This window comes from Castor canadensis, chromosome 9, assembly GCF_047511655.1.
Source record: "Castor canadensis chromosome 9, mCasCan1.hap1v2, whole genome shotgun sequence".
In the NCBI taxonomy this organism is placed as follows: Eukaryota; Metazoa; Chordata; class Mammalia; order Rodentia; family Castoridae; genus Castor; species Castor canadensis.
The window spans coordinates 37,177,955-37,238,902 of NC_133394.1; the positions used below are offsets into that span (position 1 = coordinate 37,177,955).

At 36.7% G+C, this 60,948-nt stretch overlaps 1 pseudogene; it reads left to right on the forward strand.

Moving 5' to 3' along the window:
* The first annotated feature begins 31,092 nt into the window (after window positions 1-31,092).
* On the forward strand, window positions 31,093-58,620 carry LOC109676942 (alcohol dehydrogenase E chain-like; annotated as a pseudogene).
* Window positions 58,621-60,948: the final 2,328 nt, after the last annotated feature.

Below are 60,948 nucleotides of genomic sequence, written 5' to 3' on the forward strand. Positions count from 1 at the left end.
TCTTTAGGTAACAATCAACCTAAGAGCAGAATGGAACCTTCAGATTAGGCATCACCACTCTCCACTGGGTACTAGTTTTGAGGGTAATTGTTATTCCCTCTCCCTCTTCACTTGCTTCCTTTTTCTCTGACCTATTGAGGAGATGCAGAAGATACCAGAGAGCCTCGTCTCTCTACTGATCACAGGTCAAACAGCATATTCCGTGAGAGTCCATGAGAAAAGAGAAGGCAGCAAATATGAAATAATGGCCACCAGCCCCTCTGAACTCTTCCTGCTAGTTTGAAGATATTGAAAAGAAAAAACAAAACAAAACAAAATATCTTAGAATTCCTTTCTGTTGATGAAGGGATTCCCTCCAGGTTTTGTTTCCTTCCAATTTCTTGAGGCTTCAATTCATATTCAGAAGAAATCTTATTCTTTAAGTTATTTCCCACCAACGTCCTCCCACCCACCCTGCAACATGGTATCATTGAGGTGGTAGTCATTATTTACATTTACAACCAACTAAAAATATCTTTGTTTCAAAACTGTAGTTATATTTCATCGAGACATCTAAAGATCTGTGAATTACTGGCTTCTGAGTGAAAAGTGTCATTACATATACATGGGTAGGAATTATCTGGAGATCTCTCTGACCTGCTTTTATTGATAACAAAACTCCTGTGTTACTTATTAACATACCAAACACTTCAAAGAGCAAGCTGGGGTGCAGAAACCAGTTCTTCCCTCTCTAATTAACTTTGACCTTAGTTAGCCTTACAAGTTATTGAGCAACTTCTGTGTTGTCTTAATTTTGATATTCTGTTTGATGATCTTCTGACCCTGAGTCCCAGGTAAATGAAAAGAGAAAGGCCAGAGCACAGACCAGATCATTCCTCTAGTCAGAACACTACATGGCTCCAAATTAACTGCTCCCATTCTAATTTTATTTTTGTCTCACCAATTTTTGTTTCTCTTCTTATGCAAAGGGCACTTCTTGATTACTGTTAGCTATGTGATAGACAAATTTGATAGAACCTAATGTAATTTGATGAAATTGTACAGCCTAACATTTTCAGGGAATGGAGGTGCAAAAATCATTTCCTAACAAAACTGAAAAATCAGGCATGGAAGTATGTAGTTATCAAATACAGACTTGCTCTTGCTTTAACTTTTGAGTAATGTTCTAGTAATTTTGTCTTATGTCATTCTAGTCCCAGAGAAACTTATGGGACTTGTGAAGTAGCACATAGTTTTAATTCAGAGTTCATCTGTGCTGCTCCATGTTGTTCATGAATGATTTCTAGAGGTATTAATTGTTTCAGAATTATGACCACACAAAGCAAGATGCTTGCTTTTATTAAAAGAACAATTATATATTAATTTACAATGAAGTAGTATAGTACAACTCACAATATGAAAATGTGTGACATTCCCTTTGTGATACTAAGAAATACCCTGAGTTTAGGAATTCTGGATATTTTTTTTTTTTAATGCTGGGAATTGACTCCATGGTCTTGGGCTAGGCACTCACTCTATCACTGAGGTCCATTCCCAGCCCATTTTCTCTGTTTTAAAATTTAGGTCTATCAAATCTCTCCTTTATAATGCTGTGGTTTTTACTCTAGGATTTGATATATTTCATGAAAAGAATAACATAAACAGTGGAGCCAGAGGTAGAGGTAGAAAACTTCAAGCTTGTTATCCTGTCACATGTATATTGAGGGAAGAACTTCCCCTCCATGAGTTTAGATGGTTGATGGCTAAAATGAAAAATGCAAGAAGTTACAAGAAATGTCTTTCTTCAATAGGAAGGGTGACATAAGAGGAATGATTAAGAGGGAAAGCTTAGTAACCTCAGTTTGCCAATAAGTCTCACTTGAGTTTAAACATTTGATTGGATAATAATTTCATGGAGATTTGTTTCATTGAAAGCTTGTACCAGTAATTTACTGATCACATCTCTAAAGAACAGAATTCATGATGGCAGGTGCTCCAGATGCTGTGGCATGGAGGAGTCAAACATCATGACAGTATGAACACTGAAATGGGACAGAAAAGATGTTTTAACATATACACATTTCACTCTCTCCATGTGAGTGAAAGAAACATTCAATTATGCTCAGAGAAATCTACCCATTTCCAGTTCTGTCTGTTTTCTCCAATTTAAACTCACTCAGAATATGTGAGAATTCCATTTAGATTTCAATTCTCCATAGCATCTTTAAAAAGAAATTTTCTGAGAGCCCCAAGGTCTGGCATAAGAAATACAGACTGCTGGCAGCCCACCCCTATAATCCTAGCTATTTGGGAGGCTGAGATTGGGAGGATTGAGGTTTGAGGCCAGCCTAGGAAAATAGTTTGCAAGACTCCATCTCCAAAAACACCCAAGTAAAATGGACTGGAGGTGTGGCTCAAGCAGGAAACATGAAGCTCTGAGTTCAAACTCAGTTCCCCTCAAAATGAAGGAACAAACAAGCAAGCACAATGGATAATACCTTGCAATATATTCTTGCTATTTGTCAGGTATTATGTAAATGCTTTCCAAACATCTCATTTAAACCACAACCTAAAAAACTCTATGAAGTAGGTTTTCATAGTATTTCCATTTTACAGGTTATAAAAGTTGAGACTTGGGATTTTGACTTACCCTTGGATGTTCACAAATTACAAGGTGGTAGATGACTTCCATAAAAGAACTGATAGCTTAATAAAGTTAAGATCATAATAAAAGTTTGATAGAGGTTTGGCACAGAGATTTTTAAGTATTCTTAGACAGAGATAACAAAGTTGATTTGTATTAATTCTAACAGGCTTTATTTTGGTGAAGATTAGAAATGTAACATTTACACTGGAACTGATTCTGTTTCTAAAAGCCATTTTATAATGCATAAATACTTTTAGAAAAAGATGATCTGCATATCTTTTCAGCAAATTTTACATATATTCATGCACATATAAGAAAATATGTGAAGACAATCTAGAAAATACAGGACAGTACAAAGATGAAAGTAAAAGTAACCTATAATTTTATAATTTAGAGAAAATTATTAATATTTTCTAGAATTTTTATCAATGTTTTTACACCATGTATACTTTTCTTCTATTCTTGCTGGAAATTTAGGATCATATTGTATATAAAAGCTTGTATTCTGTATTTTATGGTCCTAAAATAACATGAGCATTTCCCAATGTAGTAAAATCATCTTTAAATGACCTCAATGATTTTTAATATGTGATTAGTATTTAATTAATCATCCCCTTGTTTAATGTTAGACTTTTAGGATGTTTCTAAGTTTTGATATTATAGTATTATATAAATACATATCCACATATATGTATGTTTACATATATATTTTAGTATAATAGATAATCTGATGCAAATTATCAAATTACTTTCCCAAAAGACATAATTATTAATCTTCCTATAACTAGAATGTGGAAGTGTTGTGTCATCTTATGCTCATCAATGCAGACTAATATAATTTTCAATCTTACCTTATTAATAAGGTTCATTTTATTTAAATATTTACATTCACTGTCAGTCATTCTCATAAACAGAATTCTGTCATGCTTAATGAATTCATTTATTACTCAACAGTACCCTCTAGTTTTGGTCCTCTCTATATTTGCCCTCATTCTTTTCAACTTGATGATTATGTTACTGATAATGACATTAACTTACATTTGAAAATTACTATGTCCCATAGCTCTTGAGTTCTTGAAAGGTAGTGTGGTTTCTTAGAAAGAAAATAGACTTTGCTAACAAACTTCTGCCTCCCTGCCTACTACCTACATGATTTTGGCCAAGTAATGTTCTCTAAGAGGCTCAACTTTTCTCCTAAGACAGTGACATCGGGACCAGCATATCAGTATGGTTTGGAAACCACATGAGGTAATGTAGGTGAGACCATTAGTGGATCAGCTGGTACTGTGTAGATGCTATTTTCTTTCCTTCCTCAAGAGTATTTGCTAATTAAGTATCTAATATTTTACATGTGTGCCTAATTAATACTATTTTTATCCTTTTTAAATTTTCTTAATTATTCATTTATTCACATGTGCATACATTTTTGGGGTCATTTCTCCCCCCAGCCCCCCTCTCCCATCCTCTCCCCTCTCCTCTCCTCACTTGCAGGCAGAATGTGTTCTGCCTTTATCTTTAATTTTGTTGAAGAAAAAACATAAGCATAATAAGGAAGACACAGCGTTTTTGCTAGTTGAGTTAAGTATAGTTATACAGAAATATTCCTAGCATTGCTTTCGTGTACACATGTGTTACGACCCATGTTGATTCATCTCTAACTGATCTTTACACTGGTTACTGATCCCCTTCTCACGATAACCTCTGTCACTTTAAGGTTTCTGTATTAGCTCCTCTGGAGTGGGGACATCAAACGCTTTCATGTTTTGGGTTTTCTACCTATCCCAATACCTCCCATATGTGCTCTCCCCTTGTCATGTGATCCAAGTCCAACCACATTGCTGCATTTGCCCTAGATCTAAAGTCATTTTTTTCCACATTGCTTTTCAAAACCCAATTCTGTGTTTTATAAAAGGGAAGAAATTCTGTGGTTAATAAGAATTTTGTGCTCAAGACTAACTACATACCACCAAATAGTGCTCCTGTCCAGATGCGTCCAGTCAATAATGTAATAATACCATAGGGTCCACTGAGAGGCTGTGGGAATCAGGAAGCACCCTTATAGTGACACTCATGCCACATGCATCATGACAGCATAACAGGGCAGAAAGCTGTAATAAAAACAAGCTTTAAGCATCCTTAATTAAAGTGGATTCCCTTATAGACCCAACTTATAATACATGGTATCATGTGTCATTGATTTGGCTAGATTCTAATTGTATTGAGGGAAGAAATTATGTCCTTGCTTGTTTTTCTTCATTGTACCTAGGATAGTTCTGTGGCCTTAAGAAATGCACAGAAATTATTTTCTCAGTGAAATAATAGGCCAATTAATTTATGTATACTTAATTTTTCCTTATTAACTAATAGGCAAATATCATTATAGACATATGTAAAGTCTGGATCCTCAAAAAAATATTGTTTCATCATCACATGGTGATTTTTCATTTATCTCTTATGTAGGTATTCTGAACCTAGTGCTTTGAAGCAGGTATGTTGACAGTGAATAAAATATGATGTTTATATTAAAAAAATTATATCTTGTCCCATTGGCAATCTCTCTTTAATAGATCCCCATTCTATCATCCATTTCTAAGATGCATGTGTTTTCCATGAAGTTTTTACCCCCAAAATGTACAATCATCTTATAAACTATACTTATAATTTAGTATCTCCCAAGATATGGAATGATTAGTCATCTGATTTTGAATTATGACATTTAGAAGATCAGATATCCTCAAAATGTGGCCATGATACAGTTGGTGTCTACAAATAAAACTACAGTTCCCTATGAGAATACAGGGAAAACATTAAAAGAGTTCAATGAGAAAAGCCTTGTAAGAAGTTAGATTATCTTGCAACCTCCATTGACCTATGTCATATTGTCCCAGGAAAAGGCTACCCAGAACCTTACTCTGAGGGTACTGTTCCCGGCTACCACACATTGATAAGTCGTACTGGACAACCTCAATGATGAGGATTTGTTAGTCTCTGGGGATATTTTTTGGGAAATTATAGAAAACGCTTTGTATGTGAGATATAGTTAGTGAGGTATTGTCCATGGCAATTGAGAATATTTGTATTTATTTGAAAGTAATATTATGAATATTGCAATGATATAAGCATTGCTAGAGTGGAAATAGTATTTCATTATCATTAACACCAGGTGACATTCATTGAGAGCTTGCCCCATGACTGGTGGCACAATTGTAAGTATTTTATATGTGTTACTTCATGTAAACAGTGGTTTAAGCTACTGTTCTCTTAAGTTTTGGAGGTGGCAACACCTGTTGATTTTCTCAAGTATTTACTCCTACCCATGGATATTGGGACCTTACTGTGTGCCAGCACTGTGCTGTCTCTGTGGTAAAATATAGTGGTTCATTAAAGCAGTCACTCTTTTTCTTTTCTTTCTCTCTCCCAAGGGATTGGGGTTTGAACTGAGAGCTTTGCACTGACAAAACTTCATAATTCATTAAAACATAAAAAACCTGCTAAACTAAATTTATTAATAAAGTGGAAGAAAATCAAATTTGCCAATTTAGGATCTGAATTTGTATTATTTATAAATGTTACTTGTTGAATTGTTTTTACTAAAAATCAATAAAGTTAATTTGTAATGTGCTCAATTCTAAAGCAAACTTCTTCCACTGTTAAAGAGAAATATTATTTGAACAGATTTTTTAACTGATAGAATTACTTCTCATGACAATAACTTAAATAATCGGAGTAATGAACAGGAGATAGAAAACTGCCATTCTAGAATATCTTTATTCATTGTATTTGTATTCTGCAGCCTAAACATAATCTAGACTGCAGAAGTAGAAATCTCTGGGCAAGTCACGTTACCTACCATGGTGTCAAGCAGACCAATAACTTCAAATGAAAAATCCACACCTCCATCGGTCATTTCCTATAGCACCTCATGGTTATAGTCTTGAGGATTGATATACTCAGTAGCAACCAACTCTTTGGCCTTTGTAAACTTGTCTTTGCTGGTGTCCACTCAATGATCCTGGTTGCTCCTGCTGCTTTACAGAAAATGATAGCAGACAGACAAACTCCTCCAAGGCCAAACACAGCATAGCTGGAGCCCTTAGTGACCTGTGTTCCCAGAAAATACAAAGATGAACAAAGTAATAATTGTTAGAAAGTGCTGAAGTGGTATGAAGCACAAAAGCCTTGGCTGCATCAGGATCTACTCAGACTTGGGACTAACCTTCTGTCATCCTAATTTGACTACAGTTGCTTCATGTTTAAGTGGAGAGGGCTGATCTAAATCAGTGGTTCTCAAACTTTGCAACACATTAGACTAAGCTGGAGCTTTACAAAACAGTAATGTCCAGGTCACAGCCCGTGCTAATTAAATCACAGTCTCTGCAGGTCGAGCTCTTTCCCTGGTTACTCTAATGGGAAACCCAGCTAAGAACAAGTGGACTGGTTGGTACAAGATCCTAAATGTCACCAATTCTAAACTTGAAGAGACTCAAGATAGAATAAATCTATTGATTGAAGTTTCAATATCTTATACATGAAGGTGACCCAAAACGATTCACTGAAAGCTGTTAAAAAATAGGTAGGAGGGCTGTGGTGAAAAGAGAGGGCAATAGACTGGATTAAGATGATCAATGTATAGTATATACATATATGAGTCATCATGATGCAACCCCTTTGTACAATTACATAACTAATAAAAATTATGAAAAAAACATTTGGGGGAAATGAAATAAGTGGATAATGCTACTCCAGGAGACAAAAAGTAACTTAATCAAGCTATGAGTAATTAACTTTTAGTAGTCACAACTTGTATAATGAAAGCAAAATTAGCTGTGGAGCATTCAAGAATTATTCTTGGCTTAAAGCAAAGCCTAAACAAGGTAATATAGGTTGAGACCAGTGTGGTCTTTGAAGGTCTTCATTTCTGATTTTTATTTTTACCTCAAGCTGGCCTAGAACTTGTGATCCTCCTACCTCAAGCCCCCAAATGCTGTAATTACAGGAATGTGCTACCACACTAAGTCTATCCCTGATTTTAAAAATAAACAAATGAATAATAATACAACCAAAATTGGTATATACATTTTTGGTGGTATTGAGGTTTATACTAAGGGCTTCACAATTCCTAAGCAGACACCCTACCACTTGAGACATTTTGCCAGCTCATCTTTTGTGTGTGTGTGTGTGTATGTTTGAGATAGGATCTTACTTATGAGCTATTTCCTTGGGTTGGTATTGAACAGAGAGCCTCCTGATCTCTGCCTCTGGAGTAGCTAGGATTATAGGCATAAGCTACCTGTGTCCAGCTGGTTTATGTTTTAATAATAAGCAAAATCCATTATCATGAGTCTCCTTGACTACTACTTGTAAGTAGACTTACTTAGACTGCCTGCTACAACTTGTGCAATTGTATAATGACTGATTGCATTTTGGGGCGAAAGTCACAGAAATTTGGAAAAGATGTGCTCTAAATTGCCCAGGGGCAGTTACTAAGCCTAATCTTCAATTTCCAGCCTTCATTGTAGACCAAGTACTCTCATTACTATATTCTTTAAAGGGTTTCTTTTCCCCTATTCATTCACCACTTGCTACCTTGATTAGAAAAATACACACCTTGTGACTGTGATTTAAAAATGACAGTCATTGAATAGGGTGGTTTCAACAGGAGTATTGAGAAAAATATTGTAGTCTCAGCTTGCACACTAATTAGGTATGAGAATTTGCTTAATTAACTTTATGTCTCTGGGTCTTCATTTAATAAAAATGGGAGGTACTGCTAGTTTTTCAGCCTTTTGGAAAGAGGAGACTTTATAGTATTTCTACTTGAAATGTACCTCTGCTAAAGCATGTGTGCTGGGTGTGTGCATGCACACATGTGTGTTCATGGCAGGGAGAAGATGTGGCAATAACAAGTAGAAAAAATCCAATTCTAAAGCTTCATTAGTTACTGGGATCCACAAAGTGGGTGACGGTTGGTTTTTTTTTTTTTTATTGTGTTATTATTCATATGTGCATATAAGGCTTGGGTCATTTCTCCCACCTGCCCCCACACCCTCCCTTACCACCCACTCCACCCCCTCCCTGTCCCCCCTACCCCCTCAATACCAAGCAGAAACTATTTTGCCCTGATCTCTAATTTTGTTGAAGAGAGAGTAGAAGCAATAATAGGAAGGAACAAGGGTTTTTGCTGGTTGAGATAAGGATAGCTATACAGGGAGTTGACTCACATTAATTTCCTGTGCGTGTGTGTTACCTTCTATGTTAATTCTTTTTGATCTCACCTTTTCTCTAGTTCGTGGTCTCCTTTTCCTATTGGTCTCAGTTGCTTTTAAGGTATCTGCTTTAGTTTCTCTGCATTAAGGGCAACAAATGCTAGCTAATTTTTTAGGTGTCTTACCTATCCTCACCCCTCCCTTGTGTGCTCTCGCTTTTATCATGTACTCAAAGTCCAATCCCCTTGTTGTGTTTGTCCTTGATCTAATGTCCACATATGAGTGAGAACATACGATTTTTGGTCTTTTGGGCCAGGCTAACCTCACTCAGAATGATGTTCTCCAATTCCATCCATTTACCAGCGAATGATAACATTTCCTTCTCTTCATGGCTGCATAAAATTCCATTGTGTATAGTTACCACATTTTCTTGATCCATTTGTCAGTGGTGGGGCATCTTGGCTGTTTCCATAACTTGGCTATTGTGAATAGTGCTGCAATAAACATGGGTGTGCAGGTGCCTCTGGAGTAACCTGTGTCCCAGTCTTTTGGGTATATCCCCAAGAGTGGTATTGCTGGATCATATGGTAGATCAATGTTTAGCTTTTTAAGTAGCCTCCAAATTTTTTTCCAGAGTCGTTGTACTAGTTTACATTCCCACCAGCAGTGTACAGTGTAGGAGTGTTCCTTTTTCCCCACATCCTCACCAACACCTGTTGTTGGTGGTGTTGCTAATGATGGCTATTCTAACAGAGGTGAGGTGGAATCTTACTGTGGTTTTAATTTGCATTTCCTTTATTGCTAGAGATAGTGAGCATTTTTTCATGTGTTTTTTGGCCATTTGAATTTCTTCTTTTGAGAAAGTTCTGTTTACTTCACTTGCCTATTTCTTTATCTGTTCATTAATTTTGGGAGAATTTAGTTTTTTAAGTTCCGCATATATTCTGGTTATCAGTCCTTTGTCTGATGTGTAGCTGGCAAATATTTTCTCCCACTCTGTAGGTGTTCTCTTCAGTTTAGAGACCATTTCTTTTGTTGAGCAGAAGCTTTTTAGTTTTATGAGGTCCCATTTATCTATGCTATCTCTTAGTTGCTGTGCTGCTGGGGTTTCGTTGCGAAAGTACTTACCTATACTTACTAACTCCAGAGTATTTCCTACTCTTTCCTGTATCACCTTTAGAGTTTGTGTTCTGATATTAAGATCCTTGATCCATTTTGAGTTAATCTTGGTATAGGGTGATATACATGGATCTAGTTTCAGTTTTTTGCAGACTGCTAACCAGTTTTCCCAGCAGTTTTTGTTGAAGAGGCTACTATTTCTCCATCGTATTTTTTAGCTCCTTTGTCAAAGACAAGTTGGTTAGACTTGTGTGGCTTCATATCTGGGTCCTCTATTCTGTTCCACTGGTCTTCATGTCTGTTTTTGTGCCAGTACCATGCTGTTTTTATTGTTATTGCTTTGTAATATAGTTTAAAGTCAGGTATTGTGATACCTACAGCATTGTTCTTTTGACTGAGTATTGCCTTGGCTATTGGTGACCCCTTGTGTTTCCATATAAATTTCACAGTAGATTTTTCAATCTCTTTAATGAATGTCATTGGAATTTTGATGGGAATTGGAATTTTGATGGGAATTGCATTAAACATGTAGATTACTTTTGGGAGTATAGACATTTTTACTATGTTGATTCCACCAATACATGAACATGGGAGATCTCTGCAATTTCTATAGTCTTCCTCAAGCTCTTTCTTCAGAAGTTTATAGTTTTCCATGTAGAGGTCATTCACATCTTTTGTTACGTTTACACCTAGGTATTTGATGTTTTTTGAGGCTATTGTAAATGGAATTGTTTTCATACATTCTTTTTCAGTTTGCTCATTGTTAGTGTATAAATGCTAATGATTTTTCTATGTTGATTTTATATCCTGCTACCTTGCTGTAGCTATTGATGATGTCTAGAAGCTTCTGAGTAGAGTTTTTTGTGTCTTTAAGGTATAGGATCATGTCATCTGCAAATAGGGATATTTTGATAGTTTCTTTACCTATTTGTGTTCCTTTTATTCCTTCTTCTTGCCTAATTGCTCTGGTTAAGAATTCCAGTACTATGTTGAATAGGAGTGGAGACAGTAGGCATCCTTGTCTGGTTCCTGATTTTAGAGGGAATGGTTTCAGTTTTTCTCCATTAAGTATAATGCTGGCTGTAGGTCTGTCATATATAGCTTTTATAATGTTGAGGTACTTTCCTTCTGTTCCTAGTTTTCTTAGAGGTTTTATCATGAAATGGTGTTGGATCTTATCAAAGGCTTTTTCTGCATCTATTGAGATGATCAAGTGGTTTTTGTCTTTGCTTCTGTTAATGTGGTTTATTACGTTTATTGATTTTCATATGTTGACCCACCCCTGCATTCCTGGGATGAAGCCTACTTGGTCGTGATGAATAATCTTTTTGATGTGTTGTTGAATTTGGTTTGCCATTATTTTGTTGAGGATTTTTGCATCAATGTTCATTAAGGAGTTTGGCCTATAGTTCTCCTTTTTGGAGGTGTCTTTGCCTGGTTTTGGGATAAGTGTAATACTGGCTTCATAAAATGTGTTTGGCAGTTTTCCTTCCCTTTCTATTTCATGGAACAGTTTAAGGAGGGTTGGTATCAGTTCTTCTTTAAAGGGGTGACAGAATTCAGCAGAGAATCCATCAGGTCCTGGAATTTTTTTTTTTTGTGGAGACTCTTCATTGATGCTTCAATTTCATTTTGTGTTATAGATCTATTCAGGTGATTAATTTCCTCTTGGTTCAGTATTGAATGATCATACATATTTAGAAATCTGTCCATTTCTTTAAGATTTTCAAATTTATTTGAATATAGGTTCTCAAAGTAGTCTCTGATGATTTCCTGGACTTCCATGGTGTTTGTTGTTATCTCCCCTTTTGCATTCCTGATTCTACTAATTTGGGTTTTTTCTCTCCTCATTTTAGTCCGATTTGCCAGGGGTCTGTCGATCTTGTTTATTTTTTCTAAAAACCAACTTTTTGTTTCATTAATTCTTTGTATGGTTTTTTTGGTTTCTATTTCATTGATTTCAGCTCTTATTTTTATTATTTCTCTCCTATTTGTTTTGGGATTTGCTTGTTCTTGTTTTTCTAGCAGTATGATATGTATCATTAGGTCATTGATTTGGGATCTTTCAGTCTTTTTAATATATGCATTGATGGTTATAAACTTTCCTCTCAGGACTGCCTTTGCTGTGTCCCATAGGTTCCGGTAGGTTGTGTTTTCATTTTCACTGACTTCCAGGAACTTTTTAATTTCCTCTTTTATTGCATCGATGATCCATTGTTCATTAAGTAATAAGTTATTTAGTTTCCAGTTGTTTGCATGTTTTTTGTATTTACTTTTGTTGTTGAGTTCTACTTTTACTGCATTGTGATCAGATAGTATGCATGGTATAATTTCTGTTTTCTTATATATGCTGAGGTTTGCTTTGTGCCTATTTTGGAGAAGGTTCCATGGGCTGCTGAGATGAATGTACATTGTGTAGAAGTTGGATGAAATATTCTGTAGACATCAAGTAGGTCCATTTGATCAATTGTATATTTTAGATCTTGGATTTCTTTATTGATTTTTTGTTTGGATGACCTATGTATTGATGATAATGTGGTGTTAAAGTCTCCCACAACCACTGTGTTGGCATTAATATATGCTTTTAGGTCTTTCAGGGTATGTTTGATGAAATTGGGTGTGTTGACATTGGGTGCATACAGGTTCATAATTATTATATCCTTTTGGTCTATTTCCCCTTTTATTAGTATGGAATATCCTTCTTTATCTCATTTGATCAATGTAGGTTTGAAGTCTACTTTGTCAGAGATAAGTATTGCTACTCCTGCCTGTTTTCAGGGGCCAATGGCTTGATAAATCTTCTTCCAGCCTTTCATCCTAAGTCTATGCTTATTTCTGTTGGTGAGATGTGTCTCCTGTAAGCAACAAATTGTTGGATCTTCCATTTTAATCCATTTCATCAAATGGTGCCTTTTGATAAGTGAATTAAGTCCATTAACATTAAGTGTTAGTACTGATAAGGATGTGGTGATTCCTGTCATTTAGTTGTCTGAGTTGTTTGAAGGTTTGATTGTGTGTACCTAAATTGAGGTTAATCTCTACTTTCTTGCTTTTTCTTTTCCTGTAGTTTGCTGCTGCCTGCCCTTTCATGGTTATGTTGGGTTTCACTTTCTGTGTGCAGAATCCCTGGAAGAATCTTTGTAGTGGAGGCTTTGTGGTCACATATTATTTTAGTTTCTGCTTATCGTGGAAGACTTTTATTGCTCCATCTATTTTGAATGATAGTTTTGCTTGGTAGAATATCCTGGGTTTGAAGTTATTTTCATTCAGTGCCTGGAAGATCTCACCCCAAGCTCTTCTTGCTTTTAATGTTTCTGTTGAGAAGTCTGCTGTGATTTTGATGGATTTACCTTTGTATGTTATTTTTTTTTCTCTCTTACAGCCTTCAATATTCTTTCTTTAGTTTCTGAACTTGTTGTTTTAATGATCATATGTCATGGGGTAGTTCTATTTTGATCTGGTCTGTTTGGTGTCCTGGAGGCCTCTTGCATCTGTATAGGAATATCTTTCTCTAGATTTGGGAAATTTTCCATTATTATTTTCTTGAATATATTACACATTCCCTTTGCTTGCACCTCTTCTCCTTCTTTGATGCCCATGATTCTCAAGTTTGGTCTTTTGATGGTGTTGGTGAGTTCTTGCATTTTCTTTTCACAGGTCTTGAGTTATTTACTTAATAGTTCTTCGGGTTTTCCTTTAATTACCATTTCATCTTCGAGTTCTTAGATTCTGTCTTATGTTTGTTCTATTCTGCTGGATTGGCCTTCCATTTTGTTTTGCAGTTCTGTTTTGTTCTTTTTTCTGAGGTTTTCCATATCCTGGATGGTTTCCTCTTCAATGTTGTCTATTTTTGTCCTGAGTTCATTTATCCCTTTATTAACCATGTTCTCTTTTTCATTTTGGTGTTTATACGGTGTTTCTATGGTTTCCTTTATTTCTTCTTTTGCTTTTTCAAATTCTCTATTTTTGTTGTCTTGAAATTTCTTGAGTGTCTCCTGTACATTTTGGTTGACCATATCCAGTATCATCTCTATAAAATTCTCACTGAGAACCTGTCGTATGTCTTCTTTTAAATTATTCTTGTGGGCTTCATTGGGTTCTTTGGTATAGTTTATCTTCATTTTGTTGGAGTCTGGATCTGAGTATCTGTTTCACACATTCCCCTCTGGTTCCTGTACTAATTTTTTGCTGTGGGGAAACTGGTTTCCCTGTTTTTTCTGCCTTCCTGTCATTGTCTTGGTGTTGTTACTGTCCCTGTACTGTGTGCAATGAAGTATTTTCTTGCTTGTGATAACAACAATGGTAATATTTAGAATGGAAGGGTGAGAGGAGATGGAAAGCAAGAAGTTAAAGAAAAGGGAAAAACAAATAAACAAACAAGTAGGAAAAAACAAAACAAGAAATCAAACAAAAAAGTTTCAAAGGTATAAAAAAAGGAACATTAGTGTACTAATTGACAGTAAGCTGAACAGGCATTAGAGAGACAGAGAGAGGATTGAAAATAAAAAATAAAAAGAATAAAGATAAGAATAAAAATAAAAAATAAGTAAATGAAGAAATGTATATATATAAATAAAATAAAACAAAATGGAAAATAGAAAATAAAAAAAACCCTCCAAGTTCAAATGCAATGAAGTTTCAGTCTTAATAATTTTGGTGTCCATCTCAGTCTTCAGTCCTGGAGATGGTGCCTCAGATGTTGGTCTGTAGTTGTCTCATCAAAGGGGATGCATAAAGTAGAACAAAACTGCACACACACACACACACAATAAAAACCCACAAAGTGTCCCAAGTTCAAATGCAATACAGTTTCAGTACGTTTTTCAGCATGCAGGTGTAGTTTGGTTGTTGTCTCATCAAAGATAGGGTGAGAGAGAAAAAAAAAAGTGTCTGGAGACAGGTCTGTGAATGGTATCTGTGGCTGTGGCTTGCCTGCCCACAGCTGTCAGCCTGCTGTTGCTGGAGGTGTTATTTATGCAGATTTCAGGCGTGAGCTTAACACTCACCTGGCCCTGCAGGCTTTGTTTACTCAGAGTTCTCCTGTGCGGGAGCCTCTGCTACAAGCTTTCCCCTTTCCAAGCACACTGGGGGAGGTGTCACTGCACCCGCTTTCTCAGGCCTACATGTTTGTTTATAGCTCACATGGGAAGTGGGTCTTCCCCCTTCTCCTGTGGAGTTTTCGTTCCACCACCACTTTTACAAGTTTTTCCGCTCCTGATTACTGGGCGGTTCTGCTACTCCTGCCAGCTGCAGTGTTTGTTTACAGCTCATGTGGGAGGTGGGTCTTACCCCCCTCTCCTGTGGAGTTTTCCTCCCTCCACCACTCTCACAAGATTTTCTGCTCCTGGTGCTGGGCGCATGCCCCTGCTCCCGCCAGCCCGGCTTTTTTATTTACAGTTCCGGGAAGGATTCCCTTCCCCCAATCTTCAGCGCTCAGTGCGCTCCACCCTCTTTCCCACGTGTCTTTATTGTTCTAATTGCTTATTACTCAGTTTCTCTTTTTTCCCCGGGTGGAGGTCGGTCTGTCCAGGGGCTATGCTGATCTGGCCCAGAGTTGTCTGTGGGAGTACTGTGGTACTGCTAAGCTCACCTTGTCGGCATCTTCCCAAGCCATCTGGGCACAGGCAACTGGCAGCCCGGGGTCCCTCCTGGTTTCTCCATTTAATGTGAAGTGGAGATGCTCTGCGCTGGCTGGAGGTGTGGAGGGGTCAAAGTTTTGCCTCTTCTCGGTGGTTTTGCCTGCAAGGTGTGTCTCCAGCATCTCTCCAAGATTTCACTATAGGAGGCACGCTTTCTGCTTCCTCCTTCTAGCCGCCATCTTGGAATCTCTGACCATTGGTTTAAAGAAGTCTCAAGTGAGGTTTTCAAAATGGTTGTGGACACTAGTTCTAGCAGTAGGGTACCATAGTCTTGGGCTCCTCGAGGGTAAATCCTACATTCTATTTACTTTAGCTACTCAGAAGGTAGCAGGATGACTGAGTAATTGTAGAATGAGTGACTAAATAAGTGCCCTGTCTAAAAGGTAGTAATCACATAAAGAACAATTGTTGAAAGTGAAATCTTTATATTTTCTGTATATTTTCAATTGGTTTCATCAAGACATTTTTACACAGAAATATAAATTGCTTTGATCATATTCACCCTCATTATGCTCTTGCTTTATATTCCTTTTTTTCTTTTGAGACTGAAATACATGATGTAGCCCAGGCTGACATCCAACTTGTGTTCCTCTAGTCTCAGCTTCCCAAGTGTTGGGATTATGGGGGTGTACCACCACACCCAGCGTTCAGTAGCCTTTTCATATAAACAGGTAAATTTTCTAGAACATGATTTCCAATTCCCTTGGGGCTGTATTCTATCAATGATTGAATCAAGTTCACTGCTGATATCTGCTAGGCATTTAAGGAAAAAATAATGCCAACACTCCTCAAACATTTCCATGAAATAGAAAGGGGCAGAACAATACTAATCTAATTCTATGAAGCCAATATTACATTTATCCCAAAACCAGACAAGGACACAATAAGAAAAGAGAATTATAGCCCAGTCTCTTAAATGAAAATAGATTTAAATGTTCTCAATAAAACACTGGAACATATCAAAATACAACAACATATCAAAAAGGTCAGACACCAGGATCAAGTTGGTTTCATCCTAGGGATGCAGGGATAGTTCAATGTACAAGTCAATAAATATAATAAAGAATTTAAACAGAAGCTTGGACAAAAACCACATGTTCATCTCATCTGATGCAGAAAAAGCTTTTGATTAAATACAACATCTATTCTTCATAAAAGCTCTGATGAAACTTGGAATGAAAGGAAGGCACGTCAACAAAATAAAGGCTATTTCTCATCATACTAAGTGGGGAAAAACTGAATCCATTTCCTCTAAAGTCAAAAAAGAGACAAGTCTGTTCCTCTCTCAACTCTTATTCACCATTGTTTTGGAATTCCTAGCCAGAGCAATGAGACATGAAGAAGGAATAAAAGGCAGTCAAATTATTTCTATTTGCAGATGACATGATTTTAAACCTAAAAGACTTACAAAAACTCCACCCAAAACTCCTAGACAGCATAAAGACCTTCAGCAAAGTAGCCGGATACAAAATCAATATGCAATAATCAGTACTTTTTCTTTATAACAACAATGAACAGACTGAGAAAAAATTTAGCAAAACAATTCCACTTACAATAGCATAAAAAATACCTAGGAATAAACATAACAAAAGAAGTAAAAGAATTCTACAATGAAAATTATAAACCATGGTAGAAAGAAGTTGAATTAGACATCAGAAGGTGGAAAGATGTCCAATGCTAATGGATTGCCAGATTTAATATCATAAAAATGGCTGTACTACCAAAATCACTCTATATCTTCAACGCATTCCCAATCAAAATTCCAATGACATTCCTCACATAGTTAGAAAAAATCAAACCTAAAGTTCATATAGAAGTACAGAAAGCTCTGAATAGCCAAAGCAACACTGAGCAGAAAGAGTAATGTTGGAGATTTCATGATACCCAACATCAAACTATACTATACAGCCATAGCAGTAAGTGCAGCACAAAAGCAGACATGAAGACCAATGGAACAGAATACAAGACCCAGGCATAAATCCAAGCAGCTATAGGCAGCTGGCTTTTGACAAAAAGTGTCCAAAACATACAATGTAAAAAAAGACAGCCTCGTCAATAAATTTTGCAGGGAAAACTAAATATCTGCAGATAGAAGATTAAAATTAGATCCATGTCTTTCACCTTGTACAAATATCAATTCAAAGTTGATAAAAGATCTTAACAGAAGGCCTAAAGCTTTGAAACTAATGCAGGAAAGGATTCGGAATACTCTGAACATAAGGCATAGGCAATAACTTCCCAAATAGCACTCAGTTGATCAACAACTAAAGAAAAAAATTGACAAATGAGACTACATGAAACTAAAAATTTGCGCAGCAAAGCAAATAGTCTACAAACTGAAGAGGCAGCCCACAGAAGGAGAGAAATCATGGCTAGCTATATATCTCACAAGGAATTAATAACCAAAATATGCAGAGAGCTCAAACACTAAACTCCCCATAAATCAATGACCCAATGAAGATATGGGCAAATGAACTGAACTAGGCATATATCAAAAAAAGTAAGTCCAGATGCAATAAAACCCTGAATACCCATGTTTATTTCAGTATTATTCACAATAGCCAAGCTATGAAAACTGCCCAGATGCCCTATAACTGATGAATGAATTTAGAAAATGTGATATACACACACACACATCAGCACAGAGACAAACACATGTAAAGGAATTTTATTCAGGCATAAGAATGAAATTTTGTCATTTTCAGGTAAATGGATGGAACTAGAGAACATCATCTTAAGTGAAGTTAGCCTGGCTCAGAAAAACAGAGACTGAATGCTTTCTCTCATATGTGCAAGATAGACCCCATACAGATGTAAGTATTAGCATGTATACATAAAATATATACAGAACATATGTCCAAAGGGGGACTGTTAGAGGAAACTAAGGGAGGAGGAAAAGATGAAAAGAATGATAGTGAATAATAATGGAATACATCACATCACATCAGTGTAGAACAAGACACAAGGCAAAATTCCCCCTAAACAGTGAACAGACACCTAAATATGAAGGACAAGGAAGTAAAACAGGTCATGTTACATGAATGAATATGGAACATTGAACATAATAAAGTTAATTTAAGAAGGGGCATGTGGTCAAAAAAAGGATTGATAACCAGAATATACAGGGAACTCAAAAAACTAGACTCTCCTAAAATTAATGAACCAATAAAGAAATGGGCAAGTGAGCTAAGCAGAACATTCTCAAAAGAAGAAATTCAAATGGCCAAAGACACATGAAAAAATGCTCACCATCTCTGGCAATAAAGGAAATGCAAATTAAAACCACACTAAGATTCCACCTCACCCCTGTTAGAATAGCCATCATTAACAACACCACTAACAACAGGTGTTGGAGAGGATGCGAGGGGAAAAGGAACCCTCTTACACTGCTGGTGGGAATGCAAACTAGTACAACCACTCTGGAAAAAAATTTGGAGGCTTCTTAAAAATCTAAACATAGATCTACCATATGATCCAGCAATACCACTCTTGGGGATATACCCAAAAGAATGTGACTCAGGTTACTCCAGAGGCATTTGCACACCCATGTTTATTGCAGCACTATTCACAATAGCCAAGTTATGCAAACAGCCAAGATGCCACACTACTGACAAATGAATTAAGAAAATGTGGTATCTACACACAATGGAATTTTATGCAGCCATGAAGAAGAATTAAATCTTATCATCCACAAGTAAATAGATGGAACTGGAGAACACCATTCTGAGGGAGGTTTATCCAGGCACAGAAGAAGAAAAATGGTATGTTCTCCCTCATATGTGGACTTTAGATCAACTGCAAACACAACAAGGAGATTGGACTTTGATTAATTGATAAGGCAAGTGCACACAAGGGAGGTATGAGGATAGGTAGGTAACCCAAAAAAATAAGATAGCATTTGATGTCCTCAACGCAAAGGAACTAATGCAGAAACTTTAAAGCGACAGAAGCCAATAGAAGAAGGGGACTAGGAACTAGAGAAAAGGTTAGTTGAGAAGAATCAATTTAGAACATAACACATATGTACAGGGAAGCAATGCAAGTAAACTCCCTGCATAGCTATCCTTACCTCAACTAGCAAAAACCCTTGGTTCTCCTTATTAATGTTTATACTCTCTCTTCAACAAAATTAGAGGTAAGGGCAAAACAGTTTCTGCTTGAGTTTCTTCATCTGGGTTGAATGGTCTTGGGATGCTGAATCTAACTACAAACCTGAGTGAGAATTCTGTATCTGGTTTAACTGTAGTCACCCCTTCTCCAATGCTCTCCACGATGCCAGCTGCCTCATGGCCTAGATTCGCAGGGAGAGGAGACAAAAAGTCACCAGCAATCAAGTGATCATCTGTGTGAGAGATTTTGGAGGCTACCATCTACAGGTTAATGAGAAGATGATTAGCTCCTGGAAAGAGTTTGACCCTGTGGAGGATTTTACATACCCAATTTCATAATATTTGTTTCTGAAGACTTTTCCAGGGTCTTGTTAATATATCCTACTCTGTCCAAAAAGAAAAGATTCAGTATATTCTTAAAATTCTCCCAAAACTTCTGTTTTCTAAATTAAACCACTTAGAATAATTGATCCTCTGAAAATGCAAAATGAAATATTTGTTTAATATGATATATAAGAAAGCAAGATTTTGGTGGAAGTAAAAATTTCAATTAACACCAAGAACAAATACATATCCCTTTGCACTTTTCTAGGAATATATACATTCTTCAATATTTTTTCCTGTAACTATATAATACATATTCTTTGGTCACTTTAAAAATAACTGAACAATTTAGTCCATCTCAGCAACAAAGGTAACTCATTGACTGGAAAACAATATAAAAAGTACCTCTAAGTAGATCATTGGTCGAATATTCTCTTTTTTTTTTTTTTTCAGTTCTTGGGTTTGAACTCAGGACCTCATGCTTGCTAGGCAGCAGGTACTATACCACTTGAGTCATGCTCCCACCATCTTCTCTGAATTTGTTAAACCTAAAATTAAATAGAAGTTGAAAGAAATTTCACCTTAATACGAACTTCATGGGCCCTACAGGTAACCTCCACCTCCTCAATGGAAAGGGCTTTCCTTATATGAGGGAGAACATATGATTTTTGTTTTCTGAGCCTGGCTAACCTCACTCAGGATTATGGTCTCAAGTTATATCCATTTGCTTGCTAATGATAAGATTTCATTCTTCTTCATGGCTGAGTAAAATTCCATTGTGTATAAATACCACATTTTCTTAATCCATTCATCAGTAATGGAGCACCTTGTCTGTTTACATAACTTGGCTATTGGGAATAGTGCTGCAGTAAACATGAGTATGAAGGTGCCTCTTAGTTGCATTCCTTTGGGTATATCCCCAGGAGTGGGATTGCTGGATCATATGGCAGATCTGTGCTTAGTTTTTTAAGAAATCTCCATATTATTTTCCAGAGTGGTTGCACTAGCTTGCATTCCCACCAGCAGTGTACGAGGGTTCTTTTTTCCCTACATCCTCACCAACACCTCTTGGTAGTGGTATTTTTGATGACAGCTATTATAATGGATGAGGTGGAATCTTAGTGTGGTTTTAATTTGCATTTCCTTTATGACCAGAAATGGTGAGCATTTTTTAATGTGTTTTTTGACCATTTGAATTTCTTCCTTTGAGAAAGTTCTGTTTAGTTCAGTTGCCCATTTCTTTATTGGTTCATTCATTTTGGAAGGGCTTAGTTTTTTAAGCTCCTGTATATTCTGCTTATCAGTCCTTTGCATGATGAGTAGCTGGCAAATGCTTTCTCCCACTCTGTGGGTGGTCCCTTCAGTTTAGAGACCATTTCTTTTGTTGTGCAGAAGCTTTTTAATTTTATGTAGTCCCATTTGCCCATCCTTTCTTTCATTTGCTGAACTGCTGAGGTTGTATTGAGGAAGTCCTTGCCTATACCTATTAGTTCCAGTGTTTCCTGCTCCTTCCTGTACTAATTTCAGAGTTTCAAGTCTGATATTAAGGTCATTGATCTATTTTGAGTTGATACTAGCACAGGGTGATAAACATGAATCTAGTTTCAGTTCTTTGCAGGCAGATAACCACTTTTCCCAGCAACATTTGTTGAAGAGGCTATCTTTGCTCCATCATATGTTTTTGGTGCCTTGATCAAAAATAAGGTAGGCATAGCTGTGTGGCTTCATATCCAGGTCCTCTATTCTGTTCCACTTGTCTTCATACCTGTTTTTGTACCAGTACCATGCTGTTTTTATTGCTATTGCTTTGTAATACAGTTTGAAGTAGGGTATTGTGATACCTTCAGCATTGCTTTTTTTTGCTGAGTATTGCCTTAGCTATTCCAAGACTCTTGTGTTTCCAAATGAACTTTAAGGTAGATTTTTCAATCTCTGTGATGAATGTCATTGGGATTTTAATGGGAATTGCATTAAACATGTAGATTGCTTTTGGTAGTATAGCCATTTTTACTATGTTGATTCTACCAATCCATGAGCATGGGAGATTTTTCCATCTTCTGTATTCTTCCTCAATCTTTTTCTTCAGGGTCTGTAGTTCTTCTTGTAGAGATCATTCAGATCATTTGTTAACTTTATTCCTAGGTATTTGATTTTTTTTGAGGCTATTGTAAATGGAATTGTTTCCATATATTCTTCCACAATTTGTCCATTGTTGGTGTATAGAAAAGATAATGCTTTTTGTAGGTTGATTTTGTATCCTGACCCCTCCCTGAAAATGTTTATGGTTCAGGAGTTTTGGGGTAGAGTTTTTTTGGGTCTTTGAGGTATAAGATCATGTGGTCTGCAATTAGGGATATTTTGACAGTTTCTTTACCTATTTGTATTCCTTTTATTTCTTCTTCTTGCCTAATTGCTCTGGCTAGGCATTCTAGGACTATGTTGAATAGGAGTGGGGATTATGGGCACCCTTGCCTCATTCTTGATTTAAGGGGAAATGGTTTCAATTTTTCTCCATTAACTATGATGTTGGCTATAGGTTTGTCATATATAGCCTTTATAATGTTTAGGTACATTCCTTCTATTCCTAGTTTTCTTAGAGCTTTCATCATGAAGTGGTGTTGAATCTTATCAAAGGCTTTTTCTACATCTATTGATATGATCAATCATCTTTGGTTGTCTTTGCTTCTATTAATGTATTGTATTACATTTATATATTTGTGTATGTTGATCTACCCCTGTATCCCTGGTATGAAGCCAACTTGGTAGTGGTGAATGATCTTTCTGATATGTTTTTGGACTCTGTTTGTCATTATGTTCAATTTTTGCATCAATGTTTATTAAGGAGATTGGCCTATAGTTCTCCTTTTTGGAGGTATCTTTGTCTGGTTTTAGAATGAGTGTAATACTGGCTTCATAAAATTATTTAGGCAGTGTTCCTTCCCTTTCTATATTGTGGAAAAGTTTAAGGAGGGTTGATATTAGTTCTTCTTAAAGGTCTGATAGAATTCAGCAGGGAATCCCTCAGGTCCTGGACTTTTCTTTTTGGGGAGACTATTGCTGCTTCAATTTCATTTTGTGTTATAGATCTATTCAGGTGATTAATACTTCTTGGTTCAATTTTTGGTGGTCAAAAGTATCTAGAAATTTGTCCATTTCTTCAAGATTTTCAAATTTATTAGAATATAGGTTCTCAACATAGTCTCTGATGATTCCCTGGATTTTTGTGGTGTTTGTTGTTATCTCCTCTTTTGCATTTCTGATTTTACTGATTTGGATTGCTTTCTCTCCTCATTTTAGTCAGGTTTGCCAGGGGACTGTCAATCTTGTTTAGTTTTCAAAGAACCAGCTTTTTGTTTCATTGTTTGTATGATTTTGTTTTGTTTTGGTTTGGTTTTTTTGGGTTTCTATTTCATGTATTTCAGTCCTTGTTTTTATTATTCCTCTCCTTCTCCTTGTTTTGGGTTTTGCTTGTTCTTGTTTTTCGAAGAATTTAGGTGTAGTATTAGGTCATTGATTTGAGACCTTTCTGTCCTTTCAATGTATGTACTCATAGCTATAAACTTTCTTCTTATGACAGCCTTTGCTATGACCCATAGGTTCTAGTAAGTTGTGTTTTCATTTTCATTAACTTCCAGGAACCTTTTAATTTCTCTTTTATTTCATCAATGACCCACTGATCATTGAGCAATGTGTTGTTCAGCTTACAATTGTTTGCATGTTTTTTACTGTTGTTTTTGTTGTTGAGCTCTAGTTTTAATGCATTGTGATCAGATAGAATGTGTGGGATTATTTCTATTTTCTGATATTTGTGAGGCTTGCTTTGTGCCCTAAGATATGATCAGTTTTGGAGAAAGTTCCATGGGCTGCTGAGAAGAATGTACATTGTGCAGAAGTTGGATGAAATATTCTGTAGACATCAGCTAGGTGCATTTGATCTATGGAGTGATTTAGTTCTAGGATTTTTTTATTGATTTTTTTGTTTGGATGACCTATCTATTGGTGATAGAGGAGTATTAAGGTCTCCCACTATCACTGTGTTGAAGTCTATATATGCTTTTAGGTCTTCAGAGTATGTTTGATGAAATTGGTTGCACTGACATTGGTGCATATAGGTTGATAATTGTTATTTACTTTTGGTGTATTTCCCCTTTTATTAGTATGGCATATCCTACTTTGTCCCATTTGATCAATGTAAGTTTGAAGTCTACTTTGTCATAGATAAGTATTGCTATTCCTGCCTGTTTGTGGGGTCATTGTCTTCGTAAATTTTCTTCCAGCCTTTTACCCTAAGCCAGTATTTATTTCTGTCAATGAGATGGGTCTCCTGTAAACAACAGATTGTTGGATCTTCCTTTTTAATCCATTTTGGCAGCTGGTATCTTTTGATGGGGGAGTTGAGCCCATTAACATTCAGTGTTAATATTGATAGATATGTGGTGATTCCTGTCATTTAGTTGTTTTTTTGTTTAAGGGTTTGATTGTGTGCAGCTGAATTAATGTTACTCTCTGATTTCTTGTCTTTTCTTCTCCTGTGGTTTGGTGTTTCCTTTCCTCTCATGGTTTTGTTTGCTTTCATTCTCTGTGTGCAGAATTCCTTGGAGAATCTTTTGTAATGGTGGCTTGGCGGTCATATATTGTTTTAGTTTCTGTTTGTCATGGAAGACTTTTATTGCTCCATCTATTTTGAATGATAGTTTTGATGGGTAGAGTATCCTACAGTTGAAGTGGTTTTCAGTGCACAGAAGACCTCACTCCATGCCCTTCTTGCTTTTAAGGTTTCCATTGAGAAATCTGCTGTGATTTTGATGTGTTTACCTTTGTATGTTATTTGTTTTTTCTCTCTTACAGCCTTCAGTATTCTTTCTTTGTTCTCTGTGCTTGTTGTTTTAATGATAATATGTCATGGGGTAGTTCTATTTTGGTCAAGGACGTTTGGTGTCCTGGAGGCTTCCTGTACTTGAATGGGCATAGCTTTTTCTAGGTTTGGAAGTTTTCTGTTATTATTTTGTTGAATATATTATGAATCCCTTTTGCTTGCACCTCTTCTCCTTCTTTAATTCCCATGATTCTCAGGTTTGGTCTTTTGATGGAGTCAGTGAGTTCTTGCATAGTCCTTTTACAGATTTTAAGGTGTTGACTTATAGCTCTTCAGTTTTCCCTTACTTTCCATTTTATCTTCCAGTTCTGAGATTCTGTTTTCTGCTTGTTCTAGTCTGCTGAAATGGCCTTCCATTGTGTTTTGTATTTCTGCTTAATTCTTTTTTCTGAGGTTTTCCATATCATGGGTCACTTCCTTTTTGATATTGTCTATTTTCATCTTTAATTCCTTTATCTATTTATAGTGTTTTTTGTTTCACTTTGGTGTTTATTCAGGGCTCCTATGAGTTCATTTGTTTTTATGTCTTCTCATATTCTTTATTTTTGTTGTCTTGGAATTTCTTGAGTTCCCCTTTTACATTTTAGTTGACGATGTCTAGTAACATCTGCATGAAATTCTCAGTGGTTACCTGCAGGATTTCTTCTTTGAGGTTCTTCCTGTGGGCATCGTTGGATTCTTTGGAGTCATTTATCTTCAATTTGTTTTAGTCCAGAACTGGGTATTCATTTTCTTCATTTCCCTCTGAATCCTGTATTAAATTATTTTGGGGGGGAGAATGGTTTCCATCCCTTTTTCACCTTCCCATCGCTCCACTTGGTACTGTCCAACTATGTTCTGAATAGAATAGTTGTTGGTTTCATTCACCTGCTTTTTTTCCCTTGGTTTAATTTTTTTGTGTGGTTGTATTGGGTTTGTAGTTAAGTGTGTGTGTGTTATTTCTGTCCCTAGCCTGGGTGTAATTTAGTATTTGCTAATTCACAATAGTAAAACTAACAACAACAACAAAAAAAACAAAGAAATCAACATGGAGAGATGAACAAACAAATACAAATAAACAGGAAACAGAACAAACAAAAATTCCAGGTTCAGCAACAATAGAATTTCAGTCTTATTTTAAGTTCTGGTGTTACTCCTCCAGCATCCAATACTGGTGTTTGTATTTAAGCAGAAGCTATGTTGTCTCATCAGATGGTTGGGTAGTGTTTGATTTATTTTTTCTTCTGTCTTTCAGAGGCAGCTGCTTGGTCAGTTCCTCCTTCAGTGGCATGTGGCAGTTTAAGTTTGCATGTTGTCCTCAGGTTCTGAAATAAGCTCTGTAGCCCACCAGGTGTCCTGCTTTAGAGTTGGGCTTTCACTGTTCTTGATTATTTTGGTCTTGTTTCTCTGCCTCACCCATTTTCTCTGGGGCAAGGTCAGTGATCCATCAGCCAGCCCCCTGGTGTCAGAGTGTTGTGATGGTTTGCTGATTATTTTTCAATTTTGCCATGTGGTTTAACTTTGGATGTTGCTCAGTGGCTCAGGAGATGAGGTTTGTGGACCACCATCTGCACTATTTCAGGCATCAGCTTATCACCCACCCTCTGTCAACCCGTCTGCCTTTCCAGCCTTTGTTTACTGAAAGTTCACACAGAGATCAGCTCCTTGCCTCTCTTCCCCTTCTCTGGTAGGCTTTCAGCAACTTCACCCCTCTACTGTGTGTTAGTTTTCAGTTCCTTGCTTATTGTTCAGGTTTTTTTTTTGCAAGGGTGGGGTCAGTCTGCCCAGGGGGCTATGCCGGTTTATCCTAGGGTTGGCTGGAGGAATACTATGTGATGCTTGGTGCTTACCTGTTGGTCTGTCAAATGTCTCCCAAGCAGGTTTGTAGCTAGCATCTGGCAGTGCGGCAGTCCTCCTGTTTTTTCAGGAACATGCCGTGCTTTCTATGGGCTAGGGGTTCAGGGTGTCAATGTTTTGATTATCCATGTTCTTCATTTTCCCAAGTGTGGCTCTGGCATCTCAGCAAGGTTTTGGAGTCACGGAGCTCACACTGTCTGCTTCTGCTCCCTAGTTGCCATCTTGGATCTCTCTGTTAAGTATCCAGTCATGCTTTTTCAAGTGGCAACAATGAATGTTACAGGCCTCATAGGTGGTAAAGGAAGAATCCCAGCCATTTCCAGGCCACTATGTCCAGGACAATGCAAGATGGGAAGCCTGCATGGGTAAAGGGCACCACCCTCAGGGGCTAAGGTTATGGGAAGCAATGCCCTACACTCGGCAGGGTTTAGTGCACCCCAACCTGGCACTGATGGAGGGGCAACCCCCATGCACCCTATTGGGAGATGGCCAGGGGCAAGTGGAAAAACTGGTAATTGCTTTTTTTGCTCAGGAGAATTTAAGAAAATTTAAATTAGGATATATTCATTTTACAGGAGGGATTCATTGTGACAATTCCAAATAAGATTACATTTTACATTGGTTAAATCACCAACAACAACTCTCCCCCTTGAACTCCTCCCTTCAAGCAATTTCAAGAAGTTTTATTCTTCTATTTTGTATAGGTATATGATGCCCATCAACAATATTCCCTCACCTTAATTTTTCAACTGATGCAATCCCATTTGTCAGTTCTTTCTTCTATTTCCAGAATAACTTGAGCTGTGTTCAGAAAGCCATTACCCATTATAGAATGACTTACAATATCTATGCAATATTTTGCAATGTTTTCCCTATGTGCCTTGACTCTTCTCTCACATTCTCTAATCTTTCTTCTCCTCATTTTCTTCAGAAACTGAGATGCATGATAACAATTTCCTAATAAGAATTAAGCTTGTTGTCAGGCACTGATAGCCCACACCAGTAATCCTAGCTACTCTAGAGGCAGAGATAAGGAGGATCATTGTTCAAAGCTGGCCCAGGCAAATAGTTTGCAAGACCCTATCTTGAAAAAACTCTATTACCAAAAAAGACTGGTAGAGTGGTTCAAGTTGTAGGCCCTGAGTTCAAACTCCAGTACTGCAAAAAAAATGAATTAAGCTTGACAAGAAAGTACTTAATCAAATAATCATTTAATAAATTGTGTCTCTTATTAGTGATAGTCAATGTAAATAATACTATCATTTGGAAATTTTTCCATCCTTAAATAATTATTTTGAATTCATAGAGAATACTCTTCCCTAGTACATCTTTTACATTCCTTATACTTTATATTATTAAAATTGTGGAATTCATATAATTTTATATTACATTAAATTTACATATAAAAGTTGGCACTTTTAGTTTTGTGCCAACTTAAAGGTATTTTTGTGGCTAGCACTTCATTACATTTATCTATAGCCTTTCATCAAAATATCTGGTGAACATTTAGATAATTTTAGCTTGGCACACAGAAGAAACTGCTGGGAATATCTGTATGGTTTTGCTTTGTGGCTTTTCTGGGGTTATTTTTAAGACCTTTCTCAGGGATACCTATGAACAAACATTGAAACTGTTCAAATACAGTGTCAAACATACCAATACATTTTCTAAATTGGGGGAAAAGGAGATCACTTTAACTCACCATATTTGGCTTCAGAGTCAAAAGTAAAATATCAAGTATGTTCTTGATTTACAGTATAGAATTTGGGTAGATTAAACACATTGACCTACAAATACCCCACTTCAATTCACAATACTTGAAAGCTATTTGATTTTATGCACCCTCAAGATAACAACCACCATTTTCTTTTCTAAATATGTTTTACAAAAACATCATCACATGGTCCTATAACTTAGAGACCCAAAAAACTCTACTCAGAAGCTCCTGGACACCATCAACAGCTATAGCAAGGTAGCAGGATATAAAATCAACATAGAAAAATCATTAGCATTTCTATACACTAATAATGAACAAACTGAGAAAGAATATATGAAAATAATACCATTTAAAATAGCCTCAAAAAAAATCAAATACCTAGGTGTAAACTTAAAAAAAGATGTGAACAACCTCTACAAGGAAAACTATAAACTTCTGAAGAAAGGGATTGAGGAAGACTATAGAAAGTGGAGATATCTCCCATGTTCATGGATTAGTAGAATCAACATAATAAAAATGTCTATACTACCAAAAGCAATCTACATGTTTAATGCAATTCCCATCAAAATCCAATGACATTCATCAAAGAGATTGAAAAATCTACCATTAAATTTATATGGAAACACAAGAGGCCACCAATAGCCAAGTCAATACTCAGTAAAAAGAACAATGCTGGAGGTATCACAATACCCAACTTCAAACTGTATTACAAAGCAATAGCAATACAAATGGCATGGTAATGGAACAAATGCAGATATGAAGACTAGTAGAACAGAATAGAGGACCCAGATTTGAAGCCACACAACTGTAAACAACTTATCTTTGACAAAGGCTCTAAAAGTATATAAAGGAGAAAAGACAGCCTCTTCAACAAAAACTGCTGGGAAAACTGGTTAGCAGTCTGCAAAAAACTATAACAATATTAATCCAAAATGGATCAAGGATCTTAATATCAGACCCCAAACTCTAAAGTTGGTACAGGAAAGAGCAGGAAATACTTTGAAACTAATAGGTATAGCCAAAGACTTTCTCAGTGGAACCCCAGCAGCTCAGCAACTAAAAGATAGCATAGATAAATGGGACTTCATAAAACTAAAAAGCTTTTGCTCAACAAAAGAAATGGTCTCTAAACTGAAGAGACCACCCACAGAGTGGGAGAAAATATTTGCCAGCTATACATCAGAAAAAGAACTAATAACCAGAATATATAGGGAACTCAAAAAACTAAATTCTTCCAAAATTAATGAACCAATAAAGAAATGGGCAAGTGAACTAAACAGAACTTTCTCAAAAGAAGAAATTCAAATGGCCAAAAAACACATGAAAAAATGCTCACCATCTCTACCATTAAGATTCTACCTCACCCCTGTTAGACTAGCCATCATTAGCAACACCACTAACAACAGGTGTTGGCAAGGATGTGGGGAAAAAGTAACCCTTATACGCTGTCGATGGGAATGCAAACTAGTACAACCACTCTGGAAAAAAATTTAGAAGCTTCCTAAAAATCTAAACATAGATCTACCATATGATCCAGCAATACCACTCTTGGGGATATACCCAAAAGAATGTGACACTGGTTACTCCAGAAGTACTTGCACACCCATGTTTATTGCAGCACTATTCACAATAGCCAAGTTATGGAAACAGCCAAGATGCCCCACTACTGACAAATGGATTAAGAAAATGTGGTATTTAATACACAATGGAATTTTATGCAGCCATGAAGAATGTTATCATTCACAAGTAAATGGATGGAACTGGAGAACATAATTCTGAGTGAGGTTCACCTGGCCCAAAAGGCCAAAAATCATATGTTCTCCCTCATATGCGGACATTAGATCAAGGGCGAACACAACAAGGGGATCGGACTTTGATCACATGATAAAGCGAGAGGATACCTCCCAATCGGAGAAGGGAACCAGGAACAGAGGCCAATAGGAGAAGGGAACCAGTAACTAGAGAAAAGGTTAGTTTGAGAAGACTTAATTTAGAAGGTAACACACATGCACAAGAAAGCAATGCAAGTCAACTCCCTGTATAGCTATCCTTATCTCAACTAGCAAAAATCCTTGGTCCTCCCTGTTATTGCTTATACTCTTTCTTCAACAAAATTAGAGATAAGGACAAAATAGTTTCTGCCTGGTAGCAAGGGGGTAGGGGTGAAGAGGGAGAGGGCAGGGGGATGTGGGGGGAAAGGGGGAAAAAGACCCAAACATTGTATGCACATATGAATAAAAAAAAAAAAGAAAACATCATCTCATTGTTTTTTGTTTTGTTTTGTTTTGTTTTTTCTGGAAACCTGGAAACCATTTATTGAGTTACTTTATACAAGATTAACAATTTTCATACCATCCTAACACCAACATAGTTGCTGCACAAAAGCCACAGCCCCTCTCACACCTTAGAAACAGCCACGCCTGGTAAGTGCTCAGACTTTTGGAGGCCAAGGAAACCTGTGGCCCCCTGAGTATGCTCCGCCCATCCTCCACTGCAGCCGCAGATCTGCCTTGCCATGGCTGTTTAAGTCACTCACTCTCTCATTACCACAAATAAAGCATAAACAAGAAAAAGAAATCTCTTAAACTCCCCATCAAAGAAACATTTCCCGAGGCAAGAGGCATCACTAGATTCCTAAAGATGAGGGCGTCCTGCTCCAGCTGCACGCTCTGGCACATGGGGAGGAGGGAGCACCGAAGGGGGGCAGGGCCCGATGTTCATGGGCAGAGGAGCCTGGAGAGTTCCCACCGCTCAGCCTTTGCTGACAGCCTCGGCTCGGCTTGGAGCTCAGCTATACAAATCTCTTCTTTGGCTCTTTTGCTACTACCTAAGACTATTCTGTAAACAAACTGGAGATCCAAGTTGCAAAAAATATCTATAATAAAGGGGAAAGGAACCCACATGGCCCAGTGTGAAACAGACTGGCTCTCACGCACAAAAGGAGTCAGGGCAGAGGCTGGGCTAAGCAGCTCAGAGGCCTTGCTCCTAGAGATGGAAGGTGGCCACCTCCACAGGAGCTGGGAGTTGCTGAGCACTGCACCCTGGGAGGCAGGAGCCCAAAGCAGGCCTGTTTCACCCAGGTGTGCATGCAGAGAATGCTCGTTACTCTCCACGTTTGAATGGGATGATCTCTAAACTCTTTTGAGCTCTACTGTTTTTCTTAAACTTTATAAAATGTCGGGGCTACCTCTGTAGGTATGTAAGTTCATAATTTAAAATCTATTTTCCCCACTGCCTTTTAGTAGAGTGGTGAAAAGAATCTGAATCAGACAGATGTGTCTTAGGATTCTACTGCCACCGTGGTGGAACAAACACATTCCTCTGGCCCATGAATCTCTTTGTGTCTTACTAAATCTCCCCTGCTTCCTCCCGTCCTCCTCCTTCCTGACTGCAAAAAGGGACTCAAAGCTGCAGATAAAGGAAAACAGAACTCTGACCTGAGAGAGAGAGAGAAAAGAAGAAGGAGAGGAAGAAGAGGAAGAGGAGGAGAAGGAGGTGGTGGAGGAGAGAGAGAGAGAGAGAGAGAGAGAAAAGAAGAAGGAGAGGAAGAAGAGGAAGAGGAGGAGAAGGAGGTGGTGGAGGAGAGAGAGAGAGAGAGAGAGAGAAAAGAAGAAGGAGAGGAAGAAGAGGAAGAGGAGGAGAAGGAGGTGGTGGAGGAGAGAGAGAGAGAGAGGGAGAGAGAGAGAGAGAGAGAGAGAGAGAGAGAGAGAGAGAGAGAGAGAGAAAAGAAGAAGGAGAGGAAGAAGAGGAAGAGGAGGAGGAGGAGGTGGAGGAGGAGGAGGAGAAGGAGGACGAGGAGGATGAGGAGGAAAAAGAGGAAGAGGAAGAAGAGGAAATATTTAACTTAATGGAAAAATGTTAGGTGTAATGTAGGTTTTACATGACAGTTTAGAGCCCTTTGCTTTCTGCTTAACTTGGTGTGAGAATTAGCTTATGGGTGGGCTAAAGACCCTGGTCACCTGTAGAATAAGAAAATGGTCATGACAAGAAAATCTGTGTGCGACATAGGCTTTTTGTACTCAAGCAGGGAAGAACTCCACAGAGAATCATCAGTCTCCTGGTCAGCAAAGAAGACAGCTTCAACATGAGCACAGCAGGAAAGGTAAAGTGAAACAGATGCTACTGTTGAAAATATACTCTAATTTTTTTATATTGAATGATAAAGTTTGTATGAATAATTTAAAATTTATATATAAAGTAGAAATACTACATACTCAAATGCAATATGTGAAATATGCTCTAATATATGATATATATGAATTAAAATGGAAATAAACTATACCCATATCTTTAACAAGAATATGGAACCTGGATCTATTAAAGTCTTAATTTCCTACATAATAAATTAGTAGAAAGTGATAGGCAATTGAGACCAATTTGTACATCAAAAGTTAGAAAGGTCTTTAACCAAAAAACTACTTTTATGTTAAGAAAGCATAACTAAATGTGTTATTCTTTGCAGTCACATTCTTATGAACACAAGAATGTTAAGACTGACAGGAGTTTTGTGAGAGAAATTTCATTCAGAGTACTTTGACATATCATCTTAGCATTTCATAAGATCTCTGACAAAAAGCATATTAGTTACAAAGCATTAGATTCATCAAGGTTAAGAAAGACTGTCAACATACAAATTCTAATTAAAAGGACACATGATGGCACAATTTACAACATTTGCACAGAAAATTCACAGAATGGTACTTTCTCCATACAAAAATCAATTATATTTTACAGAAAACTAATACTAATTTTAGTGGAATCATTGTTAGCACTGGAGCACATGTATTTGTTTCTATGTTTTCCATAAATTGATACTTGTTCAATGTGTTTAAAGTTCAGGGAAATGCATATACTTGTTCAATATAATTAATTCATGCTGATTAACTGCTTCATTACCAAAGCCTGTGTCTCTGTTTCCAGAAAATGTATTCTGGAAATACTTGATGGTTTAGGCATGGGTCACGCAGAAAAATATTGCACTATGACAACTCCATTGAAAGTGTCTGAGGTTTCTGTATACACTGTGTGACACATCAATCCCACGTCCATAAAACTGGATGGAAATCAAATCAATGGCCCATTGCTAGTATTTATTCTACTTCATTTTATTTTCTTTCACTGCTGGTTAGTGCTTATAATGGCATATTATATTTCAAAGGAAAAGTTGGCAGATAAAAGAAAAAATAAACTTGCCACTACTCAGCATAAACTAAGTAGTGAATTCTTAGAAAAAAATATAAACCATTCATATTAATTAAAATAAGAAAAATGTAACAGGCAATCAATACTCGTAAGCACAATGTCTATAGCTTAGCTCTGTGATAACCCTTCATTTATGTTCACACTTCCTCTGCCAACAAAATAATGAAAACTTAGCCAGGAAGGGTGACACATGCTTATAATCCCAGCACTTGGGAGACTCAAGCAGAAGAATCCTGAGTATAGACTAGCCTGGGTTGCTTAGCCAGTTCAAGGACAACCTGTGCTACATACGTAACTCCTGTCTCAAAAATCTAAAAGTAGGTGTAACTCAGTTATAGATTTCATACCTAGCAAGCACTGGGTTAAATTCCCAGCTTCACAAGTAATAATCATCATCATAATAACAGCAAGTAATAACTTTCTAGACATGACAAATAATAATAACATTAGACATGAGGGTAGATGTTGTATGAATAAAGGAGAAAAGACAAGCCCTGACTTCAAGAGCAACATCCTTCTGTCTCTTTTCCAGGTAACAAAATGCAATGCAGCTGTGCTGTGGGAGATAAAGAAACCCCTTTCCATTGAGGAGGTGGAGGTCGCACCCCCTAAGGCCCATGAAGTTCGTATTAAGGTGAAACTTGTTTCAACTTCTAGTTAATTTTAGATTAAAAAAATTCAGAGATGAGGCTGGGAGTGTGTGTCAAGTGATAGAGCACATGCTGCCTAGCGAGCATGAGGCCTTGTGTTCAAACCCCATAACTCAAAAAAAAAGTTGAGAGAATATTCAACCAATGATCTGCTAAGAGGTACGTTTTATATGGTTTTCCAGACAATGAATGAGACAGGATAAAATTGCTCTGTTATTTTTAAAGTTACCAAAGAATATGTATTATATAGTTCCAGGGAAAAAAATTTAAAGAATATATATGTTTGTAAAAAAAGTGGATAGAGATATATATTTTCTTGGTGTTGTACTACAATTCTTCCATCAAAAACATGCATTCTTATACATCATATACAAATATTTCATTTTGAGTGATTTCACAGGATCAATTATTCTAAGTGGTTTAATTTAAAAAACAGAAGTTTTGGGAGAATTTTAAGAATATACTGAATCTTTTGTTTTTGGAAAGAATAGGAATTATTAACAAGACCCTGGAAGTCTTCTGAAATAAATTTTGTGAAATTGGGTAAGATAAATCTTCCAGGGTCAAACTCTTTCTCCTCAAAATGTATTTTCTCCTCAAAATTATTTTTTCTCTACCAGATGCCAGGCACCAGGTAAGAGCCTGGGGTACATGAGGGTCAAAAGGAACATGGTGCCTTCCAGTGTGGAGTACAAAATGTACTAACTTTCATGTTAGAATTGCTCAGTACTGTCTTCTGTCAGGACCCAAATACACCTACAAATGGGTGGAGGGTTAATGTCTAGATCCTGAGTCTACAGATCAGTGAATGGAAATTGTTTTGTGCAAGTGTATGTAATGAGCCTATGAGGCTATGACAAAGTCAAGGTGATCATTTCTTAAGTGAGAAGTGGAGCCTGTCCGCCATTTCTTCTTCCAATCTGAACTTCCTTCTTAAAAAGTGAAGATAAAACAGAGTATATGGAAGGAAATGAAAAGAAGCAGCAAGAAATATCCAGTCATAAGCATTGTCATTTATGTTACCTTTAGTCATGGTTAAAGGGCACTAGTTATCTTATTTTTAATATTTACTTTATATTGGCTTCATTGTATATTAATATGGTTTCAGAAGTAAGAGACGCATAAACAGAAAATTTCCTGCCACCATCCCTACATAATCTTTATTTATTATATGTTAGGAGCCAACAAATTTTTTTCTTCTGGTCTGCTAAATAGGTAACAAGAAGTACTAAAAACAAAACTTATGGGTTTTGGGAAGTGGCTCAACTGGTAAAGTGGTATAGAGCACCTACCTAGCAAGTAGTGAGGTCCTAGGTTGAAACGCTAGTACTGCCAAAACAAACAAACTAATCAACTAAATACATTTAATTAAAACAAGATCATTTTAGTCAGTAGATTTAGCTTCCCCATTTCCAAATAATGAATCTGTGAACAGAAAATGATGAAATAGCCTAATTTAGGTTTCAGCTCTTATTTCCTTTAGATCAGAATAAATTAATAATAAAATGACACCTATATTTTTCACCCTGCTCTGTTTATAATAGGAAAAGTAGATAATTCATAATTTATTATGTAAAACATTCAAAGTCAGTTCTTATTGTAAAAGAAATTACTTAATTCTTTTCTGAGAGTTGAGATTTTCAATGGACTCTCTTGAATATTTTCTCCAATTTTCACTAGTTTTTCTCAAAAATGAGCGAAGATAATTTTAAAAGAATTCACTTTGTAAGGTAAACACAGTCACTTTGAAAAGCCAAAAATTGATTATCAGCATTATCATTTAAATTTCACCCATGATCACATTTATTTTCTTTTATTTTTATGGTAAAATATTTATTTTATTGTTTATTATTGTATTCATTTCAGTTTTATTGTGACTAGTGTACAACATATCAGATCTCTCCAATACCTACTGGAATTATGTCAGGCTGTTTGCAACTAAAATTTATATTTATACTTAACACTGGGAAAATTTATGGTTAAATAAAGATTAAGTGAGATGATATAGCAAAGTCTTCAGGGGAAACCAGGGTGTGCAATAAAAGTTAACCTTTAAACCAGAGGAAATAGCTTTCAAAATCAATGTTTTCCACTTTCACATATCCTCTTTAGGAATCTTCAAACACATATAAACCCAACGCATAAACAGGGCTGTCAGGCAGGGACCAACATAGCTGTGATTGGATGCTATTTTTTGGAGACTTCTCAAAGACACACACTTCTACATGTGAACTTATGTTTTTGCTTTTTAATTCCTGGATAGGAATGTACAGAAAATTTGTTTTGTCCCCCTCCAGGTGATAAAGTCATTCCACTCTTTAACCCCCAGTGTGGTAAATGCAGAGTTTGTAAACACCCAGAACGCAACTTCTGTCTGAAAAGCGAGTAAGTCTCTTATTGTCTCCTTGCACAACAGAAGAGGGTCCACATCAGTTGTGCCCTGTCTCGTGTTCTGTGTTTCTGTGTGTTTCACTGACCAGTTTGAGAAAGCCTCAGGGGACCTTGCCAGATGGCACCACCAGGTTCACCTGCAAGGGGAAGCCCATCCACCACTTCCTGGGCACCAGCACCTTCTCTCAGTACACAGTGGTGGATGAGACCTTGTGGCCAAAATCGATGCCACTGCACCACTGGAGAAAGTCTGCCTCATGGGCTGTGGGTTTTCAACTGGTTATGGCTCTGCAGTCAAAGTAGCCAAGGTAGGATTGACAATAGCCAATAAAGCCAGCTGCACTCAACCTGTCAGGAACACAAAGGGAAGCAATTTCTCCCTTGAATCAGATTTTTTTCATAGATTTGTCAAGTTGATTCAATGTTGGGGTTTTTTAAAACATTTTTTCTAGTATATAATAGTTATACAGGGGTCTCATTGTGACACTTCCAAATATACATGTATCATGTCTGGTTTGTTTCGTTCCCTCCATTATTGTCCCTCATACTACATCCCTCCCTCTTAAATTAACTTTATTTGGCTCAATGTTCCATATTCATTCACGTATAGAACCTACATCAACCATATTCACCCTCCTGTACCCTCTTCATTTACCCTCCCCCTAACATGACTCCCTCCCCTTAACATGACCTGTTTTATGTTACTGTCTTTCATGTTTAGGTATCTGTTTATTGTTTAGAGGGAATTTTGCCTTGGTATTTTACCTGTAAATATATCATGCTTAAATCAGTCTAACACTCTCTACTACTCTTCCTCACTCTTTTCCTGAGGGAAAAGAGTATATTGTTCAGTGGTTTTCAGGATGCTTCCTGTGTCTTGTTCTTATACTGATATGATGTATTTCATTATTATTCATTATGCTTTTTGTCTTTTCTCTTCCATTAGTTTCCAGTAACAACCCACTTTTGGAAGCATATTCTGTATTATATTTATGTGTGTATAACAGGAGTGAGGTGGAATCTTAATGTGGCTTTGATTTGCATTTTCTTTATGACCAGGAATGTTGAGCATTTCTTCATGTGTTTTTTGGCCATTTGGAATTTTTCCTTTGAAAAAGTTCCGTTCAGTTCATTTGCCCATCTCTTCACTGGGTTATTCATTTTTTGGGAAGTTAGTACTTTGAGCTCTCTGTATTTGCTGGTTATTAAGCCCTTTTCAGATGTATAGCTGGCCAAGATTTCTCCTCTTCTGTGGGCTGCCTGTTCAGTTTGTTGACTATTTGCTTTGCAGTGCAGAAGATTTTAGTTTCATGTAGCCTCATTTGTCAATCCTTTCTTCCTTTAATTGCTGAACAACTGAGTTCTGTTTAAGAAGCTATCCCCTATGCCTGAGTGTTCATTGTATTCCATATCCTTTCCAGCATTAGTTTCAAAGCTTTGGGCCTTCTATTATAGTCTTTTATCCACTTTGAATTGATATTTGTGCAGGGTGAAAGATATGGATCTATTTTGTCTTCTATATGCAGATATTCAGTTTTTGCAGAAAAATTTATTGAAGAGGCTGTCTTTTTTACATTGTATGTTTTGGATACCTTTGTCAAAAACCAGCTGGCTATAGCTGCTTGGATTTATGTCTGGGTCCTCTATTCTGTTCCATTGGTCTTCATGTCTGTTTTTGTGCTGCATTTATTGTTATGCCTCTGGAGTGTAGTTTGATGTTGGGTGTTGAGGAATCTCCAGCATTACTCTTTATTGCCTTGGCTAGTCACAGTCTTTTGTATTTCTGTATGAAATTTAGCTTTGATTTTTCTGTCTCTGTGGGGACTGTCCTTGGAATTTTGGTGGGGAATGCATTGACTATAAAGAGTGATTTTGGTATGACATTAAATCTCCTAATCCATGAACATGGGACATCTTTCATCTTCTGACATATTCTTTAACTTCTCTCTTCGGTGGATTATAGTTTTCATTTTAGAGATCTGTCACTTCCTTTGTTATGTTTATTCCTACGTATTTTTTAGGCTATTGTAAATGGAATTGTTTTCCTAAATTCATTCTCAGTCTGCTCATTGTTGGTATATAGAAAAGGTACTGAGTTTTGCATATTGGTTTTGCATCTTGCTTCTTTGTTGAAGGTGTTTATGATGTCCAGGAGGTTTTTGGTGGAGTTTTCCAGGTCTTTTAGTTGTAAGATCATGTCATCAGCAAATAGTGATAATTTCACCTCTTCCTTTCCTATTTGAATTCCTTTTATTTCTCTTTCCTGTCTTACTGCTCTGGATAGGAATTCCAAGACTATGCTGAATAAGAGTGGAGAGAGGGCACATTTGTCTTGTTCCTGACTTTAGAGGAAATGGTTTCAGTTTTTCTCCAGTTATTATGATGAAGGCTATGGGTTAGTCATTAATAGCCTTTATTTTAGTGATGTACATTCCTTTTATTCCTAGTTTCATCAGAACTTTTATGAGAAATGGATGTTGTATTTTGTCAAACACTTTTTTCTGAATCAAATGAGATGATGATGCAATTTTTATATTCCTTTTATATTCTCTATTACATTTATTGATTTGCAAATGTGAACCATCCCTGCATCCCTGGAATGAAACCTGATCATGGTGTGTGATTTTTTAACAAGTTTTATTTAGAGTTTTACTTCTATTTTCATTTAAGAGATTGGCCTATAATTCTCTTTTCTTGTTGTGTCCTTGTGCAGTTTTAGGATTAGTGCAATACCAGCTGCATAGAATGTGTGGTACTGTTCCTTCCCTTTCTTTTTTATGGAGATGTTTGAGAAGTGTTGGCATTATTTCTTCCTTAAGGCCTGGTAGATTTCAGCAGTGAATTTGATTCAGTTATTGATAGAAAATAGCCCCCCCAAAATTGGAATCCATGTTCTAGAAAATCACCTGTTTATATGAAAATGTTATTGAAAGCGGGGTGTGGTGGTACACCCCCATAATCCCACTCTTGTGAAGTTTAGCCTGGAACACCACAAGTTGGAGGGAAGCCCGGGATACATCATGAGACTGTTTCAAAAATAAAACAGCAAGAGGGCCATGAGTGTGATTATAATCAAAGTAAATTATATATGTGTGCAAAAATGTCAAGATGAAGCCAATGAATACCGTACAGAAATGCTGGTGATTCATAAGAAACTGCAGGGATTTCATTTTAATAATTTTTCTTTATGCGATCACTAACGTTTGGACCGGGCTCACACTTAACCACTCATTCTACAGTGGCACAATGGGTTCTGCTAGCTTCTGAGTAGCCAAAGTAAATATAATACAGGATTTGCTTTGGAGGAGCACACGACAATGGAATCCTATTCCCAGGACTAGGGTCCACAGTAATTCTAAAGCCGTAGAGACACCTTTAAACCAAGGGTCACCCAGTCTGTGGATTCCAGTAAGTAATGGAGTTTAGCAAATGCATTCATTCTAGTCATTGTTGCTACATCTTCTCCTCTGCATAACACAGGTGTGTGCACACACCCAGAGCACATGCTTCAGAAGAGTACATTTCAAGTAGAACTCCTTTAAAATTTCTTTTTTCCAAAAGGTTGAAAATCTAGGAGTACCTTCCATTTTTATGAAATGAAGACTCAGAGACATAAAGCTAGTTTCCCAAATACTCATACTTATCATCATGCAAGCTGAGACTCCAATATTCTTCTCAAAACTCCTGTTGAATCAGAAAAATTGACTGTCATTTTCAAATCAAAATCACATGTCATGTATTTTTCTAAGCAAGGCCACAAGTAGTGAATGAAAAAGGGAATAGAAACCCTTTAGGGAATATAGTAATGAGAGTACTTGGAACAGCAGGTTTTGACCTACAGGGAAGGTTGGCAATGAAAGATTAGGTTTAATTAAACAGCCCCTAGCTAATTTACAGCACATCTTTTCCAAATTTTGGTAACTTGAGCCCAAAATGCCATCAATCCTTATACAATTGCATCTGTTGTAGCAGGTGGTCTAAGTAAGTTTACTTACAAACAGTAGCCAAAGAGACTCATGATAATGAATTTAATTCATTATTAAAATATAAACCAGCCAGACACAGGGGCTCATGCCTGTAATGCTAAACTACTCAGGAGGCAGAGATCAGGAGGATCTTTGTTTGAAGCCTACCCAAGTAAATAGCTCGTAAGATCCTATCTCAAAAATATCCAACTCTCTCTCTTTCTCTCTCTCTCTCTCTCTCTCTCTCCCTCTCTCTCTCTCTGTCTCTCTCTCTCACACACACACACACACACACACACACACACACACAAAACAAACAAAAACTGGCAGAGGGGCTCAAGTTGTAGAGCACCTACCTAAGTGTGAAACCCTTGGTTCAAACCCCAGTAATATAAAAATAAATGTATGGACTAATTTCGATTGCAAAATTGTTATTTATTTTAAAAATCAGGGATAGACTTGGTGTGGTAACACATGCGTGTAATTACAGCATTTGGGGACTTGAGGTGGGGGATCACAACTTCTGGCCCAGCTTGTGATAAAAATAAAAATCAGGGATGAAGATCAACAAAGATACCATTAGTCTCAACCTATTTTATCTTGTTTAAGCTTTGCTTTAAGCCAAGAATAACTTTTGTATGATTCACAGCTAATTTTGCTTTCATTATATTAGCTGTGACTACTAAAAGTTAAGGAACCAAGGAAGGAATGAATTTTTCATAGGTTGATTAAGTTACTTTTCAGTCTCCTGGAGTAAAATCCACTCATTTCATTCCCCCCAATTTTGTTTCATAATTTTTATTTGTATATTAATTGTACAAAGGGATTACACCATGGTGATTCTCACATCAATATACTATACATTGATCATCTTAATCCCCTCTATACCTCTCTCTTTTCCCCACATCTCTTCTACCTATTTTTCAACAGCTTTCGGTGAATTGCTTTGTGCCACCTTCATGTATAAGATACTGAAGCTTCAATTAATGGATTTAATCTATCCTGAGTCTCTCCAAGTTTAGAATCGGTGACATTTAGGGCTCTTATATCAACCAGTCCACTTGTTCTAGCTGAGTTTCCTATTAGAGTAACCCAGGGAAAGAGCGCTATCTAGAGATTGTGATTTCATTAGCTTGAGCTATAACCTGAATATTACTATTTTGTAAAGTTCCAACTGAGTCTAATGTGTAGAAAAGGATGAGAACCACTGATCTAGTTCAACCCTCTGCACTTAAACATGAAACAACTGTAGTCAAAATATGTTGACAGAAAACTAGTCATGTCTGAGTATTTCCTAATAGAGGCAAGGATTAACATTTTATTCTGCTTTGGAACTTTCTAACAAACACTACTTTGTTCATTTCTACATTTTGTGAAAACACAGGTCACTAAGGGTTCCAGCTGTGTGTGTTTGGCCTGGAAGGAGTTGGTCTGTCTGTTATCATTGGCTGTAAAGTGGCAGGAGCAGCCAGGATCATTGGAGTGGACACCAACAAAGATAAATTTGGAAAGGCCAAAGAATTGGGTGTCACTGAGTGCATAAATCCTCAAGACTATAAAAAAACCTATCCATGAGATGCTACAGGAAATGACCAATGGGGGTGTGGATTTTTAATTTGAAGACGTTGGTTTGATTGACACCATGGTAGGTAACATGACAGCCCAGAAATTTCTACTTCTACAATGTAGGTTATGCTTATGCAGCAGGATATAAATATTATGTAGAAAATGTTTTTAGAATGGCAATTTTCTTTCCCATTTGCTACATTGTTTAATTTGTGAAGAGAAATCCTTAATTGTATCTGTTTAAAAAAATCTGTCTCCAGTAATATTTGTCTTTAACAAGAGAAAGTTTGCATTCAACTTGACACATTACAAATTATCTTTAATTAGTTTTAATAAAAACAATTCAATCAGTAGCCTTGAAATAATACAAATTCCATTCCTAATTTGGCAAGTTTGATTTTCTTCCATTCTTTTTTTTTTTCAATTGTACTGGGTTTGGGTACATTGTAACATTTACAAAGGTTCTTACAACCTTTCATACATATCATATGATATTTACAACATATCATATTTGAATTCTCCTCTTCACTGTTCTCCTCCATTCCTCCTCCCCTGTCCCCGGAGTCAGTTTCAACAGGTATAATTTTTGCATTTACATACATGCCAACATGTATATATTCTTTGCACCATATTCATCCTTCTACAGCCCTTTCCCTAACACCTCCCACTGGAAGCAAAGCTCTACCACCCCACCACACCCTGCCCCTGGCAGAACTTTTTCTACCTCCTGTTCTCTGATTTTGTAGAAGAAAAAACATAAAAGTTAAAGCAAGAAACATGACATTTTTTGCTAGTTTGAGGTAAAGGTAAGTATTCAGGGAGTTTCCTTATGTTGTTGCCACGCATATATGTATTACAGCCCCAATTGATTCACCTCTTCCAGTCCTCTTCACTCCTCCCTAGTCCACTTCCCTTGGTGGCCCCGGCCAGTTTAAAATTTCTATATTCATTCCTGTACAGTGAGAACATCAACTACATTCAAGTTTTTAGTTTCCTTCCTTTGCCTATCTCTCCTTGCACAACCTCCCCTTAGTATGACCTGTATTTCATAATATGGCTGCATTTGTTTTAGGTTTATGATCTGCATATGAAGGAGAATGTGTGGCTTTTGGCCTCCTGAGCCTGACTAAATTCACTTAACATGATAGTCTACAATTCCATCCATTTACATGCAAATGACAAAATTTATTCTTCTTTGTGGCTGAGTAAAAATTCTATTGTATATAAATATCACATTTTCTCAACCCCTTCATCAGTAGCGGGGTATCTTGGCTACTTCCATAGCTTAGCTATTGTGAATACGGCTGCAATAAACATGGGTGTGCAGGTGCTTTTGTTGTAACTGACTCACATTCCTTTGGGTATATCCCTAGGAGTGGGATTGCTGGGTCATATGGCAGATCTATGTTTAGTTTTTAAGGAGCCTCCATATTGTTTTCCATAGTGATTGTACTAGCTTACATTCCACCAACAGTGTACAAGGGTTCCTTTTTCCCCACATCTTTGCCAACATTTATTGTTGTTGGTATTCTTGATGGTAGCTATTCTAACAAGAGTGAGGTAGAATCAGTGCATTTTGATTTTCATTTCCTTTATGGCCAGGGATGATGAGCATTTTTTAATGTGTCTTTTAGTCAGTTGGACATCTCCTTTGAAAAAGTTCTGTTCAGTTTATTTGCTCATGTTTTTCATTGGATCATTGACTTTGGGGGAACTCAGTTTTTCAGCTCCCTATGGATTCAGATTATCAGTCCCTTGTCTGATGTATAGCTGTCAAAGATTTTCTCCCATTCTGTGGGTGGCCTCTTCAATTTAGAGACCATTTCTTTTGCTGTGTACAAGCTTTTTAATTTCATGTAGTCTCATTTGATGATCCTATCTCTTAGTTGCTGAGCCAGTTGAGTTCTCCTGAGGAAGTCCTTGCCTATGCCTATCGCTTTCAGCATACTCCCTCCTCTTTCCTGTACTAGCTTTATGATTTCCAGGTGATATTAAGGTCCTTAATCCACTTTGAGTTGATACTTGTACAGGGTGACAAACATGGATCTAGTTTCAGTTTTCTGCATGCAGGTACACAGTTTTCCCAGCAATGTTTGTTAATGAGGATGTCTTTTTTCCACAGTTTGTTTTTGGCAAGATTGTCAAAAATTAGGTGGGCATAGCTCTGTGGATTCATACCTGGGTCCTCTATTCTGTTCCACTAGTCTTCATACCTGTTTTTGTTCCAGTACAGTGCTGTTTTTATTGCTATGGCTCTGTAATATAGTTTGAAGTCAGGTATTGTGATACCTCCAGCATTGCTCTTTTTGCTGAGTATTGCCTTGGCTATTTGCAGTCTTTTGTGTTTCCAAATGAACATTACAGTAGATTTTTCTATCTCTGTGATAAATGTCATTGGAATTTTGATGGGAATTGCATTGAATTTGTTGATTGCTTTTGGTAGTATAGCCATTTTTACTATGTTGATTCTGCCCATTTATGAGCATGGGCCATCTTTCCATCTTCTGCACTTTTCTCTGATTTCTTTCTTCAGTGGTCTGTAGTTTTCCATGTAGAGGTAATTTACTTCCTTGTTAAGATTATTCCTAGGTATTTGATTTTTTTGAGGCTATTGTAAATGGAATTGTTTTCCTATATTCTTTCTCAATCTGTTCATTGTTGGTATATAGAAAGGCAACTGTTTTTTGTAAGTTGATTTTGTATCCTGATACCTTGCTGAAATTGTTTAAGGGGTCTAGTAATTTGGTAGAGATTTTCAGATATTTTACCTATAATATTATGTCATCTCAAATAGATATAGTTTGACTTCTTCTTTACCTATTTATATTCCTTTTATTTCTTCTTCCTGCCTTCTTACTTTGGGTAGGAAAAATTCCAAGAGTATATTGAATAGGAGAGGAGAGAATGGCACCAATGTCTTTTTCCTGACTTTAGGGGAAATGGTTTCAGTTTTTCCATTAAGTATGATGTTGGCTATAGGTTTATCATATAGCTTTTATTATTCAAGTACATTCCTTCTAGTCCTAATTTCATCAGAGATTTATCAAGAAATGATAATGAAGGGATGTTGAATTTTATTGAAAGCTTTTTCTGCATCTATTGTGATGATCAGGTGGTTTTTGTCTTTTTTTTATTCATATGTGCATACAATGTTTCGGTCATTTCTCCCCCACTCCCTTATACCTATTAATTCCAGAGTATTTCTTACTTTTTCCTGTATCAACTTTAGAGTTTGGGGTCTGATATTAAGGTTCTTGATCCATTTTGAGTTAATACTGGTATAGGGTGATATACATGGCTCTAGTTTCAGTTTTTTGCAGACTGCTAACCAGTTTTCCTAGCAGTTTTTGTTGAAGAGGCTGCTATTTCTCCATCATATATTTTTAGTTCCTTTGTCAAAGACAAGTTGATTGGTTATAGTTGTGTGGCTTCATATCTGGGTCCTCTATTCTGTTCCACTGGTCTTCATGTCTGTTTTTGTGCCAGTACCATGTTGTTTTTGTTGTTACTGCTTTGTAATATAGTCAGGTGTCATGATACCTCCAGCATTGTTCTTTAGACTGAGTATTGCCTTGGCTATTCATGGCCTCTTGTGTTTCCATATAAATTTCACGGTAGAGTTTTCGATCTCTTTAATGAATGTCATTGGAATTTTGATGGGAATTGCATTAAACATGTAGATTACTTTTGGGAGTATCGACATTTTTACTATGTTGATTCTACCAATCCATGAACATGGGAGATCTCTCCACTTTCTATAGTCTTCCTTAATCTCTCTTCAGAAGTTTATAGTTTTCCTTGTAGAGGTAATTCACATCCTTTGTTAGGTTTACACCTAGGTATTTGATTTTTTTGGAGACTATTGTAAATGCAATTGATTTCATATATTCTTTCTCAGTTTGTTCATTATTAGTGTATAGAAATGCTAATGATTTTTCTATGTTGATTTTATATCCTGCTACCTTGCTGTAGCTATTGATGGTGTTTGGACCTTTTGAGTAGAGTTTTTTGGGTCTTTAAGGTATAAGATCATGTCATCTGTAAATAGAGATATTTTGACAGTTTCTTTACATATTTGTATTCATTTTATTCCTTCTTCTTGCTAATTGCTCTGGCTAGGAATTCCAGTACTATGTTGAATAGGAGTGGAGACAGTGGGCATCTTTGTCTAGTTCCTGATTTTAGAGGAAATGGTTTTAGTTTTTCTCTGTTAAGTATAATGCTGGCTGTAGGTTTGTCATATATAGCTTCTATAATGTTGAGGTACGTTCCTTCTATTCCTAGTTTTCTTAGAGCTTTTATCATGAAATGGTGTGGGATTTCATCAAAGGCTTTTTCTGCATTTATAAAGATGATCAAGTGGTTTTTGTCTTTGCTTCTGTTAACATGGTTTATTATGTTATCGATTTTCATATGTTGAACCACCCCTGCATTCCTGGGATGAAGCCTACTTGGTCATCCCAAAAGGTGAATAATATTTTGATGTGTTATTGAATTTGGTTTGCCATTATTTTGTTGAGGATTTTTGCATCAATGTTCATTAAGGAGATTGGCCTATAGTTCTCCTTTATGGAGGTGTCTTTCCCTGGTTTTGGGATAACTGTAATACTGGCTTCATAAAATGTGTTAGGCAGTTTTCCTTCCCTTTCTATTTTGTGGAACAGTTTAAGGAGGGTTGGTATCAGTTCTTCTTTAAAGGTCTGATAGAATTCAGCAGAGAATCCATCAGGACCTGGATTTTCTTTTTGCAGAGACTCTTGATTGCTGCTTCAACTTCATTTTGTGTCACAGATCTATTCAAGTGATTAATATCCTCTTGGTTCAGTTTTTAATGATCATACGTATCTAGAAATCTGTCCATTTCTTTAAGATTTTCGAATTCATTTGAATATAGGTTCTCGAAGTAGTCTCTGATGATTTCCTGGACTTGGATGGTGTTTGTTGTTATCTCCCCTTTTGCATTCCTGATTCTAGTAATTTGGGTTTTTTTCTTTCCTCATTTTAGTCAGGTTTGCCAGGGATATGTTGATCTTGTTTATTTTTTCAAAGAACCAACTTTTTGTTTCATTGATTATTTGTATGGTTTTTTTGGTTTCTATTTCATTGATTTCAGCTCTTATTTTTATTATTTCCCTCCATCTATTTGTTTTGGGATTTGCTTGTCTTGTTTTTCTAGGAGTTTGAGATGTATCATTAGGTCATTGATTTGGGATCTTTCAGTCTTTTTAATATATGCACTGATGGGTATAAACTTTCCTCTCAGGACTGCCTTAGCTGTGTCCCATAGGTTCTGGTAGGTTGTGTTTTCATTTTCATTGATTTTCAGGAACTTTTTAATTTCCTCTTTTATTTTATCAATGACCCATTGTTCATTAAGTAATGGTTATTCAGTTTCCAGCTGTTTGCATTTTTTTATCTTTACTTTTGTTGTTGAGTTCTAGTTTTATTGCACTGTGATCAGATAGAATGCATGGTATGATTTCTATTTTCTTATATTTGCTGAGGCTTGCTTTGTGCCCTAGGATATGATCTATTTTTGAGAAGGATCCATGGGCTGCTGAGAAGAATGTATATTGTGTAGAAGTTGGATGAAATGTTCTGTAGACATCAAGTAGGTCCATTTGATCTATTGTATATTTTAGATCTAGGATTTCTTTATTAATTTTTTGTTTGGATGACCTATCTATTGATGATAATGGGGTGTTAAAGTCTCCCACAACCACTGTGTTGGAGTTAATATATGCTTTTAGGTCCTTCAGGGTATGTTTGATGAAATTGGGTGTGTTGACATTGGGTGCATATAGGTTGATAATTGTTATTTCCTTTTGGTCTATTTCCCCTTTTATTAGTATGGAATGTCCTTCTTTATCTCATTGGATCAATGTAAGTTTGAAGTCTACTTTGTCAGAGATAAGTATTGCTACTCCTGCTTGTTTTCAGGGGCCACTGGCTTGGTAAATCTTCCTCCAGCCTTTCATCCTAAGCCTGTGCTTATTTCTGTCAGTGAGATGGGTCTCCTGTAAGCAACAAATTGTTGGATCATCCTTTTTAATCCATTTCATCAAACAGTGTCTTTTTATGGTGGAATTAAGTCCATAACATTAAGTGTTAGTACTGATAGGTATGTGGTGATTCCTGTAATTTAGTTGTCTTAGTGTTTGAAGGTTTGATTGTGTGTACCTAAGTTGAAGCTATTCTCTACTTTCTTGCTTTTTCTTTTCCTGTAGTTTGCTGCTGCCTGTCCTTTCATGGTTAAGTTGGGTTTCAATTTTTGTGTGCAGAATCCCTTGAAGAATCTTTTGTAGTGGTGGCTTTGTGGTCACATATTGTTTTAGTTTCTGCTTATCATGGAAGACTTTTATTTCTCCATCTATTTTGAATGATAGTTTTGCTGGGTAGAGTATCCTGGAGTAGAAGTTATTTTCATTCAGTGCCTGGAAGATCTCACCCCAAGCTCTTCTTGCTTTTAATGTTTCTGTTGAAAAGTCTGCTGTGATTTTGATGAGTTTACCTTTGTATGTTCTTTGTTTTTTCTCTCTTACAGCCTTTAATATTCTTTTCCTAGTTCTGAACTTGTTGTTTTAATGTTGATATGCTGTGGGGTAGTTCTGTTTTGATATGGTCTGTTTGGTGTTCTGGAGGCCTATTGCATCTGTATGGGAATAGATATCTCTAGATTTGGGAATTTTTCTGTTATTATTTTGTTGAATATATTATGCATTCCCTTTGCTTGCACATCTTCTCTTTCTTCAACACCCATGATTCTCAGGTTTGGTCTTTTGATGGAGTCAGAGAGTTCTTGCATTTTCTTTTCACAGGTCTTGACTTGTTTAACTAACAGTTATTCTGTTTTTCCTTTAATTACCATTTCATCTTTGAGTTCTAGATTTTGTCTTCTGTTTGTTCTATTTTGCTGGATTGGCCCTCCATTTTGTTTTGCAATTATGTTTGTTCTTTTTCTGATGTTTTCCATATCCTGGGTGGTTTCCTCTTTAATGTTGTCTATTTTTGTCCTGAGTTCATTTATCTCTTTATTAATCATGTTCTTTGTTTCAGGTTGGTATTTATACAGTGCTTCTATGGTTTCTTTTATTTCTTCTTGTGCTTTTTCAAATTCTCTATTTTGTTGTCTTGGAATTTCTTGAGTGTCTGCTGTACATTTTGGTTGACCATATCCAGTATCATCTCTATAAAATTCTCATTGAGTTCCTGTAGTATTTCTTCTTTTAGATTTTTCTTGTGGGCTTCATTGGGTTCTTTGGCATAGTTTACCTTCATTTTTGTTGGAGTCTGAATCTGAGTATCTGTTTTCTTCATTCCCATCTGGTTCCTGTACTAATTTTTTGCTGTAGGGAAACTGGTTTCCCTGTTTTTTTCTGTCTTCCCATCATTGCCTTTGGTGTTGCTATTGTCACTGTACTGTGTGCAATTAAGTATTTTCTAGCTTGTAATAATAACAATGGTGATATTTAAAATGGAAGGGTGAGAGGAGATGGAAAGCAAAGAAGTTAAAGAAAAAGGGAAAAACAAATAAGCAAGTAGAAAAAACAAAACAAACAACTAAAAAAGTATCAAAGATATAAACAGGGAGAGGTAGTGTACTAATCAACAGTAAACTGAACAGGTATTAGAGAGCAGAGAGAGGATTGAAAATAATAAATTTTAGAAAAGGAAAGAAAAATAAAAAATAAATAAATGAAAAGAGAAAAACTATATATAAAAAAATCTCCAAGTTCAAATGCAATAAAGTTTCAGTGTTAATAATTTTGGTGTTTGTCCCTCAGACTCCAATCCTGGAGATGGTGTCTCAGAAGTAGTTCTATTATTGTCTCATCAAAGGGGAACAAAAACTAAACAAAACAAAACAGCACAAAATAAAAAAAAACCCACTAAGTGTCCCAAGTTCAAATGCAATACAGTTTCAGTTTTCAGCATGAGGTGTAGTTCGGTTATTGTCTCATCAAATGGAGAGAGAAAAAAAAGAGTCTGGAGACAGTTCTGTGAATGGCTATCTGCGGCTGTGGCTTGCCTACCTGCTGCTGTCAGCCTGCTATTGCTGGCGGCGTTATTTATGCAGATCTCAGGGGTGAGCTTAATACTCCCCTGGCCCCGCAGGCTTTGTTTACTCAGAGTTCTCCTGTGTGTGAGCTGCTGCTACAAGCTTTCCCCTTTCCAAGCACACTGGGGGAGGTGACACTGCACCAGCTTCCTCAGGCCTGCGTGTTTATTTACAGTCCACGTGGGAAGTGGGTCTTCCCCCCTCTCCTGTGGAGTTTGCCTCCCACTGCTGCTTTTACAAGCTTTCCCACTCCTGATTGCTGGGCATGTGCCACCGCTCCTGCGTTCTCCAGCCAGCTTGTTTATTTACAGCTCACGTGGGAAGTGTTCTTCCCCCATCTCCTGTGGAGTTTTCTTCCCACCACCAGTTTTACAAGCTGTCCCGCTTCTGATTGCTGGGCATGTACCACCACTCCTGCCTTCTCCAGCCAGCTTGTGAGGGATTTCCCCTCCCCCCCTTGGGCACTCAGGGCACCCCACCCCCTTTGCTAAGTGTCATTGTTACTGTTATTGTTTATTATTCAGTTTCTCTTTTTTTCCCTGGGTGGGGGTCGGTCTGTCCAGGGGGCTATTCTGATCTGGCCCAGGATTGTCTGTGGGAGTACCACGTACTGCTTAGCTCTCTTTGTGGTCCACATCTTCCCAAGCCATCCTGGTTGGTTTTTATCTTTGCTTCTCTTAATGTGCTGTATTACATTTAATGATTTGCCTATGTTGAACCACCCCTGCATCCCTGTGATGAAGCCAACTAGGTTATGGTTTGCCATTAGTTTTGCGGATTTTTGCATCAATATTCACTAAGGAGATTAGCCTGTAGTTCTCTTTTTTGTATGTATCCTTGTCCATTTTGGGGATGAGTGTAATATTGGCTTCATAGAATGAGTTACACAGTGATCCTTTACTTAGTAGTTCATGTAAAAGTTTAAGGAATGTTGGTAGTAGTTCTTCTTTAAAGGTCTGACAGAACTCAGTAAAGAATCCATCAGGTCCTACATATTTCTTTTTGGAGAGACTCCATTGTTTCTTCAAGTACATGGTGCGTTATCAATCTGTTTAGGTGATTGATATCCTCTTGGCTCAGTTTTGAAGGGTTGTATGTATCTAGAAATTTGTACATTTCTTCTAGATATTCCAATTTTTTCGAATCTACTTTCTCAAAGTAGTAATTAATGATTCTCTAGATTTTCTTGGTGTTTGTTTCTATCTCCCTCTTTTTGTTTCTGATTTTATTCATTTGGGTCTTTTCTCTCCTCATTTTAGTCAGATTTGCCAGAGGTATGTCAATCATGTTTAATTTTTTAAAGAACCAGCTTTTTGTCTCATTGATCCTTTGAATGGATTTTTGGTCTCTATTTTGTTGATTTCAGCCCTTATTTTTATTATTTTCTCCTTCTGCTTATTTGGATTTAGCTTGTTCTTATTTTTCTAGGAGTTTGAGGTACAGCATTAGGTAATTTATTTGAAATCTTTCTGTTTTTAACATATTCACTCATAGCTATAAACTTTCCTGTTAGGACTGCCTTTGTTGTATCCCATATGTTTTGATAGTTTGCATTTTCATTTTCATTAAATCCAGGAGCTTTTTGATTCCTCCCTTATTTCTTCTATGACCTACTGATCATTGAGTAATGTGCTGTTTAGCCTCAAATTGTTTGAGTATTTTGTGCTGCTGCTTTTGTTATTGAGTTTCAGTTTTATTACATTCTGATCAGATAGTATGCAGGGGGTTATTTCACTTTTCTTATATTTGCTGAGACTTGCTTTATGACCTAAGATGTGATCTATTTTGGAGAAAGTTCCATGGGCTGCTGACAAGAATGTATATTGTGTTGCTACAGGATGGAATACTCTGTAGAAATATGTCAGTTCCATTAGCTATATGGTGTCATTTAGTTCTAGGATTTCTTTGTGGATTTTTTTGTCTGGATAGCCTATTTATTGTTGATAAGGGTAATAAATTCTCCTGCTATCAATGTGTTGGGGTCTCTATGTGGTTTTAAGTCCTTTAATGTATGTATAATGAACTTGGGTGCACTGACATTGGGTGCATATAAGTTGATAATTATTTCTTCTTGAAGTATTGCTTCCTTTATTAGTATGTAGTGACCTTTTTTTAATCTCTTTTGACTAATTTAAGTTCAAATTGCACTTTATCTGATATAAATATTACTACTTTTGTCTGGTTTTGGAGGCCATTAACTTGGTAAATTTCATTACACCCTTTCACCCTAAACCAGTGTTTGTTTCTGTCAATAAGGTAGGTCTCTTGTACACAACAGTTGTCAGGTCTTCCTTTTTAAAGCAATTTGACAAATGGTGTTTTTTGATGGGGGAGTTGAATCCATTAACACTCAGGGTTAGTACTGATAGGTATGTGGTGATTCCTGCCATTTAGTTGTTTTTGTTGTTTAAAGATTTGAGTGTATGCAGCTGATTCAATGCTACTCTCTGGGTACTTGTCTGTTCCTTTCATGAGGTTTAATACTTCCATCCTTTTGTGGCTATGCTTGTTTTCATCTTCTGTGTGTAGAATTCCTTTCAGAATCTTCTGTAATGGTGGCTTGATAGTCATGTATTGTTTTAGTTTCTGTCTACCATGGAAGACTTTTATTTCTCCATCAATTTTGAATGATAATTTTGCTGGGTAGAGCATCCTAGGACTAAAATTGTTTTATTTCAGTGCTCAAAATACTTTACTCTATGCCCTGCTTTCTTTTAAGGTTTTTGTTGAGAAGTCTGCTGATATTTTGATGGGTTTACCTTTATATGTTCTTTGTTTTTTCTCTCTTACAGCCTTCAATATTCATTCTCTGTTCTCTGTGCTAGTTGTTTGAATGATAATATGCTGTGGAAAGGTTCTGCTTTGTTCAAGTCTGTTTGGTGTCCTGGAGGCTTCCTGTACTTGAATTCATAACTCTTTCTCAAGATTTGGGAAATTTTCTACTATTTTGTTGTAATATATTATGTATCCCTTTGGCTTGCTCCTCTTCTCTCCTTTGATGCCCATTATTCACAGATTTGATCTTTTGATTAATTGCTTATTTCTCATTCATTCCTTTTTCAGGTTTTTGCATCCTTTGTCTAAGAATTATTCTGTTTTTTCTTTAATATCTATTTTGTCTTCAAGGTCTGAGATTCTGTCTTCCACTTGTTCCAGCCTGCTGGACTGGCTTTCAACTTCATTTTTTACTTGATTTAGGGAACTTTTTATTTCCAAAATTTCCATTTGATTCTTTTTTCTGAGATTTTTCCATAACTTTGTTAAACTCATCTTTCATATCTTGTGCTGTTTTCTTTATTTCATATATCTCTTTTTTTAATAGTCTCCTTAGTTTCATTTTGGTGTTTGTTGAATTCCTCTCTTATTTCATTCAGTTGTTTCTGTGTCTTATGTTTTTTATTTGTGTTGTCTTTATATTCTTTGAGTTGATTTTGTATGTCCTCTTTAAGCTTCTCTTGGAGTGCCATCATGAGTACCTCTGTGAGCTCCTTTTTGAGCATCTCTTTATGGGTCTCAGTGAGCTCATTGGATGTACTTATCATCATTCTACATTTTTATTTGTGGTGTGTTGATATTCTTTGAGTTCATCTTGTACTTTCTGTTAGGCTGTATCGAACACCCTCTCCATGACTATCTCAATGGTCTCATTCATAATTTCCTCTTTGAAAGATTTCTTATGGACATCATTTGGCTCATTGGTCATAATTATCATCATTTTATTGGGGTCAGGAACCAGCTATTCATTTTCTTCTTTTCCTCCTAAATCCTCTATTAAATTGTTAATTTCTGGGGGATAGAATTTCCTGGCATCCTACTTCTACCCATGCTTCTATGATGTGCTGTGCTTCTATGTTGTTGAGTGGCTAATTGGGGATTTTAATGACTTTCTCTCTCCTCCTTGACTCAATTACTGTACTATGATTGGCTTATTCATTAGCTAGGTTGCTATGCTATTTCTGTTCCCTGACTAAGTGGTATAAATTAGCAGTAACAAATTCACTGATTCAGTGCTAGACCAGTTATTTACAAAATATGTAAGGAGTCCCTTGATGATATAATCTATGTGTCATGGAGATTGGGTAGATAACAGTTATTTGGATAGATGTGGATTCTTAGGTATTGAAAGAGCTAGTGCTGGAGGAAGGGACAGAAAGTAGGGATGGGGTGAAAGGGGAGGCATGGAGATTCTAGGATACTAAGTCTCTAGGGTGGTTGAGGTATAGTTCAGTCATTGTGGAAGAGGTGCTATTGTCAGTGATTGCCAAGGGTTAGGAAGGATGGGATACTGTGGAAAGTTGGTATAATAGATTATTCAATGAGTGGTGCATATTGAGGAGGTTGAGGTAGTGGGGATGGGGAGGGAAGAAAGGAAGGTAAGGGGGGAAGGAAAGGAGAAAAGATGGAAAGAGAAGATAAAGAAAATAATGGGGTAGAGAAAACAGAGTGGGGCAAGAGAGCACTGACAGATTAGTATTAGGACAGAATGGAGAAGGGATGTAGGTAACAGTAAGATGGAAGAAAAAATGAAAATTAAAGTTAAAATAAAAAAATTAAAAATTTTATATATATATATATATATATATATATATATATATATATAAAACTTCAGTCAATGCTCTAGACTCTCCTCTGATTTCAGGTTGACGTGGTGATGCTTTTATCTTTTATAGGGGCTTTGGCCAAGACATTGTCCCTTCTTACGGTTGCTATGTTGGGCTGTATGGCAATGAATGTTGCTCTTCTCTATCAGACAGCTTTGGGGAGCTCATCTATGGTTGTTTGAGCCTGGATTTCCTTAGTAGAGTGGGACCTCTGGAGAGGTGGGTTCTCAGAAGTGTTCCAGTGAGCAGTTCGAAGTGAGGGGTTGGTAAATGAGCAGTCACCAGTCCCTCCACACACAGGGCAAACCTATGAGTTGGAGATGGGCTTTTCTCTTGGTGAGTCTTTCAGTTTCAGCTTAATCAAAATTTCTCCATGGCAGTGCAGTGCCTGGCTTTCCCCACAGCTGCTGCTGAGTTACCCCAACCCCACACAGGCTTATTCAGCTCTGCATTTAGCTCCCCTCCTCCCAAGTCAGAGGGAACATATTCCCTCCATGTATTTGGCCACCAGTTTTGTCCAGAGAGGGTGCAATTGGCTCCCTAGCTGTACTACAATATGTAGCTCCCTCCCATACAGTGTGTCGCACTCAGCAAATTTTCTTGGTTGAAAATGAGCCAGCTACAGGGCAGTGCAGGCAAGCAGCAGATAGATGTTTTGTGTCTACTTGTGTTTGGCAGTCCAGGCCTTCCCCCATGCTTTCAGCTCTCTTTGAGAGGTTCTCTGCATTGCTTTATTGTTGAGGAGGTTGCAGATACACTGAGGCAGACAGAGATCTGTGCAGGCATGCAGCAGTGGGAGGTTCTGTGTCTGCTCATATTATGGCAGGTCTAGGTACTCCCAGATGCTTGCAGGTGTCTGTGGTTGTCTGTGTTGTGTTTTAGCTTACTGACCGAGGCAGGAAGGAATTAAGAGCGAGAGATATAGGAAAAAAAAGACAATAGAAAAAAAGCAGCAGATATCCCAGGGCTATCTGACCCTGCTCTCAGCTGTTTCCAGCCACCAAACTGGTAGGTGGGCAGGCAGCAGCTGGCTGGCCCTGCACTGGGCTGTTTTGCACTTTAAAAAGATAGTTTAAGGGTCTGTCAATGAATACTCTGTGCCCCTAAGTGTTGGTGGTATCTTGGCTGACAGAAAAAGCAGGATTACTGATCATTGCTGCCAGAAACATCTGGAGTATTTGTTTGAAATTGTTCAGGTCAAGGCCCCAGGGTTCATAAGCTCTTCACCATCTTGATTTTCTTCTCTTCCACTTTCTTTTTTTGTGTATGTGGACTGGGGCCTGAACTCAGGGCCTTCACATTGAGCCACTCCACCAGCCCTTTTTTTGTCATGGGTATTTTCGAACTAGTGTCTCATAAACTATTTGCCCGGGCAAACTTCAAACTATGATCCTGCTGATTTCTGCCTCCTGAATAGCTAGGATTGCAGGCGTGAGCCGCCAGCACTGGAATGTCTTCTATATTCTTAACAGTTTTTATGTTTAATGAATTATGAACTTCCTAAGTGCAAAGCCCTGAGTTCAAATCCCATGTCTCCAAAAAAAACAGTAAAAGAGTGACTGCTTTAATGCATCATGGTTCTTTACCACAGAGACAGTACAGTGATGGCACATAGGAATACCCAATACCCATGTGTTGGAGTGAATATTTAAAAGAAACAGGTTTTGTTAACCTGAAAACTTCAGGGAAAAATAGCTCATACCATTTCTTATGGATTCCATGAAATAATACATGTGGTGTGGTAAGCTCTCAATAAATGTCAGCTGCTGTTAATGATATGAAATTCTATTTACAAGCTTTTAGTACTTGTGTCTTTGAAATATTCATAATATTTCTTTCAAATAATTACAAATATTATCAATTGCCATGGGGAATACCTATTTACCTATATTTCTCAAGACAAGCATTTTTATAATTTCCTGAAAAATATCCCCAGAGACTAACAAATCCTCATTTAGTTTCTCCAGTATGACTTAGCAATGATGGTAGCAGGGAACTGTCTGAAGGTAAAGTTCTTTGTAGTCTTGACCCGGGACAATCTGTGATAGGTTAGTGGAGGTTGCAAGAGAATCTAGCATCTTACAAGGCTTTTCTCATTGAACTTGGTTGATATTTTCTCACAATCCTCACATGGAACTGGAGTTTTCCTTTATTTGAAGGCACCAACTGTCTGATGACCACATTGTATGAGAATATCTGATTGTCTAAGTGACAAACTTTAAAATCAAATGAGTAATTATCCTATATCTTGGGGAATACTAAATAATAAGCATAGTTTATCAGAACAAATACAAATTTTTGGAGGTGAAAGCATCATTAAAAACACAGGTATCTTAGAAATGTGTGGAATATGAATCTATTAAAGAGTAATTACCATGGGGACAAGAGAAAAACTTTTATAACTATCTATGTCTTATTCACCATCAACATACCTGGTTCAAAGCACTAGGTTCCAAATACTGACTTAATAGATAAATGAAAATGAATTAACCAACTCATAGATTTCCTGATGATCATGTGATGATGAAACAATATTCTTTTTTGAGGATCGAGATTTTACATATGTCTATAATGATATTTGCTTCTTTATTAGTTAATATGGAAGAATAATAAGGAAGAATAAATTCACTGACCCATTCTTTCAGTCAAAAAATAGTTTCTGTGCATTGTGTAAATTACAGAACTGTCATAGGTACAATGTGAAAAGAAGAAGCAAAAGACACAATTTCTTATCACAATTAGAATCTAGTTAAATCAATGTTAAATGATACTGTGCATTGTGAGTTGGGGTATAAGAGAATCAACTTTAATTAAGGATGCTAAAAATTTTTTATTCCAGCTTTCTGCCCTGGTATGTGGTCATGATGCATGTGGTGTGAGTGTCATTATAGGGGTGCCTCCTGATTCCCAAAGGCTCTCAATGGACCCTATGGCATTATTGACTGGACGCATCTGGACAAGAGCACTTTTTGGTGGTATGTAGTTAGTCTTGAACACCAAAATCTTACTAAGTTCAGAATTTCTTCCCTTTTACAAAAAACAAGTTGAGTTTTGAAAAGCTATGGAGGAAAAAGTAAATTAGAATTCCTGTTGTAGTCTTAGGCTACAAGTCAGCTAGATATGGAACTAATGCAGAGAGAAATTCCCAAGACAAACTTTTCTGGAGTTCCATATGCTATCTAGGACCTTTCAACTCAGCTGTTTTTAAGTTTGTGAATTTGTAAGGCACCTGGTAAGATACAAGACATATATAATAATCATTCGTGTACAAATTTGGACAACTGCTAAATTTGGTCCTTGATTTTGGGCACAATCATCTATGCTATAATTCCTCTATGAAAGAATGAGAAACATAGGTCTAGCTGAGGACCCTAATTTATGGAAGGATTAAAAAGCCAAAGCATCGCAAAAGACTTTTAGAAGCACTATGTCACTTACTGACCTCAACAATAGCACTCTGTGGAATACTGTCTTTTTATAACTTTCATTTTAATTTTATTGGAAAACCTTCTCTATAATTCTTTTACTTATCATGGACTAAATCTATCAATTATGTTCTCTTCTTTTCAGGCTTTAAGTACAAAGATTCTGTTCCCCAACTTGTGACTGATTTTATGACTAAGAAGTTTTCATTGGATCCATTAATAACCCATGTTTTATCTTTTGAAAAAATTAATGACGGATTTGACCTGCTTCTCTCTGGAAAAAGGTCAATTTTAAGTTTCTTTTTATGAAGGGATGGAAGAAGGATGAGAAAAAATGGAGTACCTTAATTTCCCATTGCAAGTTTAGTGTTTGCATGTAGAAGGTCTAAATCACATTCTGAGAAGCTGAGCATGGTTGTCTTAGATTTCCTATCCTCTTAGACTGTGTAGGTCATATCAAACCTGAGTGATCAGAATGATGCAGCCTTCTAAGAGAGCACTCGCCTCTATCAGAGAGAGTGTCACAGTCACACAGTCATCATTATAATATTGAGTCAAGGAGGCCTATGCCTGGCCACTATGGCTGCTGGTTAATGGCTGTAAATTAAAATTATATTCAAGGCATCACCAAAACACTAAAATAGGAAAAGGCAGAAATAACTGGGATCATTTTCTATGCAGATACTACTAGTTTTTCCATAAAAATACAATTATTGCTATTTATTTTTACAGTTTATCATGAATTGTTTTTTACAAACAAGAGTTATAATAAAGAAGAAGGGTACAAATGGTATTTTAAATATTTAAACTGTTTGATATTTCAAATATTAGGGGAAAAGTCACCTATCTCCAATATGTAACACAAGCACCTAATTGGATGAATTTTGCCACCTACATTTAGTAAAGTACTAGTTAAAACTAATCCCACCTTCTATCTTCATTGTCTATGAAATTATATTAGTTAGCCTTGTTAAGCACATGATGACATGGGCAGTTTCACATACTGCTATGAGGAAGATTCATTGTTATACCTCTTGGGAAACTAATTTGACCATTTGTATCAGAAACTTTTAAAAAACCTAGATCTTTGTACTAGTAATTCTATTTCCAAATGTCTATTATACAGACTTACAATGAAAACATACATATATGTGCACACATATTTCCCTGTTATCTACTATATCAAAATTAGAAAAATCCTAGACGTCTATCATTAAGGAGATGATTAAATACCAATCACATATTAGAAATCAGTGAGGGCATTTTAAAGTGGCTTCATTAATTGGGAAATTCTCCTGATGTCACTTTAGGCACATAAAATATAGAATACAAGCTTTAGTATACAACATGACCCTAAATGTCCAAAAAGAAGAGAAAAAAGTGTGCATATATCTACAAACACAGGTAACAATTCAAGAAAATTTTAGTGGTTTACTCTAAATTGTAGAATTACAGGTTATTTTTACTTTCATCTTTATATTGTCCTGCATTTTCTAGATTATCAACATATTTTCTTCTATGTGTATAAACACATGTAAAATGTTTTAAAAGGTATGCAGATCATCTTTTTCTGAAAGTATTTATCCATTATAAAAAGACTTTTAGAAACAGAATTAGTTCCAGTATAAATGTTACATTTCTAATCATCCTCAAAATGAAATCTCTTAGAATTAATATTAATCAAGTTCATTATCGTCCTCTAAGAATTCGTTAATAACCTCTGTGTCAACGCTCTACTAAACCTTTAACGTGATCTTAACTTTACTAAACAATCCTTACTATCAGGCAAGTTATCTATCACCTTGAATTAGAGTTTGAATCCCAACACCCACCCTATAGGTAGATGTATGGCCAAGGACAAGTAACAAATACAAGTTTCAATTTGTAAAATCGAATTAATATTAAAGTCTACCTCATAGTTCTGTTTTCTAAGTTCAGGTTTACACATGATGTTGGAAAGTATTTACTAGTACAGGACAAACAGCAAGAATGCATTACGTGATTGTTTTTCATTGTATTTTAGTTTAGTGTATTTGTTGGTCTTGAATTTTAACTCAGAGCTTTGCACTTGCAAACCATGTGTTCTAAATGCTTGATACACAACTCCAGTTCATTTTGATTAGGGGTTTTGGAGATGGGGGTCTTGCAAACTATTTTTGTCTGGGCTGGCCTGGAACTGCAATTTTCCCTTCAAAGTAGCTGGGCTGAGTTGCTGGCAGCCTATATTTCTTATGCCAGGCCTTCAGGTTTTCAAAAAATGTCTTTTAAAAGATGCTTATGATGCATTGAAATTTAAATGGAAATCTCACATATTCTTAGTGAGTTTAAGATTGGAATAAACCCAAGAGAGGTGATGGAGTATCTCAAGTGGTAGAATCACCTGCCTAGCAAGTGAGAGACCCTGAGTTCAAACCCCAGTAATGTCGAAGAAAAAGTAGGAGGAACAGGAGGGGAAGGAGGGGAAGAGAAGGAGGGGAAGGAGGAGAAGGAGGAGAAGGAGAAAAGAAGAAGAAGAAGAAGAAGAAGAAGAAGAAGAAGAAGAAGAAGAAGAAGAGAAGGAGGAGGAGAAGAAGAAGAGAAGGAGGAGGAGGAGGAGGAAGAAGGGAACTAAAGTAGAAAGGAGAATAATGAAGGGGA